A 50601-nucleotide genomic window follows, 5' to 3' on the forward strand; every position below is an offset into this window, starting at 1 on the left:
TTCTAGGCTGCAACATCACCACCACTGCTGTCTCCAAGACTCCAGTGGTTCAATTAACTGGGTTAAGCTGCTCTGTCAGATGCAACCGATTGCTACGAGCAAACAGATTGCTGCTGACTCCTGTCCAAAGGCACAAGGCAAGGCCAGGTATGGTGGCTCACGCTTGTAACCCCAAAACTTTAAGAGGCAGAGGCAGGAGGATTGGTTGAGCCCAGGAGTTAGAGACCAGCCTGGGCAACATAGGGAGAACCCATCTCTGCAAAAAAATTTTAAAAATTAGCCAGGCATGGTGGTATGTGCCTGTGGTCCCAAGTCTTAGAAGGCTTAGGCAGGAGGATGACTTGAGCCTGGAAGTTTGAGGCTGCAGTGATCCCTGATCGTCGTGCCACTGCACTCCAGCCTGAGTGACAGAGTGAGACCTTGTCTAAAAAAAAAAAAAAAAAACAGGCCAGAAGGCCAGGCGTGGTGGCTCACGCCTGTAATCTCAGCACTTTGGAAGGCCAAGGCAGGCAGATCAACTGAGGTCAGGAGTTCAAGAACTGCCTGGCCAACATGTTGAAACCCTGTCTCTACTTAAAATACAAAAATGAGCCAGGTATGGTGGCAGGTGCCTGTAATCCCAGCTACTCGGTAGGCTGAGGCAGGAGAATTGCTTGAACCCGGAAGGTGGAGGCTGCAGTGAGTCAAGATCATGCCATTGCACCCCATCCTGGGCAACAAGAGCAAGACTTTGTCTCAAAAAAAAAAAAAAAAAAAAAAAAAACCTTAAAAACTTGGCTGGGCATGGTAGCTCACACCTGTAATCCTAGCACTTTGAGAGGCCAAGGTGGGTGGATGACCTGAGGTCAGGAGTTCGAGATCAGCAACAAGGTAAAACCCCATCTGCTAAAAATACAGCATTAGCCGGGCATGGTGGCACACGTCTGTAATCCCAGCTACTCAGGAGGTGAGGCAGCAGAAGCACTTGAACCCAGGAGGCAGAGGTTGCAGTGAGCCGAGATCGCGCCACTGCACTCCAGCCTGGGCAACAACAGTGAAACTCCATCTCAAAAAAAAAAAAAAAAAAAAAAAGAACTTGATAGAATAACAACCCCCCAAAAACATTTTTTGGCGGAGGCTTGCTCTGTCACCCAGGTTGGAGTGCAATGGTACAATGTCGGCTCACTGCAGCCTCCATCTCCTGGGTCCAAGTGATCCTCCCACCTCAGCCTCCCAAGTAGCTGATCTTTGTATTCTTAGTAAAAATGGGGTTTCACCGTGTTGACCAGGCTGGTCTTGAACTCCAGACCTCAAATGATCCACCCACCTCAGCATCCCAGATGCTGGAATTACAGAAGTGAGCCACCACACCAGGCCAAAAATTTTTTTTAGTAATAAAGAAATAACTAAAACAGAGTCATAAGGCATTGTGTACTCCATCCAAGTGCTGAGGAGGTTTCATCCACCACTACAACTTGAAAAGTACTACTCTAAAGCACACAAAGTTTGCAAAATAGCAGACCTAGAATAGGTCAATAATATCACAGTCAAAAAGATGAAAAAAGAAACAGGAAAATGTTATAGTTTCTCAATCTAGTTGTCAAATGTTTACTGAGCACCTAATGTGAGCAAGGCTCTTGTCCAGGCCTCAGGAATATAGCAGTGAACAGAACAGACAAAGCTCCTGCTCTCCTGGGACTTACACTGTATATTCGTGTGAAAACATGAAAATGCCCTTCAGGATTTTCAGTGAAAGGGCTGAATGGAAAAGATTCTTGTCGACATCACTAGAAAAAGACCTACTCTTATTCTCTTTCAACATAATAAGAAGAAGAGGGCCAGGCATGGTGGCTCATGTCTGTAATCCCAGAACTTTGGGAGGCCAAGGTGGGTGGATCACCTGAGGTCATGAGTTCAAGACAAGCCTGGCTAACATGGTCAAACTCTGTCTCTACTAAAAATACAAAAATTAGCCAGGTGCGGTGGTGGGCAACTGTCATCTGAGCTACTGGGGAGGCTGAGGCAAGAGAATTGCTTGAACCCAGGAGGCAGAGGTTGCAGTGAGCCGAGATCATGCCACAGCATTCCAGCCTGAGCAACAGAGCAAGACTCTGTCTCAAAAAGAAGAAGGAGAAGGAGAAGGAGAAAAAGGAGAAGGAGAAGGATAATGGGAGAAAGGAAGAAGGAAGAAGACTCAACATTTACTCAGTACTTACTGTGTGCCAGTGAGTTAAGTACTTCATATACATTACCAGACATTCTAATATAGGCATTTGCACTATTTTTTTCCCTTTTGACCCATTCTGGTATAATCGAAAAAACATTTCATATAAATTCAGAATATTTGGGCTTAAGTCCTGAGTTGACCACTCAGGCTGTGTGATCTTTAGCAACTCACTTAATCTCCCTTACTCTCAATTTTATCACATAGGAATATTACCTTTACAAGTCTTTCCAGAATCATAGAGAGGATCAAGTGACATTACCTGTTAAGCACTTATGACAACACTTGGCATGTAGAAAATACTCAATAAATTAGATCAGTCATCATTATCATAACTATTTAAAATTTTATTCATAAAGTAATGAATATAAGTAAAAAGACATTGCACAGTAGATTCAGCCTCATAGCATGCATTTCACGGAGCACTAAATTTTTCTTTTTGTTAGTTTACATTTTTATTAAGTAGAAACTACACAGTACAACTTATACTCAAGTTATTTTTATCTTATTTATTGTATCATAGATTACAAAGCTAAGATTATATTTTACTGCCTCATGTTCCATTTTTAAAAATCTGAGTGCATCTCTCTTCTAGCAGCAGAAACCAAAATGCAGTTTTTACTGCATAAATATCTGCTAGTAAGAAATATAAAAACGGTACTTATTTTGTATAATATTTCACAGTTTCAGACCAATATTTAAAACACATTACAAAGCTCTTATAATATCAATTATTATTACCAGCATGCTTATACCATTTATTAAGTCACTTGTTGTATTAGTCTGTTTTCATGCTGCTGATAAAGGCATACCAAAGACTGGGAAGAAAATGAGGTTTAACTGGACTTACAGTTCCACACGGCAGGAGATAAAAGGCACTTCTTCCATAGCGGCAACAAGAGAAAATGAGGAAAAAGCAAAAGCAGAAACCCCTGATAAAACCGTCAGATCTTGTGAGACTTATTCACTATCACAAGAATAGCACAGGAAAGACCAACCCCCATGATTCAATTATCAACCCTGGGTCAATCCCACAACACGTGGGAATTCTGGGAGATACAACTCAAGCTGATATTTGGGTGTGGACAGAGGCAAACCGTATCATTCCACCCCTGGCCCTCCAAATCTCACGTCCTCACATTTCAAAACAAATCACGCCTTTCCAACAGTTCCCCAAAGTCTTAACTCATTTCAGTATTAATCCAAAAGTCCACAGTCTAAAGTCTCATCTGAGACAAAGCAAGTCCCTTCTGCCTAGGGGCCTGTAAAGAAAGCTAACTACTTCCTAGATACAATGGGGGTACAGGTATTGGGTAAATACAGCAGTTCCAAATGGGAGAAATTGGCCAAAACAATGGGGTTACAGGGCCCATGCAAGTCCGAAATCCAGAGGGGCAGTCAAATTTGAAAGCTCCAAAATGATGTCCTTTGACTCCAGGTCTCATATCTAGCTCACACTGATGCAAGAGATGGGTTTCCATAGTCTTGGGCAGCTCTGCCCCTGTGGTTTTGCAGGATACAGCCTCCCTCCCAGCTGCTTTCATGGGCTGGCATTGAGTGTCTGTGGCTTTCCCAGTGCAAGCTGTTGGTGGATCTAACATTCTGGGGTCTGGAGGATGGTGGCCCTCTTTTCATAGCTCTACTAGGCAGTGTCCCAGTAGAGACTCTGTGTGGGGGTTCCAACCCTACATTTTCCTTCTGCACTACCCTAGCAGAAGTTCTCCATGAGGGCCCCACCCCAACAGAAAACTTTTGCCTGGGCATCCAGGTGTTTCCATACATCTTCTGAAATCTAGGTAGAGGTTCCCAAACCTCAATTCTTGACTTCTGTGCACCCGCAGGCTCAACACCACATAGAAGCTGCCTAGGCTTAGGGCTTCCACCCTCTGAAGCCACAGCCCAAGCTGTACATTGACCCCTTTCAGCCACAGCTGGAGCAGCTGGGTCATAGGGCACCAACTCCCAAGGCTGCACACAGCATGAGGACCCTGGGCCTGGCCCACAAAACCACTTTTTCCTCCTGGGCCTCCAGGCCTGTGATGGGAGGGACTGCTCTGAAAGTCTCTAACATGGCCTGGAGAAATTTTCCCCATGGTCTTGGGGATTAACATTAGGCTCCTTGTTACTTATGCAAATTTCTGCAGCTGGCCTGAATTTCTCCCCAGAGAATGGGTTTTTCTTTTCTATCACAGAGTCTGCAAATTTTCCAAATTTTTATGCTCTGGTTCCCTTATAAAACTGAATGCCTTGAACAACATCCAGGTCACCTCTTGAATGCTTTGCTGCTTAGAAATTTCTTCCACCAGCTACCCTAATTTATCTCTTTCAAGTTCAAAGTTGCACAAATCTCTAGGGCAGGGGCAAAATGCCACCAGTATCCTTGCTAAAACATAACAAGAGTCACATTCGCTCCAGTTCCCAACAAGTTCTTCATCTCCATCTGAGACCACTTCAGCTTGGATTTTATTGTCCATAGCACTATCAGCATTTCGGGCAAAGCCATTCAACAAGTCTCTAGGAAGTTCCAAACTTTCCCACATTTTCCTGTCTTCTTCTGAGCCCTCCAAACTGTTCCAGTCTCTGCCTGTTACCCAGTTCCAAGGTTGCTTCCACACTTTCGGATATCTTTTCAGCAATGCTCCACTCCCAGTACCAATTTACTGTATTAGTCTGTTTTCATGCTGCTGATAAAGACATACTAGAGACTGGGAAGAAAAAGTGGTTTAATTAGACTTACAGTTCCACATGGTGGGAGGTGAAAGGCACTTCTTACATGGTGGCAACAAGAGAAAATGAGGAGGAAGCAAAAGTGGAAACCACTGATAAACCCATCAGATTTTGTGAGACTTATTCACTATCACCAGAATAGCACAGGAAAGACTGGCCCCCATGATTCAATTACCTCCCCCTGGGTACCTCCCACAACATGTGGGAATTCTGGGAGATATAATTCAAGTCGAGATTTGGATGGGGACACAGCAAAACTATATCACTTGCATAGAATGACATTGCATAAGCATAGTATCATCATTTTCTTAAGTATTCTGGGTTTTCCTAATCTTTTACAAACAATGTAAAATTGTACATCTTTTACATATATACATCTTTACAGACATTAAAAAGAATATATGTAAGTTGAATTCATAAAGTAAATTTTCTTGGTCAAAATTTCCATGGTTTTGTTTGTTGTTTGTTTGTTTGTTTGTTTGAGATGGAGTCTTGCTCTGTTGCCCAGGCTGGAGCACAGTGGCATGATCTCAGCTCACTGTAACCTGTGCCTTCTGGGTTCAACCAATTCTCCTGCCTCAGCCTCCCAAGGAACTGAGACTACAGGCATGAGCCACCAAACACAGTTAATTTTTGTATTTTTAGTACAGACAGGATTTCACCATGTTGGCCAGGCTGGTCTCAAACTACTGACCTCAAGTGATCCACCTGCCTCAGTCTCCCAAAGTGCTGGAATTACAGGGGTGAGCCACCATGCCTGGCTTTTATTTTAATTTTTTATGAATGAAATACAATCGCCTTCCCCAAAGGCAATAATAATTTATATCCTCACATGCAGTGAATGTGCTTTTTTACCCACACCTTTATTAACATTAATCTTAAAAACTGTAATTGGAAGAGGTTGAACCTAACAGCCAAAAGGTGGCTGTTGACCTTAAGATTAAGGTGTTATAAAATCCAAAGGGAGCGATTGAAACTGCCTTTGCAAAATTATGACTGAGACAGTGAAAGAGATCTAACTTAACCGACTCCATTTTGCTTCTAACCTCCAAGCTGTCCTTGTTCATTCCTGGCATAGGCTGAACTAACTTTGGGGGACACTTTATAGTTTATAGTTTAAGCAAAGATGGTAACAGCCCTTTCCCAAAGCAGACCTCCTTCTTGCCTGGGGACTAGATTGCCTTTATAGGACTAATAGTAGCCACAAGATTAGAAATTATGGTTTAGGAGTCATGCAGCTGGAGGCTACAAGATTCTGACCCTCCCTAAATTGCTCCTAAGATCAGTGCTTGAGATATTTTACAGACCCTGCACTTGATGGATCAGCTGGCACCACCCAGATCAATAAACTGGCTCATCTGATCTTGTGGCCCCCACTCAGGAACTGACTCAGCCCAAGAGACAGCTTCCACTCCCTATGCTTTCATCCCTGACCAATGAACACTCCTGGCTCACTGGCTTCCCCGCTCCGACCAAGTTATCCTTAAAAACTCTGCTCCAGGCCAGGTGCGGTGGCTCACACCGGTAACCCCAGCATTTTGGGAGACCAAGGCGGGCAGATTACTTGAGGTCAGGAGTTCTAGACCAGCCTGGCCAACACGGTGAAACCCCGTCTCTACTAAAAACACAAAAATTAGCTGGGCCACATGGTGGTGGACGCCCATACGCCCAGCTACTCAGGAGGCTGAGGCAGAGAATCACTTGAACCTGGGAGGCGAAGGTTGCAGTGAGCCGAGATAGCACCACTGTACTCCAGCCTGGGCAATAGAGCAAGACTCGGTCTCAAAAATAAAAACAAAAAACAAACAAACAAAAACAACTCTGCTCACCGAATGCTCGGGGAGGCTGGTTTGAGTAATAGTAAAACTCCGGTCTCCGAAAAAAAAAAAAAAAAAGGTGGCTGTTGAATTACTCGTAAAATTTAACTGTACACGTTTTTCTCCATCCTCTACAAACAAAAATAATTACCAACCTCTGAATACATTTAATTTTATCCTCCATATTTGATATTTATTAAGTTAAAAAGAACTCTCTTAATTCACTAAAGAAAAATTTTTACTATTTCTGTCTTTAAAGAAAAATAATTATAAACAAAATGTAATATGTCAGCACCAGATTTGAAAGAGCCGGACAGATCTGGTTTTAGGTATCCGTTATTAATGTGTAAATATTCAAAAGATCCAGAAGGTGGCAGTATAATAATGTTTTCCTAAATTTTGGACCCAGATTATCTGAAAATATATACATTGTTCCTGTTTTTATTTTGTCTTTTCTTAAAGTGATGCAAGATCATAAAATACAAGGCACTAAAGAACAAGAGGAGGAAACCTCCACACACTTACAGAACAGAGGAATCGTGAGGGGATGGAATGTGCTCAGGTAGGGAATTAGAGAACTCGCTACAAATTTCAGCCCCTTGGGCAAGTCCCTTAATCTTGAAGTCTACGTTTCCTTGTAGGTGAAATCATATGGCAATGTCCACCCACAAGACCACTGTGAAGACTAAATGAGATAAATTATATAAATGTACAGGGCATACTGGAACATAAGACTGTAACAAGCATTCAACCAATTTTTTTTTTTTTTTTTTTTTTTTTTTTTTTTTTTTTTTGAGACAGAGTCTCCCTCTGTTGCCCATGCTGCAGTACAGTGGCACAATCTTGGCTCATCGCAAACTCCACCTCCCGGGTTCAAGCGATTCTCCTGCTTCAGCTTTCCGAGTAGCTGGGATTACAGGCATGCGCCACCACACCCGGCAAGTGATCCACCTGCCTCAGCCTCCGAAAGTGCTAGGATTACAGGCATTAGCTACCGCACCCTACCCAATCAATATTATTTTATGCAGTTCTGTAGGGAACTACTCAAAGACTTAGAATAAAATTATTGTTTAGGAAACAATGAAATAAAAGCCTCATGTATACATAATAAAAACCTATTATGTTAAAGACCTACGTCTTGAAAAGGGGTAATAAGACACACAGGAGAATATCCTTCCTCGTCAAGGGGTAGGGAAAGAATTACCTAAACAGGTAACAGTGCAAGGCGGTGAAGAGAAAAAAGGTCTCCAGCGGGTATGATGGTCTGAAAAGTCTTCACCTAAAATAAAAGTAAAGAATTTGATATTTGAAGGAGAAGAGAAAAGGAAGGTATTTCAGAGATAAGAGTGGTACAACTCTGAGTGTGTTTGGAAGGCCATGAATGAATAATTTGACTTCTCTAGAAATTAGGTAAATAAGATCAATTAGAGTTGCATTACAGAGAGGCACAGATTAGGGCTAATAGTTGCTGACTACATGCCAGTGCTTCTCAAACTTTAGGTGAACAAGTTACCTGGAGATATCATTCACATGGAGATTATTATTTAAATCATAATTTGGGAGGTACCCTGAGAGTTGTTAGATATGAGTTCTAAATTTCTCTTCAAAGAATCAATATGCCAGTATGTTCAATTCTGTGCCTTCTACTTTTAAACTTAACTTCCTTGTAAAGCAACCTTTTTCGATTACCTGCTCCCCCCTGATTCATTTTGATTACCTGCTCCACCCTGACTCATTCTGATTACCTGCTCTGCCCTGACTCGTTCCCAACCCTGACTCATTCCGATTTCCGGCTCTGCCATAACCATTTTTCCCACCAAACCACTCACCCTGTCACTCTTTAAATTAGCCAATCAGAATTAGTTTAGCCAGTGTGATCTCACCCTAGCCAATAGGGGAAGGACACAGCAACAGGGGCCACGTGCGTCAGTAATAAGAACCCCTTCCCCTCCCTTGTCCAGGTGTGCACTCACCATTGCTCCATCTGTGACGGCGCACCCATCTATAGAAGTAATTTGCCTTGCTGAGAAGAAAAAAAGAAAATTTTGTATTTGAGTGCTATTTCTTTGGTGGCACCAAAACTGTATTTATAACAGAGTCTATGTTTCTAAAAAGCTCCCGGGTGATGTCAGTGCTGCTGATCTGAGGACCACATTTTGAGTAATAAGACTATAAATGAAAAGACCCTAAACATTTGAACAAGTTATAAAAGAATCTGAATGTGGTGACAATTCATCTAGAGACAAGATTCAGGTTTGATTGAAATAACGAACATGGAGTAAAACAGGATATAAATATTTTCATGTTGGGTACTACTTAAGGACCCATGAAACTTATAATTTGAGATGTTGGGAGAAGAAAACTACAAGCATATAAATAAACCCCAAAGAAGGCAAATGTAGAAAGTTATATGCAGATAATTAGCATAAGGTGATATAATAGAGAATGACATGGTAGATACTCTAAAGGGGGTGGTCAGGGAAATCTGAATGACAAAAGAAATGAATCTGAAATATACTATCTGAATATTAATGACAAGGAGGAGCAGATCATGACAAAATAGGAGCAGAAGAACATTTTGCTTTATTTTTTTATTTTTGAGATGGAGTTGTTTGTTTTTTGAAAACAAAGTAAACTTTGTCACCCAGGCTGGAGTGCAGTTGATACTAATCAATCTTAACATGACTTGTGCCGCCTAATGTCATGCAACAGGAAAAGCACAGTACAACCTATGAGGTATTCTTGCCAAATGAATTGAACCTGGATCTAATTAAGCCTCAAGCTCTGCCTACCAGTTTACAGGAAATTTGGAGGTTAAAAGAACAGTTTAACAACACTAAAAGGGATCAATTAGCTAGATACAGAAAGTGGAGTATTCCCCAGGATAAATAACTTTTTTATTTTCAAAAAACAAATGAATAAAATAGGTATACTAGTATAGTCTTACAAAACACAAAAGAAAAGCTAGAGAGGCATATCAACCAAATGCAATGTGTTTAATTTAATGATAATTAAATAACAAAGCATATATTGAGAAAGAATTGACCATTTTTAGGTGTAATTATTGCATACTGGTTTTACTCTTTAAATTTCTTACCCGTTAGAGATATCTACTGAAACATTTATGGTTGAAATAATATATCTTGGATTTGGTTTAAAATACTTAAAAGAAAATGTGTTAGTGGGAAAATAGATAAAGATGGGGAAATTATTGATAGCTTTTGGAGCTGCTATGATAGGATAAAGAAATGTGATATACTATTCTATTTATGTGTATGGGGTTTTTTGTGTTTTTGTTGGTGGTAGTGGTGGTGGTAGTTGTTGGTTTTGTTTTGTTCTGATCCGTTTTGCTTTTCTTTTTTTTTTTTTTTTTTTTTTTTTTTGTTGAGACAGAGTCTCACTCTGTTATCAGACTGGAGTGCAGTGGAGTGATCTCATCTCCCTGCAACCACCGCCTCCCAGGTTCAAGTGATTTTCTTGCCTTAGCCTCCCAAGTAGCTGGGACTACAGGAACATGCCACGACTTATGGCTAATTTTTTATATTATGTATATGGTTTTAAATTTCCCCGTATATACACACATCCCTCACTCTGGTTGAAATGCAGAGAATGGGTTGCAGGGAGGCAGTAGTGAAAGCAGGGATGGCAGTTAGTACACTGTTGCCGTGGTCCACGTATGAAGAGCTGGTGGACTGGACTAGTGGTGGTGATGGAGATATTAGAGAAGTGGATGGTCTCAAAATACTAGAGAAATCAAATTGACAAAATTTCTTGATGATTTGGGATGGGGTTGAAGTGAGTGGGAAAGGAAAGGGAAGATGCACTTTCAAGGTAATTTCTGAATTTTTAGCATTATTTTGACAGGTTGTAGGGAGGCGGGGGTACAGGGTTAGGAAGAGTTCTATTTTGTCCATGGTAGTTTTGAGATTACTATCAAAAGCCTTTTTTAGAAATGCAAGATAAACTGTTGGGTGGAATTTGCAGTACAAGTCAGGACTAGAAATGTAGATCTGGAGGTGAGTCTTATAAATAATATTTACAGTCAGGGGACTGGCAGATATCACTGAAGAAGTGGAGAAATAGAGAAGGAACCTCAGAATAGGTGCTTAGAGACTGAGCACAGGAGAATCCAGTGGAGCATCAATGTGCCCATCTGTATAGCAGAATTGTAATAGGGCTATTGAAAGGATTGTGCATGATTTTGTATGCAAAGCCCTCCGTGGCACATAGTAAATGTTCAATAGCCATTATTCATCTTTGACCCATTCATTTTTAGCAAATAACCTCTCCTCTTACTTCCCTGAGAAAAACAGGAGGCAAAGACCTGCAGGAGGCAACTCCATCACTTTCCTTCCCCCCAACCCTCAAACTCTCTTGTAAGTCTATCATCCATCTCCTCCTCCTTTCAGTGTCAGAAGACAAATTCCCCTTCCTTTTCTAAGTTCATTTTTTTCAACAGGCTGTCAATTCTATTCCTACCACCTCTTCTGAGATGTTACCCTACCAATTATGACATTCTGTCTTACACTTTCCCTTGCTCTCCCTTTCTAGCTTCTTCTTTTCAGCATATAAACATATGACTTCATTCTATCTTCTTGTTTTCTTGTTTTTGTTTGAGATAGGGACTGGCTTTGTCACCCAGGCTTGAGTGCAGTGGGGTGATCATGACTCACTGCAACCTCCGCCCTCAGGATTCAAGTGATTCTCATGCCTCAGCCTTGCGAGTAGCTGGGATTACAGGCATGTGCCACCATATGCGGCTAATTTTTTGGTAGAGATGGGATTTCACCATGTTGCCCAGGCTGGTCTCGAACTCCTGGCCTCAAACAATCTGCCTATCTCGGCCTCCCAAAGTACTGGGATTACAGGTGTGACCCACTATGCCTGGCCACTTTTGTTCATTCTTGTGCTGAGGACATAACAGTCCTTTCCTTGAACTGATCCCCATCGTTTTCAAAAAATGCAACCATATTTGTGAAAACTAACAATAGGTCTCAGGTTAGAATTATGTAAGGGGCCTGACCTTTGCTAAAGAATAAGCATAGTTAAATAATGACCTGCCACTGCCTAGTTTGCTTCTTTTTTTAGACAGAGTCTCGCTCTGTCACCAGGCTGGAGTGCAGTGGCAACATCTTGACTCACTGCAGCCTCTACCTCCCCGGTTCACACCATTCTCCTGACTCAGCCTCCATGGTAGCTGGTGCCCACCACCACGCCCACCTAATTTTTGTATTTTTAGTAGAGACGGGGTTTCACCATGTTGGCCAAAGTGGTCTCAAACTCCTGAACCTAGGTGATCCTCCCGCCTCTGTAGCAGGACAAGCTGCAGACAAAACTCCTCAGACACCAAGTTAAAGAAGGAAGAGGTTTATTCGGCCGGAAGCATCAGCAGGACTCCTGTCTCAAGAGCCGAGCTCCCCAAGTGAGCAATTCCTGTCCCTTTTAAGGGCTCACAACTCTAAGGGGGTCCGTGTGAGAGGGTCGTGATCAATTTGAGCAAGCAGCGGGTACGTGACAGGGGCTGCATGCACCGGTGGTCAGAGTGAAACAAAACAGAACGGGAGGTTTCATAATGTCCTTCCATACAATGTCTGGAATCTATAGATAACATCAGTTGCTAGGTCAGGGGTGGAATTTTAACTAACAGGCTTAGGTCAGGCAGGCCCAGGCCTGGTTTCAGGTCTAGTTCCTAGGCGCCAGACTACCTGCCTTTCGTTTTGCTTCTCTTTCCTTTTCTGAGTATAAAAAATATAAAACAATATGACAGGGTCTATCTCTCTTCTCTCATTTCCCCCCTTTGAGGCTCTCACTTTTTATTAGTGGGAGTTCTCACTCTTATTTTCACTACTTATGTCTTCCTGTGTAATATATTGATAATGATTCATATAGTGCACTTGTGCTGATACATAACATGAAGTGACATTGAGAGACTGAGCTATATGCTCGGCTAATTACAAAAACAAACTTCTTGTTTTTCCTGGAATTTCTGGTACTGGTACATTCAGTTCATCGTAGAAGGTTTGAAATACTGGCTCAGGAGAGCATTTAAAAACTTTTTCTCAAACCACGACATTTACTTGAAGATCCAGTCCAGCTCCATCAATTTTTAGGGTTATATGTTCTCTTTTTTTCTAGCAAGGATTAAGGGGGTTGGTTATTACCAGTTCTAAGGGTAATGACCACTGGTACAGGAAGGACCACTTTTCCTTTGCTGAAGGTGGACAGGATTTTTTTATTTCTTATCTAAGTAGCTTAAATGACACAAGACCAGTATCTACATTTATTTTTACACAGTCTTAATTTATGATAAATGTACTTATTTTCTACCATATAGCCTCTTTTTTAATTAAGAGAACTACATCTTATTTTTAACTTATTACTATTAATGATAGCACAGGCATCAAATTTCAAGGTGACTCGTTTGGGCACCTCTTTTTCTTTCTGTTTTGGCTAACACTACTCATATCGTTTATGAGCCCCCACCAGTCTTCAGTTTTTAATCTTATTTTAAAAAGTGTGGCCATGGGAGGCTTAGATGGGTCATAACACACATTAGGTTGGTCATTTCCTGGGCTACATATCTTGTATATAATAATATTATACAAGCAAGTTTTTTTTTTTTTTTTTTTTGAGGCGGAGTCTCGCTCTGTCGCCCAGGCTGGAGTGCAGTGGCGCGATCTCGGCTCACTGCAAGCTCCGCCTCCCGGGTTCCCGCCATTCTCCTGCCTCAGCCTCCCGAGTAGCTGGGACTACAGGCGCCGCCACCACGCCTGGCTAATTTTTTTTGTATTTTTTTTTAGTGGAGACGGGGTTTCATTGTGTTAGCCAGGATGGTCTCGATCTCCTGACCTCGTGATCCGCCCGTCTCGGCCTCCCAAAGTGCTGGGATTACAGGCTTGAGCCACCGCGCCCGGCCACAAGCAAGTTTTTTTTGTTTTTTTTTTTTTTAGAATTCCAGTACACTTATAATAACCGTAAAATAATACGACCGTATCAACCTTTTGTCCACCTCAGTGTGACTTGATGTGTACACTGGGAACAGCCCTCAATCTGAGGAAAGTCAGTTGAAGTTCTTACTGTACAAGTCCAAATTTTAAGGAAAATGAGTCCCGTGATGAGTCTCCTCATGCTTCGGCCATGTGTGGACCAGTCAGTTTCCGGATATGACTGGAGCAGGGCTTGTTGTCTTTTTCAGAGTCACTTTGCAGGGTTTGGCGAAGCTGCTCCCATCCACATACAGCTCCCAGTCTACTGATATTTAAGGATGGTCTCGGAGGTTGGGCTCACTAGAATGAACTGAGTCCAATACCTCTACATAGTTATGTTTAACTGAGCTTTCTGATACCGGGAGCAAGGTGGTGGGATTTAGGATGCTGTAAACATCAATGGTTATGCAGGGATTTTCACAGAGTGAGCTTTGGTATCTAGTCTAGCATTTGTTGGCCAACGATGTCCTTTGTTATTTATTAAAGTCACCACAGCATGGGGGGACTTTATGTTTAGGTTTTGCCTAAGAATTAGCTTATCCACTTCTTGTGCTAACAGGGCTGCTGCTGCTAGGGTCCTTAGACATGTGGGCCAGCCTTTGGAAACTCTGTCTAGTTGTTTTGAGAGATAGGCCACTGGCCTTGGCCAGGGCCCCACCGTCTGGGTTAAGACTCTAACTGCCATATTTTTTTTCCTCTGGTTGATGAAATGCCAGGGTGAAAGGGATAGCCAAATAGACTAAAGCACAAATGCCACTCCAGTTATTCAGCAGAGTGCCCAGTAATGGTCCACCACAATACCACCACACATCAGCTCGGGGATGAACAAGGACTAACTAATTGATAAGCTCTTGAAAATTCTTAAACTCATCGCATCTCTTCAGGTCTCCAAGGAATGCTAAGTTTCCTCTCTGTCGTGAGAGACACAAAATGAACTTAGTGTTGGGAGACGGAAGCTGGATGGCCCTCAGGGGCTGACCCACAGGGTGCTGGACTTCGGGATATAGCAGAGAGAGCTTGACATGACTTACTACTCTAGACTGTAGAATCCTGGAAAACAGCTACCATGCAGCCTATGCCTGGTCGACCGGAGGACCACCTTAGTTTCCACTAAGGGGACAATCTGAGCCTCTGACTTGCCATGTGCACAAGCATAACAATTGCTTTTGTTTAACATGCAGATGGAATATTTGATCCATTTTAACCAGGCGTTTGTATCTTGGTATCCTGTGTTAATTGCTAAAGTTTGTTTTAAGTCTTCGACTTCTATGATCCTCTAGTAAAATGAATGTATGATTTTAGGAAATTACAAAAATCAGTTGGGGCAGTCCATCCTTGCTCTTTAGTGGTCCACAGAATGTTGGACCAACTACGGCATAAAAGCTCTACACTGGGGGGCAAGACTCCTGGTTGGCACTGAGGTCTTTATCGAAATCTCCCTGGATTAAATGGTCCCAGTTTACTAATGCTTAGTCTGAGGAGAGTCAGGAGGGACAGAAGTACTTTTCTGAAGTAGAAAGTTGTCTTTGACTTGGCAAGTCTCCACAGGGTATATATAACAAAGCAAGCATTAAATGCAATCGTTTGAGGCAAAATTGACTTGGTTATGTTAATAACTAGATGGTCAGCAATAGAACGAGGAAAGAAGAAAGAGTAATAGAATAGATGAAAAGAGTTAAATTTTTCTCAGCTTTAGTTCGGTAGAGTTTTTCCCTGGGACTATGGCCCACGACTCTGGAGGGGTGGCACTTTCTTGACTCGGATGTGAGTCTATCCTTTTTTGCTGTATGAACAGCAGTCTTGATGTTTAGCAGCACAAGGTACGGTCTTTCCCAGGCTGGCTCAAGTTTTTCTTCTTTCCATCTTTTAACGAGAACGTGATCTTCAGGCTGGCACTGGTTTACCGGAAATTCTAGGGGTGGTACATGTGCTAAAAGACTTTTAGTTTTTGAGGGAAAGGAAAGTGGAAGATAAACCAAGTGTATAATTTCTAAGAAATTGACGTTTTGTTTTAAATGTGGGGACCTTGGCAATGGACTTTACAGTCCGTAGTGCCTTTTTACTGAGAAATTTCCTTTAACACCTATTTTTATTAGTTTTTAAACCAAAGAAAGCCAAATACTACTTTACATTTAACAATGCTTCCTGTATGATTTTTATATCAGATAAGCTAAATTTTACCTTTATATTAGTGGGTTATTAATGTTAAACCTAATTTTAATAAAACGTTGTAGACATATTTATCTAATTTTTAATGTTTGACCATAAGGTAAGATTTTATAGACTCTTTGTAACTTTTTATAATTTTTGCTAAAGAGCAGGTTGATGCTTTAAGAAAAACCTGCTATGCTTTTATTTTAATGTCCAGTTTACAGAAAAACTGGACGATACCTCTTTAACTTTACCTAATATGTTTACACACAGAATTTACACACAATTAACTTTTTAAAACTTGTTTAACCTTTAAAACAATTTTTTTAACCTTTTAATGTAGGTAAAAAATCTATATTCTTATGCCTCCTTATAATCCTTTTACCAAAGGTGTACTTTACTTTCCTTATACACCTTCCACATAAACTGTCTCTTCAATAGTTTTACATTCAGGAGGCCTAATTACTTTTAAATTATCCAACATTTCTGGCATAAATTCTTCTTTTCTAACATTTTTCTCTTTCACAACTTTTGTAGACAATTCTTTGGCATGCTTTAACTTTCTGACTTATTACAAATATTTCTTTCTTTAAACAACCAGTTAATTTATTTCAGGACAAGAATTTACCATATAATACTCTTTTTATATAAATTCCTCCCCCCGCCCCCTTTTTTCCTTTTTTGAAATTTTTAACATGGTTCCTAGTAGGGTGAGCTTATTTGTGCCTGACCCATGCTTCTTTGAGACAAAACACCACGCTCACACCACACGCACATCACAAAACAAAGAACGGGTTAAAAGGGCACACACATGCTTTTGCCGTTTACACCAAACCAAAATCAAAACCAAAATCAGAGTATCCAGAAATCCAAGCCAGGTCAAAACCAAAACCAAAGTATCAGGCAATCCAAGCCAAGTCAAAAACAAAAACCAAAGTGCCGGTACAGGCACACCATGGGTGATCAGGCCACGCTTCCACTCAAATGGAGTAGGCAAGTTCCCAAGACCAGTCCTGTTAAGCAACTTAAACCAAGTCAAAACCAAAACCAAAACCAAAGTGCCAATAAAGGCATGCTGTGGGTGATCAGGCCACCCTTCCACTCAAATGGAGCGGGCAACTTCCAAAGACTAGTCTTACCAAGTTTGAGATGTCCAGACTCCAAGTGCCCGTTCCTTCCCGGTGTTCAGCCACTGTGTTGATCCTCCACGGGGGCCTGCCACACACTACTCTGGTGAGGCATCCCACCAGGGCAAATGCCTACTCAGGAGTGCTCTCAGGATCCATGTCACTTGGGGCTGGTCGGAGTCCCCCACAGGATGTTCCACAGGGCAGGCTTAAGCCACCTAAGGAGCTGCCTCTACCTTCTGCCAATCACCTCGCTTCCCGGTCAGGGAACCAAGAAATGTAGCAGGACAAGCCACAGACAAAACTCCTCAGACACCGAGTTAAAGAAGGAAGAGGTTTATTCCACCAGGAACATCCTCAGGACTCCTGTCTTGAGAGCCGAGCTCCCCGAGTGAGCAATTCCTCTCCCTTTTAAGGGCTCACAACTCTTTTTTTTTTTTTTTTTTTTTTTGAAATAGAGTCTTGCTCTGTTGCCCAGGCTGGAGTGCGGTGGCACGATCTCAGCTCACTGCAAGCTCCACCTCCTGGGTTCACGCCATTCTCCTGCCTTAGCCTCCCAAGTAGCTGGGACTACAGACGCCTGCCACTACGCTCGGCTAATTTTTTGTATTTTTAGTAGAGACGGGGTTTCACCATGTTAGCCAGGATGATCTCAATCTCCTGACCTCGTGATCCACCTGCCTCGGCCTCCCAAAGTGCTGGGATTGCAGGCATTTAAGGTCTCACAACTCTAAGGGGGTCCGTGTGAGAGGGTCGTGATCAATTTGAGCAAGCAGGGGGTATATAACAGGGACTGCATGCACTGGTGGTCAGAGTGAAACAAAACAGAACAGGAGGTTTCATAATGTCCTTCCATACAACGTCTGGAATCTATAGATAACATCAGTTGCTAGGTCAGGGGTGGAATTTTAACTAACAGGCTTAGGTCAAGCAGGCCCAGGCCTGGTTTTGGTTCTGGTTCCTTGGTTTTGAGTCTGGTTTCTAGGCACGGGCTACCTGCCTTTAGTTTTGCTTCTCTTTCATTTTCTGAGTATAAAACAATATAAAACAATATGAGAGGGTCTCTCTCTCTTCTCTCACCTCAGCCTCCCAAAATGCGGGGATTACAGGCGTGAGTCTCTGTGCCCGGCCTCTAGCTTGCTCTTCTATAAGTTGCTTACTGCCCCAGAGTCATGTAACCAGAGACTGCAATATTTGTAACTTCCCCCACTACTCCTATAGATAACATCACTATTATAAAACCTAAAGAAATGGTCTTTGACACATTTTTCCAATTTATCATTTTAGCAGACCAAGAAGACATCAACTGGCCCTGAGACCCCCTCCCATGACCTGTATCAGTGGCATGAAGACAGTTTAGATTGTCTGTGATTTCATCCCCAGCAGTCAATTGTTTCAGTTCACCAGACCCCTGCCCACCAAACTACCCTTAAAAACTCTAGCCTCTTCCAGGTGTGGTGGCTCACACCTGTAATCCCAGTACTTTGGGAGGCCGAAGTGGGTGGATAGCTTGAGCCCAGGAGTTTGAGACCAGCCTGGGAAACATAGTGAAACTCCATCTGTATACAAAAATACAAAACTTAGCTGGGTGTGATGCCACACACCTGTAGTCCCAGCTATTCAGGAGGCTGAGGTAGGAGGATAGCTTGTGCCCTGGAGGGCAAGTGAGCCACGATTGTACCATGACTGCACTCCAGCCTGGGAGACAGAGCAACACCCTATCTCAAAAACAGACAAAAAAAAAAATGAATCCCACCCCCCAGCCTCTGAATTCTTGGGGAGGTAGATTTGAGAAATTTCTCCCATCCTCAAGCTTGGCTGGCCCTGCCATAATTAAACTCTTTTTTTGCTGCAAAACCTGCCGTTCTCAGTGCATTTGTTTTTTTCAGGCAGCAGGCAAGAAGAACCCATCAGGCTGTAACAGCAGTATAAAGGAAAATAAAAAATCTCAGGAGATTCACGTTCCTTATGCCAAAAGGAAAGTAAAGCCTGGAGGCTGAGTCATGCAACACCCTCTTCCAAATGAGTGGCTGTTACTAGCACTGTGCATTTGCCAGATTCCTGTAGAAAGGTAAAAAACCCAGGCATCTGAAAATGACAGCCCCCACAGATCATTCATAAGTAAATTCTTTTCCAGCCTCCCATAAACAAGGACAGCCAACTGTAACTTTCCATCTGCAATCTAAGTCTAGCTCCTAAAACTAAAGTATGTTCAATTCTACACTGATAATGTCAATTACAAACCTATCTTTTCAGATGTGCAACAAAGACAAGAAGAGATCAACCATTCCTCCACTCACCCAGATTGGTCTGCGTAATTGATTCTTTGCTTACTCCCTTTTTTTAATTCAGACATTCACCTTATCATAGATAAAGTGTAGATTTATTGGGCACTAGCTAAAGTCTCACAAGAATGTAGCCATTTGCCTTACCGCCTACCTGCCCCTCTTCCTAGGTGCTTTCCCCTCCTGTATAAATGTAGAAATACTAAATCTCCCGAAAATCTCTGGAAAAAACAGTCACAGATGTGTCTGTAGCTTGTACTTTTCTCAGGCACACCATAAAGCTGGCTTAATAAACTTCAATTGATTGAGATCCTTGCCTTGGTCACTCATTTTGGTTATCAGTAGCAATAGTAAACAGTAAAAAGCAATCACAGTTGTGGACATGAAGAGATTTTTCTTTTTAACTAGAACTTTGTGCATGCATTGTGCATTTTATCTGTTCCCATCTATCATTAAACATTGTTTTTGCTTGGTGACAATAATCATTTTATAATGTACTATTCTCATATAAAGAGAAAAATAATGGACAATGCTTTTGCTTCCTAGGGGCTCCTAAAACATTAGCCAGCTGTATCAAAGAAGTCAGAAAAATCAGTAAGATAATAACAGATGTGTCTCCTTGCATTGCGGTCATCGTCAGTACATTTAAGGAAGAAAAGGACACAGAAGCCAGGCTGAGAAGGGCTGAGGTGTGAATGGGAAGTGTGGAAGTGGACATTTATGAAATTTGATTGAGAAGGAAAGGGCTGTATCTATAGGGCCAGGAAAGGTTTTTCTTCCTTTCTTCTTTTCCCTTCTTCCTCATTCCCTTTCTTCTTTAATTCTTTCCTTTTCCTTCTCCTCATTCTTCCAATTCATCTTCCTTTTCTTAAAATCCAAGGCAACATAATATTCAGAAAAAAATTCAAACTGTGTAGAAATATGTGGTGTAGGATGCCCCTATAGCTAGGAGGAGCTTTTTTTTTTTTTTTTTTCCCGAGACAGAGTCTCATTCTGTCACCCAGACTGGAGTGCAATGACGCAAACTAGGCTCCCTGCAACCTCCGCCTTCCGAGTTCAAGTGATTCTCCTGCCTCAGCCTCTGGGGTAGCTGGGATTACAGGCATGTGCCACCATATCTGGCTAATTTTTGTATTTTTAGTAGAGATGGAGTTTCCCCATGTTGACCAGGTTGGTCTCGAACTCCTGACCTCAGGTGATTAGCCCACCTCGCCTTCCCAAAGTTCTGGGATTACAGGCGTGAGCCACCACACCCAGCCGCTAGGAGGAGTTTTTAATATTGGCTACATATTACATAACCTGGGGAGGTTTTAAAAAAATTCTGAGACCAAGCCCACAGCCCATATCAAAGACCTCGGAATCTCTGAGTGGCACTCAAACACCAGTATTTTTTAACGCTCTGTAGGTGATTCCCATAATGCAGTGAAGGTTGAGGACCACTGCTCCAGCACTTTGTTCCTCAAAGAGTGGTCTGTGAGCCGCCAGCATCAGCATGAACATTCAGATGAATCCCAGCTCCTCACGCTTCTCTGCCTAATGAATCTTAATCTGCATTTTAACAAGGTCTCTTAGGATTTCATGTGCACACTGAAATTTGACAAACACTTTCAGAGAAAAACCACTGGAAGCAATAGAGAAGTTTTGTTACTGTTTTATTTAAAGATAGAATGGTAGACCAGGTGTGGTGGTTCACGCCTGTAATCCCAGCACTTTGGGAGGCCAAGGAGGGAGGATTGCCTGAGGCCAGGAGTTTGAGACCAGCTTAGGTAACATAGTGAAATCCCATCTCTACAAAATATACAAAAATTAGTGCCCAGGTGTGGTGTCACATGCCTGTAATCCCCGCTACTTGGGAGGCTGAGGCATGAGAATCACTTGAACCCAGGAGGCAGAAGTTGCAGTGAGCAAAGATTCCACCACCACACTCCAGCCTGGGTGACAAAGCAAAACTGTCTCAAAAAAAGAAAAGAAAAGAAAATTTAGCCTGGTAGAAGCAAGACGGAGTCAGTTATGTCAGGTTTCCCTTTCTACTACAATTTTTGCAAAGGCAGCTTCACTACCAAAAGAGAGAAACTTTTTTCATTCGCCCACTCCAAATCAATTTACTTTCTTTAGATTGGATTTAATAATTTCTGTCAATGATTTCCACCCCAAGAGAGTTAATAAAAAAAGAGTTAGGTCAGGTGCGGTGGCTCACAACTGTAATCCCAGCACATTCAGAGACTGAAGCGGGAGGATTCCCTGAGCCCTGGAGTTCGTAAACCAACGTGGGCAGCATGGTGAAACCCCGTCTCTACTAAAAATGAAAAATTAGCTGGGTGTGGTGGTGAGCACCTGTAATCCTGGCTACTCGGGAGGCTGAAGCAGGAGAATTGCTTGAATCCAGGAGGCGGAGGTTGCAGTGAGCCGACATAGCACCAATGCACTCCAGCCTGGGTGACAGAGTGAGACTCGTCTCAAAAAAAAAAAAAAAAAATTTAAACAGAGTCAAATCGTTTTACTCTTTGAAGTAGACTCTCACAATGATACAGAATTGCTGGGCTCCCAGCTAAAAGCCTCCCTCAAGCCTGGAACTCTGGCCTTAAGTGAAAACAGCTGACCCTGTTTTTCGGCCCAAATGATTGCCTTTTGGGCCCACTCTGTTACAGGAAAGTGGTCCTGATCCAGACCCCAAGAGAGGGTTCTTGGATCCTGCATAAGAAAGAATTCAGGGCGAGTCCATAGAGTAAGATGAGAGCAAGTTTATTACAAAAGTAGAGGAATAAAAGAATCGGTACTCAGTAGACAGAGCATCCCTGAGGGAGGCTGGTTGCCCATTTTTATGGTCATTTCTTGATTATATGCCAAGAGGTGGACTATTCATGCCTCCTTTTTATAGACCACATAGGATAACTTCCTGACATTGCCATGACATTTATAAACTGTCATAGCACTAGTGGGATTGTAGCAGTGAGGAAGACCAGAGGTCACTCTTGTCACCATCTTGGTTTTGATGGGTTTTAATTGGCTTCTTTACTGCAAACTGTTTTATTAGCAAGGTCGTTATAACCTGTATCTTGTGCCAACCTTCTATCTCATCTTGTGACTTAAAATGCCTTAACCATCTGGGAATGCAACCCAGTAGGTCTCAACCTCATTTTACCTAGCTGCATTCAAGATGGAGTTGCTCTGGTTTACACGCCTCGACAGCCCCTTCCACTATCCTGTGCCTGTAAAATCCAGACCAGCTGGCAGAAAAAAAGAAGGAAAGAAAGAGCAACACAAGTGGTTGAGCCTCAGGGATACAAGCTGCTGCGGCTTGAGGACACAAACGGTTGAGAGAGGAGCAGAGAAACAATTAAGCCTGAGAGACTATGGAAAAATGTGGCTAACTTCTGATGGTGTGATTTTGGAGGGGAGCCCAGTCAGAGATGGCTGAGTTTCAGGGAAAGATCACCTTCTTCCTGCACCATCCTCTTTTCAGCTCCCCTTCCATGATAGCCACTTCTACTGCTCAATAAAGTCTTCCGCATTCATCATCTTTCAAACAGTTCCTGTGACTTGATCCTTCCTGGACGCTGAACGAGAACTTGGGTGTCAAAAAAGGGCAGGTGCAGGAGGCTGTCACCCTGACCCTTCACTGAGCTGTTAACATTTAGCCGTCCATGGACTGCAGGCTGAGTGAAACGAGACACTCCAGTTCCTTCCCACGAAGGGGGTCAAGGTCAAGGGAAAAATCCCATCTCAATAGTTACAGACAAAAATCCCTGGGTCTGCTTTCTCACAAAAAGGAGGGTGGGGTAAGTATGTGAAACCGCTCGGACATTTGAAAAAAGAATAAACACTTTTCACAAAGATCCTGTGCCAGTTCTGGTCCGCTGGGAAGCAGATGGTGAGATGGAATTAGAAGTGTAAGAAAAGTCTTTGAAGCATGAAGGGAGGATAGAGCCTGAGTAGGCAGGGAGAGCCTCACACTGCCATGCAGGGCTGATACCTATAAAGAGAAAGAGAGGGGATGGAGGAATGGACGAGCTTCTGACAACAGCACAGCTCAGAGAAAGTCTCAACCAGGCCAACAAAGAGCCCCAGGTCAAAGATTGACTGGTAGAGGAGTCCCACATGGTAAAGACTGGCCCAGCTCTATTACACCACCACGCCCAGTCACTGGCTGGAAGCAGCTTATGCGAGTGTGGCCTCAGCAAAGCTGCAGAGTGGATCCCTAAGGTGTCACAGGGGGACAGCCAGCCAAGCACACTCCTCACCATAACAGCTATTGTGAAGGGAGAACGAAGCAACACTCTCATCAGGCAACCCTGGACTGCAACTGTATTTTTGACATCTCAATAATTTAAAACATAGTTTAGGCAGGTAAAGAGGCAGCAGAATACTCCTTTGGTGGTGCTGTCTCTTAGTTTCTGAAACATTTATCTCATTCCTTATCTTAAAAGAACCTGAAGTAGGTTTTGTTCAAAAGTAAGGAAATTGGCCCTAATCGGATAAAAAGCCTGAGTCTCCATTGTCTTCTTGAAAGCGCCCCATTCAGGGCTTCCACAGCACCCCTTGGGGCTCCTCTTCCCCATCCAGACCTCACCCAGACTGGGGAATTGACATTACTGACTTCTTAATGTGCATTACAGGCTGCCCTTGCACAAGCCACTCTTGCCACTCTGTCCCCAAGGCCCAGGTTACTGTTGTGTTGGGATGATATCTCAAGTATTGGTTGACATATTTTTGTATTAATAGTATTTCCTGCTCTCTTCCTCCATCCCTTCATTGAATTCAATTGTGGGAGATAGGACAGGTATTAAAGGCATGCAGTAGTCAAACCTGTTTTATTCTTTATCCTGATACCCAGGAGTGGGGGTGGAGATTACCAAGGACAGGGACTAGGGAGCCGAGCCTCTTCAGGAGAACTCACAGCATCTCAGTATTTCAATATCTTTAAAAAAAAAATTTTTTTTTTAATTTCTTGAGATGGAGTCTTGTTCTTTACGCCCAGACTGGAGTGCAGTGGCATGATCACGGCTCACTGCAAACTCCACCTCCCAGGTTCAAGCAATTCTTCTGCCTCAGCCTACTGAGTATCTGGGATTACAGGCATGCACCATCAGGCCCAGCTAATTTATGTATTTTTAGTAGAGACAGCATTTCACCTGTTGACCAGGCTGGTCTTGAACTCCTCACCTCAGATGATCCGCTCACGGCTTCCCAAAGCGCTGGGATTACAAATGTATCTCAATATCTTGATCTATTCTCCACTCTCTCTGCCTCGACCGTCCCTGAAAAATTCATCTAGTCCATGAGGCCTAAAGATATGGCAGTATCAAATCGAGCCCCAGGCCAAAAATTATACTGTGTGTTACCCTAGTAAAGTGATTCTCTCAATGCTGAAAGAATGATATCATATCCCCCAGTGACACTGGGCAAGAAGAAGGAAGGATTGAGACTTAAGGAAAAAAAATCAAGTCCTAGCCATGGAGCAAGGAGAAAGAAGCACATTATGAAAAATATAAGGAGATCACTTACATTTAATCAGGTACAAAATTTGCAGACAAAATTAAAAGTGCTAGATATAGAAACTTATAAGTAGAACAGCCCTAATCTTAAAGGGCTATAAATTTTTACCTCATTCTCATCTCATTTCTATCGGGGGAACCCGCCCCCAATATTTCAACATAGGTTCTTTCTATTTTCCCTAAGTGTCAGCCAGTCTGAGAAATAAAGAGAAAGAGTTCAAAGAAAGGAATTTTAGAGCTGGGCCTCCAGGGGTGACATCACATATCAGTAGGACCATAATGCCCACCTGAGCTGCAAAACCAGCAGGTTTTTGTTAAAGGACTTCAACAGGGGAGGAGGTGTACGAACAGGGTGTAGGTCACAAAGATCACATGCTTCAAAGGGCAAAAAGGAGAACAAAAATCACATACTTCTGAGGCCAATGAAGATCACAAGGCAAAGGGCAAAGCAAAGATCCCAAGGCAAAGAGCAAAATCAAAAACTCCTGCTAAGTGTCTATGTTCAGTTGTACACGTATTGTCTTGAGAAACATCTTAAACAACAGAAAACAGGGTTCGAGAGCACAGAACCGGTCTGACCTCAAATTTACCAGGGAGCGATTTTTTTCCTCACCCTAATAAGCCTGAGGGTACTGCAGGAGACCAGGGCGTATTTCAGTCATTATCTCAAACTCCTAAGACAGGCCTAGTCCCTGTCCTTGGTAATCTCCACCCCTACTCCTGGGTATCAGGAAAAAGAATAAAACCCGAAGACAGGTTTGACTACTGCATGCCTTTAATATCTGTCCCATCTCCCATAGTTGAATTCAATGAAGGGATGGAGTAAGAGGGCAGGAAATACTATTAATACAAAAATATGCTAGGCGCGGTGGCTCACGCCTGTAATTCCAGCACTTTGGGAGGCCGAGATGGGCGGATCACAAGGTCAGGAGATCGAGACCTTCCTAGCTAAGTTCTCTGCTAAAAATACAAAAAATTAGCCAGGTGTCATGGCGGGCGCCTGTAGTCCCAGCTACTCAAGAGGCTGAGGCAGGAGAATGGCATGAACCCAGGAGGCAGAGCTTGCAGTGAGCCGAGATCTCGCCACTGCACTCCAGCCTGGGTGACAGAGCGAGACTCAGTCTCAAAAACAAAAGAAAAAAAAAGGCAAAAACAAAAATATGTCAACCAATACCTGAGATATCATCCCAACACAACAGTAACCTGGGCCTTGGGGACAGAGTGGCAAGAGTGGCTTGAGCAAGGGCAGCCTGTAACGCACATTAAGAAGTCAGTAAGGTCAATTCCCCAGTCTGGATGAGGTCTGGATGGGGAAGAGGAGCCCCAAGGAGTGCTGTGGAAGCCCTGAATGGGGCGCTTTCAAGAAGACAATGGAGACTCAGGCTTTTTATCAGATTGGGGCCAAACTCACAAGACTCCCAGAGCTGCCATTTATAGACCTCCCCCAGGAATGCAATTTTTTTCCTAGGGTCTTAGTATTAATATTCCTTGCTAACAAAATAATTTAGCGATATCTCTCCTACTTACACGTCCATTTATAGGCTCTCTGCAAGAAGAAAAATATGGCTCTTTTTGCCCGACCCCACAGGCAATCAGACCTTATGGTTGTCTTCCCTTGTTCCCTAAAAATCACTGTTATTCTGTTCTTTTTCAAGGTGCACTGATTTCATATTGTTGAAACACACAAGTTTTATAATCAATTTGTACTGTTAACACAATCATCACGGTGATCCTGAGGTGACATACATCCTCAGTTTAGGAAGATAACAGGATTAAGAGATTAAAGTAAGACAGGTATAAGAAATTATAAGAGTATTATTAAGGAAGTGAAAAATGTCCATGAAATCTTCACAATTTATGTTCCTCTGCTGAGGCTCCAGCTGGTCCCTCTGTTCAGGGTCCCTAACTTCCGGCAACACATTCCACCAGCTTTTGTGCCCAATTTTCCAGCAGGAGATGAATAATGAGTTTAATAAGAGTAACGGAAAAAAACCACCCCAGCCAGGATTCTTGGCCTAGATGGAAATATCTTTCTCTGAGCACCTGAAAACAGGCTTTTCGCCCAGGCTATATCTGGGTTTTTAATAGTAAACCCCTGTGATCTGCCTCAGCAGGGGTTCCTGTTAAGGGGCAGATTTCTCAGGTCAAGCACAGTGGCTCACTCCTGTAATCCCAGCACTTTGGGAGGCCAAGGCAGAAGGATTGCTTGAGTCCAGAAGTTTGAGACCAGCCTGGGCAACACAGTGAGACCCTGTATCCACACACAAAAAAATGAAAATTTTAAAAATTAAATGAAAAAAAAAAAAGGCTGATTTCTCAGGCCTACCCCAGACCTATTGAACGAGAATCTCTGGGTGAAGCTCTGCAATATGCAATTTTAACATCTACCCTATACGATTTTTACACACACTCAAATGTTAAAACCACTGCTTTAGATTTTTTTTTTTTTTTTTTTGAGACGAAATCTGGCTCTATCACCCAGGCTGGAGTATAGCGGCCCAATCTCAGCCACGGTGCAACCTCCACCTCCTGGGTTCAAGCAATTCTCCTGCCTCAGCCTCCCAAGTAGCTGAGATTACAGGCGCATGCCACCACAGCCGGCTGATTTTTGTGTTTTTAGTAGAGATGAGATTTCCCCATGTTGCCCAAGCTGGTCTCGAACTCCTGACCCCAGGTAATCTGCCTGCCTCGGCCTCCCAAAGTGCTGGGATTACGGGCGTCAGTCACTGAGCCGGGCCAGGAGGGTATGAATAATACTGACACCTTGGATTAGAAAAGACAATGTAGGGGCCAGGCACAGTGGCATGCACCTGTAATCCCAGTATTTTGGGAGGCCGAGGCGGGTGGATCACAAGATCAGGAGATCAAGACCATCCTGGCTAACATAGTGAAACCCCATCTCTACTAAAAGTACAAAAAAAAATTAGCCAGGTGTGGTGGCGGTCACCTGTAGTCCCAGCTACTCAGGAGGCTGAGTTAGGAGAATGGCGTGAACCTGGGAGGTGGAGCTTGCAGTGAGCCAAAATCATGCCACTGCACTCCAGAGCCTGGGTGAGAGAGCTAGACTCTGTCTCAAAAAAAAAAAAGAAAGAAAGAAAATACAATCTAGGCCGGGCTCGGTCTAAGAGGGCAGATCACCTGAGGTCAGGAGTTCAAGACCAGCCAGGCCAACATGCTGAAACCCTGTCTCTACTAAAAATACAAAAATCAGCCGGGCGTGGTGGCACGTGCCTCTAATATCCCAGCTACTTGGAAGGCTGAAGCAGGAGAATATCTTAAACCTGGGAGGCAGAGGTTGCAGTGAGCTGAGATGGCCCACTGCACTCCAGCCTGGGTGTCAGAGCAAGGCTCTATCTCAAAAAAAAAAAAAAGACAAAATGAAAGAAGGAAAAGACAAGGCCAGGAGCGGTGGCTCACACCTGTAATCCCAGCACTTTGGGAGGCTGAGGCGGGTGAATCATGAGGTCAGGAGTTCGAGACCAACTAGCCAACATGGTGAAACCCCATCTCTACTAAAAATACAAAAAAGTTAGCTAGGTGCAGTGGTGGGTGCCTGTAATCCCAGCTACTCTGGAGGCTGAGGCAGGAGAATCGCTTAAACCCAGGAGGCGGAGGTTGCAGTGAGCCGAGATCACACCACTGCACTCCAGCCTGGGCAACAGAGCAAGACTTTGTCTCAAAAAAAAAAGAAAGAAAAAAGAAAAGTCAAGACAGTCTACAGTCTAGTTTATGGAATAACAGAAATCTTTATGGCCTTGCAAGGTTTTTGGTGAATAAAATTTTTTTTAAACATGAAGAAAAAAAATCTTTATGGCCTTGTCAACCTCAATTATAAGCAGAGAGGCTCTCTAATGGAAAATGTTAATCTGGGAATACAGTGTGCAATGGGAATAGGCATGTCTTGGTAAACTATGTATTTGGGGAGGAAAAGGAAGACAAAGGTTTTTAAAGGCAAGAATGAGGAGGATTATATAATTGTTTTGAGATAATTACCTTTGGCTACAAAGATCAGTAACAAGGGTGACACCAGTCCAAGGTCAGATAGACAGTTGCTAGGCAGATGTCCTTGTAGCAGTATTTTTTTGTATAAGGTTGAGATGGTCTTTGTGTAAGATTATGTTTTTTGTAGTCTTTTTTGTTATTAGGCATAATACATGAGATTTCTCTCTCTCTCTCTTTTTTCGTAGACACAGGGTTTCGCCATGTTAACCAGGCTGAGTCTGAACTCCTGGCCTCAAGTGATCCACCTGCCTTGGCCTCCCAAAGTGCTGAGATTACAGGCCTGAGTCACCATGCCCGGTTGAGAACTATCTCTTTTTTTTTTTTTTTTGAGATTGAGTCTCGCTGTGTCACCCAGGCTGGAATGTAGTGGCGCGATCTCAGCTCTCTGCAACCTCTGCCTCCCAGATTCAAGGGATTCTCCTGCCTCAGCCTGCTGAGTAGCTGGGATTATAGGCACGTGTCACCATGCCCGGTTAATTTTTGTATTTTTAGTAGAGACAGGGTTTCACCAGTTTGGCCAGACTGGTCTCAAACTCCAGACCTCAGGTGATCCACCCGCCTTGGCCTCCCAAAGTGCTAAGAATACAGGCATGAGCCACCACGCCCAGCCAAGAACTCTCTCTTTATGGCTTTCCCTCGCTCCCTTTTTCAGGGTTTTCTTAACGTTAGTGACTCCATTTTGATTCTGATAACTTTCACAGCTTTCATGTGTGCTTTAGGGTAAGGAGCAGCCATACCCAGATCACAATAGCAACATTCCTTTATCAAACGAGTGTACAATCTAAAAATTTTTTGTCATTGAAACATCATTCAAAATTTGCTCTTCAATTTAGACCATTGCTACCACTCCCCATCACTAAAATAATGTATCGTCTATAAGTAGTAAATTGTGATCAATATTTGTTTTGGGGTACTATCTGTTGACTTTACCTGGGCCTCTTTCTTTTCTTTTCTTTTCTTTTCTTTTTTTGAGACAAGATCCCACTCTGTTGCCCACAGTGGAGTGTAGTGGCACGATCTGGGCTCCCTGCATCCTCAACCTCCCTGGCTCAAGGGATCCTCTTACCTCAGCCTCTCAAGCAGTTAGGAGCACAGGCATATGCCAACATGCCCAGCTAATCTTCTTTACTTTTGGTAGAGATGAGGCCTCACTATGTTGCCCAGGCTAGTCTCAAATTCCTGGGCTCAAGTAGTCCTCCCATCTCAGCCTCCCAAAGTACTGGGATCACAGGTGTAAGCCACTATGCCCAACCTGGTGTTTTTGATATTCTACAATATTGTGATTGACTGTTTCTCCTCCTCTTATTCCTGGATGCACAGTCATGCCACTAGTAACTGCATTTCCCAACCTCCCTTGCAGCTACATATGGCCATATGACCAAGTCTGAGCCAATGGGAGCTGATTGTAAAACATCTAACATTTCCAAGTCATCTCTAACTTAAAGTCAAGTTGGTCCCTCTGAACTTTGCCTTTTCTCGTTGTTTTGTAAACTGAATCAAAGAAATGAGAAAGACCAGCTTCATTCATACAGAACAGGATGATGCCCAAGGAAATGGAAGAATAACAAACCAGAAGGAATTTAGTTATTGATTAACCCTACTAAGAAAAGTTGCTCCATCAAACTAGACAGGCTGAAGTGTTACATGAGAGAGAAATAAGTTCCCATAGTATTTAAGCCATTATACTTTTGCCTTATTTTTACTACAGCATTTTAGCCTTTACTCTAATAAATACTAGTAGCTAATTAGCACTTAAAGGCACTGGTATTTGTTAGAGTAAAGGCTAAGATGCCCTTAGCTAATTAGCACTTAAAGGCACTTATTAAGTCAGACTGAACCACTGGCAATCAGAATGATGTTTATCTTCCCCACCAAATATTTTGGTTCTGTGAATCCTATATAGCAAACACCTTAATCACAAGAAGAGACCATGAAAAATTCAAATACCTAAGAAAATGTAGGAGATCAAGTGAAACAGGCAAAACCTAGGTTTATGAAGCTAATTTGATTCATTAAATGCACAACTTTGCCCAACACCCAGTCTTTGTATCACATTGGTATGCATGCCTTTCAAGCATCTCAACAAAGAACACAATTTTTTTAATGTTAAAAAGACAACTTTTATTTACTTTCTTGTACAAAATATAAATGAATTTAAGACGTTTGAGACAGAATTTTCAGGCCCGGCAGGGTGGCTCATGCCTGTAATCCCAGGACTTTGGGAGGCCAAGGTGGGAGGATCACTTAAGCCCATGATTTCGAGACCAGGCTGGGCAATATAGAAAGAAGAAGATAAGATTTTCAGGTGTCGAAAGTGGTAAATCATTGAGTGGCATCTGCTTACAAAAATAGTCAAGTACAAACTTGAATGCTTTCAATGTAGTAAATAATATATATATAATGTATATATATAAACAAGTTTTTGTGTTTTGTTGTTGTTATTATTGTTGTTTTGAGACGGAGTCTTGCTCTATCGCCCCAAGCTGCAGTGCAGTGGCACCATCCTGGCTCACTGCAACCTCCGCCTCCTGAGTTCAAGCAACTCTCCTGCCTCAGCCTCCCAAGTAGCTGGGATTACAGGCGTGTACCACCATGTCTGGCTAATTTTTGTATTTTTAGTAGAGACGGGGTTTCACCATGTTGGCCAGACTGGCCTTGAACTCCTGACCTCAGGTGATCCACCTGCCTCAGCCTCCCAGAGTGCTGGGATTACAGGTGTGAGCCACTGCTCCTGGCTTATAAACAAGTTTTGAGTTTTTCCATGTTTGACTGAGTACAGTTGGACTTGTGCTTTATGCAGCGGTACTCTTAAAATGTTGTTTCACGTGCTGAATTCAGGCTTTTTTTTTTTTGAGATGGAGTCTCACCCTATCGCTCAGGCTGGAGTGCAATGGTGTGATCTTGGCTCACTGCAACCTCCGCCTCCCCAGGTTCAAGCAATTCTCCTGCCTCAGCCTCTGAGTAGCTGGGATTACAGGTACCTGCCACCATGTCCAGCTAATTTTTGTATTTTTAGTAGAGACGGGGTTTCATTATGTTGGTCAGGCTGGTCTCCTGACCTTGTGATCTGCCTACCTCGGCCTTCCAAAGTGCTGGGATTACAGGCATGAGCCACCGCTCCTGGCCCAGACTTTCTTAATACATCTGAAAAAACCAACATTTCATGCTATCTATACTGCCTACTCCTAACACTATGTTTGACTTTGACACATTCAACCCTAGTACAAACTCAAAAATGTGATTGGCTACCTGTAAACATTCCAAAGCCTCGCACATAATAGATGCTCAATAAATAAATGTTAGAGACGGAAGAAACAAAAAAAAGAAAAAGAAAGAAGAATGGGATGGAAAGAGAGGAATCTGCTGGATGTCTCCTGCTTGCCCCTGCAAATCCACTGTCCATTCTGCTCTAAATCCTAAAAGGCTGGACTACATGGGCTGCCTGGACAGGCTACCTTACCCTCTGGCTTCTGACTGGGTTTGGCCAAGGGGATGCACCAGCAGCAGACCAGAGGTAGGGAGGAGATACTTATTTCCTTCAGGTCACTCACTGTAGCCTGCTGTATCCCTCAACGAACTAGACCCAAGGCCATTTCCAAACAGCTCTTCTGATTGGGGAAGGTACTTTCTTCTCTTCTATAGAGTGCTTTTACCGGATCCAAGGTACTGCACTCTCCTTTGCATTTTCTTTTCCTTTATCTTGTTCAGTCCTTTAGAAATACTTCCTTTAGGGCCAGGCACGGTGGCTCACACCGTGTAATTCCAGCACTTTGGGAGGCCAAGGCAGGCAGATCACTTGAGGTCAGGAGTTCAAGACCAGCCCAGTCAACATGGTGAAACCCTGTCTCTACCGAAAAACACAAAAATTAGCTGGGCTTGGTGGTGCATGCCTGTAATCCCAGCTACTCGGGAGGCTGAGGCAGGAGAATCACTTGAACCCGGGAGGAGGAGGTTGCAGTGAGCTGAGATTGCACTCCAAGCCTTGGCAATAGAGTGAGACTCCATCAAAAAAAAAAAAAAACCACTCAATATTGATTGTTTAATACATGTACAAAGGAAATATATTGTGATAGGATAATGTTCTCAAGGATTAATTATTCCTTTTCAAAGACCAGCTCTCATTCATTTGTCAATATGACTTTTTCTTTTTTGATGTACTTGAAGGTACTTTTTTTACACATAAAAGACTATTTGGGGGCTACTGTAGTGCTTTAAATTAAGAAATTTTACTAAAGTTACCAATTCACAAACTGAGGCTAAGTTCAATTTATAAACGTTATTATTTTATTCTTAATCTAGTGAATTTTAACACCCATTTTTAAAGTGTCCTTTTATCCATACTTGATGTCATTTACAAACCTAGTTAACCAAATGTCACTTAAATATTTTAAATTTAATACACTATTTTTCCTTAATGCCTCTAACAAGCAGAATTTACCCAAATGTTTAGAATAATATGAATCTAATAAAAATATAAATTCTGTGAATCTTAAGTTCTCTTTAACATTTCAATGTTTTTGTAAACTTTTGTAAACTTATCTTTTAACTTAAGAAAATTACAACTCTAAAATTGAAAACTCAGTAACATTTTAAATTTTAATCATGAAGTATTAGTATATTAATACCAGACCCTCTAATAAGTTCAATTTTCTTAACTGTTACAAATATTTAAAATATTGTATTAGCCTGTTTTCGCACCGCTATAAAGAACTACCTGAGGCCATGCGTGCTGGCTCATGCCTGTAATCCCAACACTTTGGGAGACTGAGGCAAGCAGATCACAAGGTCAGGAGTTTGAGACCAGCCTGGCCAATATGGTGAAACCCTGTCTCTACTAAGAATACAAAAATTAGCTGGGCGTGGTGGTGGGCACCTATAGTCCCAGTTACTCGGGAGGCTGAGGCAGGAGAATCGCTTGAACCCAGGAGGCGGAGGTTGCAGTGAGCCAAAATCACACCACTGCACTCCAGCCTGGGTGACAGAGCGAGACTCCGTCTAAAAAAAGGAAAGAACTACCTGAGACTGGGTGATTTATAAAGGAAAGAGGTTATTGACTCACAGTTCTGCATGGCTGGGGAGGCCTCAGGAAACTTACAATCATGATGAAAGGTGAAGAGGAAGCAAGGTAGCTTATATGGCGAAAGAAGACAGAGAGAACAAGGGGGTAGGTGGCACGCTTTTAAACCATCAGATCTCTGCTGGACGTGGTGGCTCACGCCTGTGATCCCAGCAGTATGGGAGGCCAAGGCAGGTGAATCATTTGCGATCAGGAGTCTGAGACCAGCCTGGCCAACATGGTGAAACCACATCTCTACTAAATACAAAAATTAGCTCAGTGTGGTGGCAGGCACCTGTAATCCCAGCTACTTGGGAGGATGACGCAGGAAAATTGCTTGAACTTGGGAGGCAGAGGTTGCAATGAGCCAAGTTCACGTCACTGCACTCCAGCCTCAGTGACAGAGTGAGATTCCATCTCAAAAAAATAAAAATAAACCATCAGATCTCATGAGAACTCACTCACTATCACAAGAACAGCATGGAGGAAACTTGCCCCATAATCCAATCACCTCCCACCTGGTCCCTTGTCCCTCCCTCAACACATGGGGATTACAATTCGAGATAAGACTTGGGTGAAGACAGAGCCAAATGGTATCAAATATGAAACAAACATAGATCTTTTCCAAAGTTAATGCCAAATAATTAATTTTATTGGCTGTTAATTCATTATTTCTACCTATAAGGGTTAAATGAGAGAGTTTTACCATTCAAGCAAATTGGGGCTATTAGCAGAAGCTAGTTGATTTAACCACACCAAATAAGCAGGGTTATCTGCTCACTGGCTGATATTGAACCAGAAACTTTTGACAAAGACATTTCTGGAGCAGCCAACAACTAAGACACTTTTTCAGACACAGAGGCAACTTTCGTCCTATTTTACAGTTACTTTGCAATTAGAGACCCTAACCCCATTCTTCTCCAAGTGGGGCTGTCTCATAGACCCCCATTCCCTGGGTGCAAGCTATACATTATCTAATAATACTCAAGATTGGATTCAATTATCTACTGCTTGATTCCAGTCTTATTTTCATATTTTTCTTCTTGGTTATGAATACAACTCTCACAGATATCTTAAAGATACCCAATTCAGGCTGGGAGCGGTGACTCACACCTGTAATCCCAACACTTTGAGAGGCCTAGGTGGGTGGATCACCTGAGGTCGGGAGTTCAAGACCAGCCTGACCAACATGGAGAAACCTTGCCTCTACCAAAAATACAAAATTAGCTGGGTGTGGTGGTTCATGCCTGTAATCCCAGCTACTCGAGAGGCTGAGGCAGGAGAATCTCTTTAACCTGGGAGGCGGAGGTTGCAGTGAGCCGAGATCGTGCCATTACACTCCAGCCTGGGCAACAAGAGCAAAACTCTGTCTCAAACAAACAAACAAACAAAAAGATATCCAATTCGGTCATGTATACCTTTCTTTGTTTTACATGCTAGTGACAGTAGTCTTTCACCTTCATGGCAACTCTTCTGCTTACTATATGATTGGGATGGCCTGGGTAAAGGATATGCTTTATAGATCTCTGGACTTAGTTCTTTTTTTTTTTTTTTTTTAATAATTTCAAGTTTATTATACAATATTTGGTCAAACAGGATGACTTACTCAAGAAATAGTCCAATCCTATTTTTCCTTGACTCAGCTGTAATGAAGATGGACTTAGTTCTTTAATGCTTCCCTCCCCTCTTTGGCCCTGCTTTTGAGTGGTGTGCCTTAGCTTGTGAAGGATTGGTTGAAGATGACTTAGGTTGAGTGGGTCTGGGCTGAGAAGGCTTAGACTTGGGAGGCTGGAGCTGGCTTGGCTTAGGTTGAGTGGGCTTGCATGGAGAAGGTTTAGTTTGGGAGGGCTGGGACTGACAGGATTTTTTCTGAGAAAGTGTAGGTTGAGAGGGCACAGAATGGAAGGGTTTAGGCTGGGAGTGTTTGACTGTGGATGCGTTGGACTGATCGGATTTGAACTGAGAGCTCTTGGATATGGGATAGGACCCTATTTGGAGAGCTGGATTTGAAGCCCTAACCTGCATCTTCATCTGGGCTCCTTGCTGAGAAGCAGGTCTTAGTTTTTGTGTGGCTCCTGCTGGTTGAAAGGACTGAGGATGAGGCTTTCCAATATGGGATGTTCTTATCAGTTTTCCAGTTGCTTCAGTTAATTCTGTTCCCCTAGTACAAGTTTGCTGAGGCCATGGCTTCCTTACTGCTCTTGCTGGCTGTGAACCCAGGGAATAGGAGTGACCTACCTGGGAGACTAGTGTCCCAGACCTTTCAAGAGTTCCTATCGTTTGTGGTCTCTCAGGGCAGGCCTGTACATGCTGACAAATGGGTCTTGGCGGTCTCCCAAATGTTCCATTCAAGTGACCTCCCCGAGCAACTCTGGAAAATTTCAAGAATCTTTCACCTGAATAAAATACCTGGGGATGGAAGGATTGAATACCAAAACTTTTACCTCGGCCCCGGGCCCTTGCATTCTGAAAGGGCAAAGGACAGAACCACTTAGGTCTCTGCTCTGACCCAAAGGGGTGGCCCATAACCCAGGGGGCTTTCAAGGAAACATGGTTAAAGTTACCTCCAATTCTGGTTGGAAAGGGCCAGGAGTTCTCTAGAAGAGGCCCGAATATTGGGGTACCATAGAGATTCTGAAGATTCTGGCTGAGCTCACATTGAGTTCCAGGCTCTTGTATTGGCATTAGAGCTTGGCTTTTAGATGAGCTTTTTAGCTGACTGCGTCTTTGCTGACCCTCATCTTCAGCTGTTCCAGCAATGTCTTCTCCTGAGGGAACTTGAATTCTCTGAGTGTTTTCAAAGTCTTCATCTACCTGAATCCCCAGCTCCCTGGCCAGTGCGGCCATATCCTCCACAGACACACATCTGAGGGAAGAAGAGAACATCACTTCCTGGAGGGCAGCTTGAAGGCCCTCCATGTTCTTCCTTCTGTCCCCAGCATCTCCCCCTTCCCAAAACAGTAGCTGTGCTGGCTTCAAGTTCAGCATCCTCTGAAAAATTTGAGCCTCTTCACTCTCCCTGGCTTGGGGACTGAGAACAAAGTAGCATCTTTCAATGGCAGCTTCTCCTAAAAACATTAGCAAGTCCCATTCCTTCTCACCTAGACAGTCAGTGAAAAAAAACACAGCTGAAGAAACTTCCATCAAAAAACCAAACTGAGTCCAAAAGCTTTCTAGATTTCCACGGAGATTAGCCAGAGCAACAGGCTTTTGGAAAAAACAGGGGTTTTCCTTTCTATCATCGTTATCAGGAAAACACCACGTTATCTCAACCAGGCCATCAGAGATTTGCCGGGGAAGCACCAAAAGAGGCAAATCTTGATGAAGAAAGATTTTGTGTGATTTCAACTGGGCAGGGCTGAGAAGTGTGTTGAGGATTCTGGACTTAGAGAAGCTACAGTATCTTAGACGCACAAAAGAGATGACAGGCATCTTCATGAGAGTCAGAAACTTTTCTGTCTCCCCTGTAGGCCCTCCTGAAAACTGTGTGGACTGCTTCTTCACAATGTCCTTCATGGCCCCCAGCATTAAGATACTTTTGTTGTTTTCTGCATCTGGCAGTAGCAGGGGAAGAGCAAACTGGCACTGATACATGTTTGACATGACTTGGCGTTGCAAAGAGCTATCTGAACACAGCATGGCGGCACAAAGGACATCAAGGGGATTAATGGTTTGTATGTCTCGAATTTCCAAATTCTCCACTCCAGGCAGCAAATCCTCCTTGCTATCTTCATCCAGAACCTTGTGCCTGAGGATTGAATCCCTAGCCGTCACATCTAGTGCCTGAACTTTCATCAGGAAATTCCAGGCTAAGTCTGCTGCACTCTCCGGGGTCCACTTACATCCTCGATCTAAGGAGAATTGTGTAACAAAATCTGGCAGAACCTTTCTGCTTCTATCCATGTTCAAACATAACAGGATGTCTTTAAACGCCTTTTTTCTTTCTGTAGGAGAGAAGATAATAGTGAATGCCATGTTCAGAATCTCAATTTCCCCCATCGACTTCTTTTTTTGAGACAGTCTCACTCTGTCATCTATGCTGGAATCCAGGGGCGTGATCATCATCCTGGGCTCAAGGGATCCTACCATCTCAGCTTCCCAAGTAACTGAGACTGCAGTCACCTACCACAATGCCTGGCTACTTTTTATTTTTTTAATAGAGATGGGACCTTGCTATATCGCCCATGCTGATCTTGAACTCCTGGTCTCAAATGAACCTCCCAAAGTGCTGGGATTACAGGCATGAGTCACTGTGCTCAGCGTGACTTTTAAAATTAAATAAATAATCTGCATCATTTTTTGCTTTGAGACAGAGTTTGAAAGAAAACTGTCACCCAGGCTGGAGTGCAATGGAGCCATCTCAGCTCACTGCAACCTCCACCTCCTGGGTTCAAGCTATTCTTGTGTCTCAGCCTCCCGAGTAGCTGGGACTACAGGTGTGTGCCACCATGCCCAGCTAATTTTTGTATTTTTAGTAGAGATGGGATTTCACCATGTTGGCTAGGCTGGTCTTGAACTCCTAGCCTCAAGTGATTAGCCTGCCTCAGCCTCCCAAAGTGCTGGGATTATAGACATAAGCCCCTACACCTGGTCTAATCTACACTTTCATTGCAAAAAAACCGAAACAATATAAATAAAGTAGAAGTCTCCTTTCACCATTCTGGCAAGTCATCTTTGTTTTTAGGGGAGATATCAATATGGTACAGTATATTTGCTTCCCATCCTTTTTCTATGCAAGTACTTAAGTATGCATGCATATATAGAAATAAATAGTTTTACTTAGTAGATGCTATTTTTTTTTTTTTTTTTTTTTTTTTTTTTTTTTTAGATGGAGTCTGGCTCTGTCACCCAGGCTAGAGTGCAGTAGCAAGATCTCAGCTCACTGCAACATCCACCTCCCAGGTTAAAGTAATTCTCCCAGCCTCAGCCTCCCGAGTAGCTGGGATTACAGACGTGCGCCACCACACCCAGCTAATTTTTGTATTTTTGTAGAGAGGGAGTTCCAACATGTTGGCCAGGCTGATCTCCAACTCCTAACCTCAAGTAATCCACCTGCCTCAGCCTCCCAAAATGCTGGGACTACAGGCGTGAGCCACCGTACCCAGCCCATGCTATTTTTTTTTTTTTTTTTGCATAAATGATATTATACGAAACAAATAATTCTTCAACTTCTTTTCACTTAGTGGTATTACTTGCAAATTATTTCAAGTCAGCATACATACTGATCTACCTAACTCACTTTAGCTATTTCATGGTACTCCATGGTTTGGATGGATGTAACTATTTTAAACAATTGCCTATGGATGATCATTTAGGTTTTTTATTTTTAAAAAATGTGCTAACATTTACATGCAGCAATGCAAAACATCTTGTTAAGGTTAAATTATATACATCTATGAGAAATACTCTAGGTTGATACTGGTTTTTTGTTGTTGTTGTTGTTGTTGTTGTCTTTTGAGACGGAGTTTCGCTCTATCACCAGGCTGGAGTGCAGTGGCTCAATCTTGGCTCACTACAACTTCCGCCTCTCAAGTTCAAGTGATTCTCCTGTTTCACCCTCCCAAGTAGCTGGGACTATAGGCGTCCGCTGTCACGCCCAGCTAATTTTTTTTTTTTTTTTTTTGTATTTTAGTAGAGACAGTTCACCATGTTGCCCAGGCTGGTCTCTAACTCCTAAGCTCAGGCAATCCACCCGCCTCAGCCTCCCCAAGTGCTAGGATTACAAGCGGGAGCCACTGTGCCTGGCTTTTTCTTTTTTTTTTTTTTGAGACGGAGTCTTGCTCTGTCACCCAGGCTGGAGTGCAGTGGCATGATCTCAGCTCACTGAAACCTCCACCTCAGCCAGAGTGGCTCATGCCTACAATCCCAACATTTTGGGAGGCTGAGGTGGGCAGATTAGTTGAGCCCAGGAGTTAAGACCAGCCTGGGCAAAATGGTGAAACCCTGAACAACCTGGGTTCAAGCGATTCTCCTGCCTCAGCCTCCCGAGTAGCTGGGACCATATATACGGGTGCCACAACACCTGGCTAATTTTTTGTATTTTTAATAGAGATGAGGTTTCACTATGTTAGTTAGGATGGTCTCGATCTCCTGACCTCTTGATTCGCCTGCCTCGGCCTCCCAATGTCCTGGGATTACGGATGTGAGCCACCGCACCTGGCCGATACTGGTTCTTTCTTAAATTTATCTCTTGCTGAAGTTTACAGGAACTGAAGATTTTATTTCCTTCAAAGTTTTTCTCAGAGTTTACAGGCTATACCTAATTTTTCCTGATCTCCCATTTTCCAAACTATCTTCTACTTTTTTTTTTTTTTTTTTTTTTTTGGAGACAGGGTCTTGTACTGTTACCTAGGCTGGAGTGCAGTGGTGCAACCTCACCTCACTGCAGTCTCAACTTCCTGGGCTCAGGTGATCCTCCTGCCTCAGCCTTCAGAGTAGCTGGGACCACAAGTGCACACCATCAACCCCACCTAACTTTTCATTTCTTCATTTTGTAGAGACAGGGTTTCACCATTTTGCCCAGGCTGGTCTCAACTCCTGGGCTCAACTAATCTGCCCGCCTCAGCCTCCCAAAATGTTGGGACTGTAGGCACGAGCCACTCTGGCTGGCCTACCTACTTCTTATAAATACAGAGATAGTGCATAACAGAGAGAGAAGATCAGATTGGATTTCCTACTCCTGACAGATGGCCAGCTAGTGTAAAAATGTAAAATTACCCTTAAAAATAGCCTTGAAGAAACAACAGAAGAGAAAAGCATGGATTTTAGGAATTAATAAAAGTAACTATAAGAAGCCTTTGAGTAGTCTCAAAGTTGCTTGAACTGGTATATGTGTTGGGGCAAAACGGTGAGGGGGAAGTTGAATCTATCATGAAGAGTTCACAGAGGAAGCAGTGAGAGAGTAGGTTGCAGGACAGCTTTTAAGTTCTGCTTTTTCCTGTCTCATACTTTCCCTTAGGAAAGCAATTCTCTACTTCTTCAGGCAGAAATTGGTACTCATGGCTGGGTGCAGTGGCTCACACCTATAATCCCAGCACTTTGGGAGGCTGAGGTGGACAGAACACTTGAGGTCAGGAGTTTGAGACCAGCCTGGCCAACATAGTGACAACCCGTCTATTAAAAATATCAAAATTAGCCAGGTGTGGTGGCAGGTGCCTGTAGTCCCAGCTACTCGGGAGGCTGAGGCAGGAGAATCACTTGAACCCAGGAGATGGAGGTTGCAGGGTTGCAGTGAGCCGAGATTATGCCCCTACACTCCAGCCTGTCATCTCAAAAAAAAGAAAGACATCAGTACCCACAGTATCCAAGCCAGGTATGTCCACAAGGTAATAACAGTGTCACTATGGAGCAGATCAAAGCAACAGAGTAGATGTACACACAAAACAGAGATGTATCTAATTAAGCACAGAGCTAGGTGAAAAAAGTATCAAGAAACTAATCTGTTTTATAAATTAAAAATTCATAAAAATAACTCAACTAAGGCAAAAAGAAATAAACAGAGATTTCAGCTGCCACCCATGGAAAAGGAGTCTAAATTTTTAATTTAAGCGCAGTCAGGTTAATTGGAGACAAAAACAGACCAAAATAATATTCAGACTCTTGGAAGAAATATAACAATCTAGAGTATGACCTATTATATACAATGGATAGAACACAATCCAAAGCTAACAGACATAGGAAGAAGTAGGAAATGTAACTCATACTCAATGGACACTGACTCCAAAATGACCCAGATGTTAGATTTAGCATATAAGAATTTTACAGTCAGGCACTGTGGCTCATGCCTGTAATTCCAAAACCATGGGAGGCTGAGGCAGGAGGATCATTTCAGCCCAGAAATTCAAAACCAGCCTGGGCAACATTGTGAAAACCCTCTCTCTACAAAAAATACAAAATTAACCAGCCATGATTTTCTGTGCCTGTAGCCCTAGCTACCTGAGAGGCTGAGATGGGAGGATGGCTTGATCCTCAGCCTGGGAGGTTGAGGCTGCAGTGAGCCAAGATTGCACCACTGCACTGTAGCCTGAGCAACAGAGCAAGATTCTGTCCCCCCTGCAAAAAAAAAAAATTAAAATTAAATCCACAATGAATGATTAAATAGGATTTCTCCGGAAAAAAATAGAAACTACTTTTAAACAGGAAATTCTGGAATTAAAAATCACAATATATGAATTTGTTTAAAATCACTACTTGGGCTAACAACAAACTGGAGATGACAGAAGAAAGTAAATATCCAACCTGAAGAACAGAGAGAAAAAATATTAAAGAAAAATGAGCAGAGTCTCTGGAACCTGTAGAACAATACTTTTAAAACTCTAAAATTCAGGTACTTGAAGTCTCAGAAAGAGAGAAGAGAAAAAGTGAGAAAGAAAAAAATCTTGGTAAATAACAGCTGAAAAGTTTCCAAATTTGATTAAAAGTTTTTTTTATAGATTCAGGAAACTCTGCAAACACTAAGAGAAAAAAAAAATCACACCTAGATACATCAGAGTCAACTGCTCAAAAAAAAATTAAGAAAAAAATCTTGAAAACAACCAGAGATAAATGACATAGCACTTATCAAATGACTGAAGATTTGGCATCAGAAACAATGGAAGCTACAAGACAGAGAAGGCTGGGCGCGGTGGCTCACGCCTGTAATCCCAGCACTTTGGGAGGCCGAGGCGGGTGGATCACAAAGTCAGGAGATCGAGACCATCCTGGCTAACACGGTGAAACCCTGTCTCTACTAAAAAGTACAAAGAAGCAGCTGGGCATGGTGGCAGGCGCCTGTACTCCCAGCTACTTGGGAGGCTGAGGCAGGAGAATGGCATGAACCCGGGAGGCGGAGCTTGCAGTGAGCCAAGATCGTGCCACCGCATTCCAGCCTGGGTGACAGAATGATACTCCGTTTCAAAAACAAAAAAAAAAAAGACAGAGAAATGGCATCCATAACACGTTAAAGGCAAACGTTGTAGAATCCTATATCCAGCAAAAGCAACCTTCTGGAATGAAGGCAAAACAAAAACATCTTTCAATAAACAAAAACTAAGAGAATCTACCACCAGCAGACTTGTACTAAGAGAAATAATAAATAAATTTTTCAGGCTAAAGGAAAATAATATAAAATGAAAACCTAGATCTTCAGGAAAAAAGAAAGGCCACAGGGAAAGGGAGACATATTAGTTCCACCCAATGGTTGAACCCAACTACAAGCTGGAGGGGGAAGAGAGTCAATTGATACTGTCTACACAAGTTGACCTTCTATAGTGCAGAGCACACAAGGCAATAGTTTAAGCCTTTCTGAGACTTTGACACTGTGATATTTTTTACATAAAATTTTGCATGACAAAAAGCATGAAGACCTCCCTTTGAGTTAGAACTTTTTTTTTCAGTTCTCAGCTGCACAGACAAATATTACTTGAGAAAGAAACAAAGAATAGCCACATGCCTCCAGTCAACTAGAGTGGATGGGTGGCCATTAGACTTACATTACAGATCATAACTACATTATTATTAAGACTTCTCTTGATCTGTTTTGCTAAAGATGTTTGATTGATTGTAATAATGTCCCCAATTAATGGATTTCTGGTATCCATAGTCTTTGCTATCTTACTTTGCAGGAAGTAGAATTTGTTTTCCCCCAACCCTAAACCTGATTTGGCTTTGAGACTTGCTTTGGTCAACAGAATGTGGCAGAAGTAATGGTGTTATGGGTTCTTTGCTCTCTTACTTTGCAAGAAGTAGAACTTGTTTTCCCCCAACCCTAAACCTGGGTTGGCTTTTAGACTTGCTTTGGTCAACAGAATGTGGCAGAAGTAATGGTGTTATGGGTTGAATTTTGTCCCCCTCAAAAAGATATGAAGTCCCCCAGTACTGCAGAATGTGGCGTAATTTTATAAACAGCATCTATATCTTTACAGAGGTAATTAAGTTAAAATAAGGTCTTGGGGGTGGGGGGGCCTAAATCAATATAATTGGTGTCTTAATAAAAAAGAAAAATTTAGACACAGAGACATGCACAGAGGATAGATGATGTGAAGAGACACAGGGAGAAAATGGTCATCTATAAGTCAAGGAATGCACGAAGCTACCAGGAGCTAGGCAAGAAGCCTGAGACAAATCCTTTCCTAGCACCTCCGGAGGGAGCATGTCCCTGCTGATACCTTGACATTAGGCTTCTGGCCTTCTGAACTGTGAGACAATAAACTTTTGTTGTTCTAAAGCCAATCATTTGTGGTACTTTGTTACAGCAGCCCTAGGAAACTAATACAGATGGCATGATGATCGTTCTCAAGCTAAGACTCAAAAAGCCTTCACTACTTCTCTGTCTCCCTCCCTCCACCTTGCTCTCTCTCCCCTTCTCTCTCCTTTACCCTCGTCATAAGAATATATTTGGCCATGCACAGTGGCTCATGCCCATCATTCCAGCACTTTGGGAGACCGAGATGGGCGGATCACCTGAGGTCAAGAGTTCAAGACCAGCCTGGTCAACATGGTGAAACCCCGTCTCTACTAAAAGTACAAAAATTAGCCAGGCATGGTAGTGGGCAACCTGTAATCCCTGCTACTCAGGAGGCTGAGGCAGGAGAATCGCTTGAACCTGGTAGGCAGAGGTTGCAGTGAGCCAAGATCATGCCACTGCACTCCAGCCTGGGCAACAGAATGAGCCTCCATCTCAAAAAAAAAAAAAAAAAAAAAAATATATATATATATATATATATATACACTGCATCTATTCTGAGAACAAGCCCAGAGCAGCCTGCTAGAAGATGAGAGACCAGCCTTCAACTACCTCATCACACATGCATGAGTGAACCCAGGGAAGACCAGAGAACTGCCTAGCCAACCACAGACATGTGAACAATAATAAACTCTCTAGTGTTTGAAGTGACTGAATTTTGAGATGATTTGTTATGTAGCATTATTGAGGCCAAGAGTTCAAGACCAGCCTGGACAGCCTGGTGAAATCCAGTCAGTACCTGATACAGAAAAAAAATTTTCATGAAAATAAAACAATATGTAAGAGACACACTGCAATATTAGAATGTTACCTATGGAAGAAAGTAAATGGGAAATGGAGAAAAAAACAGAATAGATAAACGGGATTTTTGCAGAATAATGATGACACTATGCAATGAATTAATTAATTAATTCAACCCTATGCGCCAACTAAAATAAATAAATAAATAAAAATTAAGAATGGGGCCCCAAAATAATCATGTATTAAGAAGTTATTTGGGGGTGGGGTAAGAGGCATGGGTTGAATTATGTCCCTCACAAAATTCGTATGTTGAAATCCTAACCCCTAGTACTTCAGAATGTGATGTTATTTGGAAATAGGGCCACTGCAGATGTAATTAGTTTTAATAATGTTATTAGGGTGGGCCCTAATCCAGTATGACTCGTGTCTTTTATTTTGGCCAAAGGGATGCACGCTCAGGGACAAGGCTATTTGAAGGTAAAGACATATCAGAGGGATGCTTGCACAAGCCAAAGAGTGTCAACGATTTCCAGCAAACCACCAGGAAAGCTAGGATCCTTCAGATCACATCCTTCAGAAGGAACCAACCCTTGTCCAGGCGCGGCAGCTCATGCCTGTAATCCCAGCATTTTGGGAGGCCGAGGTGGGTGGATTACTTGAGGTTAGGAGTTTGAGACCAGCCTGGCCAACATGGTGAAACCCCGTCTCTACTAAAACTACAAATATTAGCCAGGTGTGGTGGCACGCACCTGTAATCCCAGCTACTTGGGGAGCTGAGGCAGGTGAATCGCTTGAACCCGGGAGGCAGAGGGTACAGTGAGCAAGGTCGCACCATTGCACTCCAGCCTGGGTGACAGAGTCTCGCTCTGTCTCAAAAAAAAAAAAAGAAGGAACCAACCCTGTCAGTACTTTGATTTCAGATTTCTAGCCTCCACAAGAAATTTGTGTTTATTGTTTAAGCACCAATTTTGTGGTATTTTGTTACAGCATCCCTCACAAACTAATATAAGGTGTGATGAGGAAGAAATGACTCTCTTCCTACCCGTAAGTGGATGACGAGTCCCCAAGATTTGAAATGAATGTGAGATGGTAGTTACATTTTCATCCTCTACTCAGAACTTAGTGATGTTTATTTTCCCAGGCAATATCACTCCAATGAAACACTTCTCATTTTGAATTTTCATTAAGAAATATTCAGATTTGGCCAGGTGCAGTGCCTCACACCTGTAATCCCGGCATTTTGGGTGGCCAAGCTGGGCCGATCACTTGAGTCCAGGAGATCGAGACCAGCTTGAGCAACATGGCAAAATTTCATCTTTACAAAATACAAAATTAGCCAGGCATTGTGGTGGGTACCGGTAATGCTAGCTACTCAGGAGGCTGAGGTGGGAGGATCACCTGAGCCTGGGAGTTAGAGGCGGTGGTGAGTCATGATCGTGCCACTGCACTCCAGCCTGAGTGAGACTGTGTCTCAAAGACATTCTTTTTTAAATAAGGAAATATTCAGATTCAAGACACAAATATAATTCTCATCAAGATGGCATTATGTGGACTGGATCAAGCCAAGTAACAATATTTTGGGATCTTAGCCATTTACTGACTGTTTTCACTTAAATAGTCAAACCCATAATTCCCACATCTCTCTGGTCACAAAGGCATTAAAATAAACAAAGTGATTTAACCTGAGGAATAGGTTAGCCTGAAATTAATGATTAGTAACTCCTTGTACGTATTATGGGAAATTAATGATTGGCAGCTCCTTATACGAACCTCAGAAATTTACAAACTGACAATCAATATTTACTTTTGTGTATGCTGTCCATCATTTCGTAGGTCCTGGGAGCTCCTTTAAGTCAACACCTACCTCAAGGAGATTCCAGATCAGAGAGGCACAAGGAATTTCTTGGTAGTTGATTTTCTGCTGACATCTGTGCCTTTGTCATCCTCCTATCCCCATTATGTCATGGTAAGCTTATTAACTTATTAAGTTGTTGCCTAACTAACTATGCAAGGTATTTCCATACCTTCTATACTTTTCTCCTGTTCCTCCTCCAATGAAAGGTTGGTTTCTGATTCCTCATAACTTGGTTCTTCACCGGAGAACTCTGTGGTTTCTGAATTCTCAAAGTCCTCTTCATCATATCCAACGTGCTCTGGGTCATCGTAAACCTCCTCTTCCACAGTGGCTTCTCCATCTTCAGGGAAGTCAACAGATCCTAGATATTCCTCTTTTCCTAAGTATAAAGAATCATCTAGTTCCTCATATCTCTGTCCATCCTTTATATATGTAATAGTTGCTGGAACTTCATATCCAACTTTCTCAACTGAATATGATAATGTGACTTCCGGCGTGTCATATTCCTTCTCATTCTTCCTGGCAGACAAAGCTGTTTCCCTATGACTAGTTTTCTTGTCCCTGAAAAACTCAGAGGTTTCCAAATCCAAGTGTTCCTTCTCACTGAAGAACACTGTGATCTCAGGGGTCTCAGGCTCTTTTATTCCAGGAGAAAAAGCATCTTCTGAATTCTTGCTTGCCTCCATAGATTGAGGAGGTACTATATTCTCATATTTTAAAACTTCTGCAAAGAAAAGAAAAAGAATTGTTTTTCCCAATTAAGAAAAAGAAACTGTATAATAGCTGGAGTTCCTGAGGCCTCAAAGCATCATCCCTCTTCTTTTTCTTTTTCTTTTTTTTTTTTTTTTTTTTTTTTGAGACAGAGTTTCGCTCTTGTTGCCCAGGCTGGACTGCAATGGCACGATCTCGGCTCACTGCAACGTCCACCTCCTGGGTTTAGGTGATTCTCCTGCCTCAGTCTCCCAAGTAGCTGGGATTACAGGCATGCACCATCGTGCCCAGCTAATTTTTTTTTTTAGTAGAGACGGGGTTTCACTTTGTTGATCAGGCTGGTCTCAAACTCCTGACCTCAGGTGATCCACCTGTCCCGGCCTCCCAAAGTGCTGGGATTGCCCAGCCGCCTCTTATTTCACTGGAGGACAGAAATACCTAACACCTCTTATATAACTTGCATGTCAACATATCAACTTTCAGAACTTTCTTTTTTCCACTAAAAAATAAAAAATCAGATCACACCACTGTCTTGCTTAAAGTTTGAGTCCTTCCCAGCAACCTTCCAGGGTAAGTGAGTAAAACAAAAAATTTGAATCATATGAACAGTGTTTACTTGTGGACTTACTGTGACTCACAACAGACTCACGTCTCCTGGGGCCACTGCTAATGAAATCTGATCACAAATACTTTCTAATCAGTAAACAAATGGCTCTAATTTGGAATAGTGTGCTTTAGAAATAATAAAAAAAATTTTCTAAGCATATAAATCTTGTCCTAAATTAGGTAGCATTAACATTCACCTTTTTAACTGAGCCTCTACCTCTAACATCCCTTAAAATAATTTTGAATTTTTTTTAGATTCCTAGCAAAGGAGCTACACCTAGTCCTAGTAGTAATTTACAGAATTGCTAAGCAACTGGAAGAATTGCTTTTTCGTGGACTACTAGTTATCTTTGAACCATTTAAGAATTAGCACTGGAACTGCTCTGGAAAACAGCTGCTGCTGGCATTCTTACCACCAAAAAAATGAAACTACTGATCTGCCATCTATGTGTTAAAAATTATTTTCCTTGTATTTTCAAAATGGCTATACTAAGTGAAAGATACAGCTTGTGGTCTTGGCACTGTAAATATCCACAAATTCACCTACTTGAAAAACAAACCCTGGATTGTGTTATTATTAACAGTATTTTCCTTCCAACTGTGAGAGTTCAGCATGTTACGGTCAGTATAATGAGCAGTTTACGTTAGCATTCAAACAACTGCAAGTTTTGAGTACAGTCTGAAAAACAAATTATCGATTCCGTAAACCAATAAGATGTTAAATTTCAGAAACTTTTTAAATTCCAGTTTTTCCCTGTTTCATATTTCAGTAAAAATTATCTCTGGAAAAAGACTAACAAAAATAAAAGGCAACAATTTTCTTTTTTTTCTTTCTTTTTCAGAAAGTCTGCCCCCTCCCTCTCACCCCGGAAAGTATACAAATTCAACTTACCGTGCCTTAAGCCGCAAATGGCAGCGGACTGTGGAAAAGTACTAAATAAACACTTGAGAAAATGCTGACAGGTAGCCTCTCCCTTTTTCTGTACCAAAATTAACAGCTTCCGACTCTTCTTCAGGAGATCTGTAACATTCTCCAGAGTCTCATACTCTTCCTCGGAAATCAGCCTCCGAGAAGTTAACGTGTCTAAGATAGAATCAGGATCATGTTGGAGGATTTCAAGCAACTTTTTTCGTTCTCTTTCTATGATCTCTGAGGGAGTACTCTCAGTAGCCATTGTTCCTGTTTCCTCTAAACCAGGAAATGGATTATGAAATCATCCTAATGAATAAGTAAAAGTTGAAAACAGAATGACAAAGAACAATTTTATTTGGCTAAGCTTTAATATGTCAATGATGCCTAGTGTTGGAGAGTGCAGATACAAGCACAGTGGGGCAACTCAGCTCAGAGCACTCTCTGATCCGGGGTCCTTGTGGATTATTTATCTGCTCTTTTGAAGGCTTGATAAATTCTCACCATGACTCAGACCCAGGGTCACCTCCTCCAAGAAGTCGCTCTTGAACTTCAGGTTGGACTAGGTATTCCCTGTTCATAGAACTATACTATGATGCCAAGATTGTAAATTATTAATTAATATTTGGTGGGCAATCTGGCAATATACAGCAATAAATAAATAAAGTTGAAGACAGATAAAAATAAAACTTCATATCCTTCAACACAGCAATTCCAGTTCTAGGAAATTATCTTAAGGAAATAATGAAGCAAATACTCAAAGATGTATGTACAAGAATCTGCATTATAACATTGTTTACAATAGTAGATAATCGAAAATAACCAAAATTGAGGTTTAGGGAATAAATATTGACATGTCGACAGTGAAACACTAAAGAATTGTTAAAAAGGATAAAGTACATCTCTACCTATTGACAAGTAATGATATCCATGATATATTGCTATGGAAACAGCAAGTTATAGATCTCATTTGTGTTTTAAAAAAGTTAATGTGTATATAGTATATGTATACAGTATGTGTATACAGGTATACATTATATTTTAAAGAAGACACTCAAGAGATATCCCAAACTTTAACACTGGTTATCTCTGAGAATATGATTACAGGGAAATTTATACTTCCACCTTAAACATTAGTATTTAATATTTTATATTTTTGATTTTTTATTATATTTATTTTAAGAAAATTACCTGGTTGGTCTTTATTTACTCCTTCATAGTTCACAAGAACCTGAAAGCGATCTGCTCTGCATAACTAGCAACAGGATACTGGATGAATAAACTGTGATATTTCTTATAACATAATATTACATGGCATCCAAAAAGAATGAACTTCAGTGACCCACAATATAGAGAAATCATAATAATAGTAAGGAAAAACTGTAAATCCCAAAGGATTATATATAATATGACACCTTTTTTAAAAGTTCAAAATAAACACACACTTACATTTAAGGGTACACATCAAGTCATTAAAATTTTACAACACAAAAATCAAAGAATGATGAATATGAAATTCAGAATGATGGTTATCTCACATAAGGGAAGCTTGGGGATGGGATGGGATTGAGAAGGAGATCATGGATATCCTACAATGTAGGAGTTGGGCTTATCAGGGCTACTATATTGTTAAAGGTAAATAGCTAATATGTAAATAAAAGCAGAACATGCATGAACCAATGCTATTAGGAACCAAGGATAATGAGT

The 50601-nt window shown here is 42.2% G+C and overlaps 1 protein-coding gene across 2 annotated transcripts; it reads right to left on the minus strand.

Moving 5' to 3' along the window:
• Positions 1–2596: 2596 nt before the first annotated feature.
• LOC105487439 (caspase recruitment domain family member 6) lies at positions 2597–50252 on the minus strand. 2 transcript variants are annotated; one of them, XM_071098985.1, is made up of 7 exons: positions 50086–50252; positions 48877–49203; positions 46837–47391; positions 36414–37793; positions 8721–8770; positions 7952–8026; positions 2597–4908 (listed from the first exon to the last, which is right to left on the minus strand). In XM_071098985.1, the coding sequence occupies exons 2-6, from the start codon at positions 49157–49159 to the stop codon at positions 7952–7954; spliced, it is 2343 nt and encodes a 780-aa protein (XP_070955086.1). In that variant the 5' UTR covers positions 49160–49203; positions 50086–50252; the 3' UTR covers positions 2597–4908. The 2 variants fall into 2 exon arrangements, with proteins under 2 accessions (XP_070955086.1, XP_070955085.1); XM_071098984.1 differs by lacking the exons at positions 2597–4908; positions 7952–8026; positions 8721–8770 and having other exon boundaries at positions 35386–37793; positions 50086–50241.
• Positions 50253–50601: the final 349 nt, after the last annotated feature.

The sequence above is a fragment of the Macaca nemestrina genome, chromosome 6 (assembly GCF_043159975.1).
Source record: "Macaca nemestrina isolate mMacNem1 chromosome 6, mMacNem.hap1, whole genome shotgun sequence".
Classification (NCBI taxonomy): Eukaryota; Metazoa; Chordata; class Mammalia; order Primates; family Cercopithecidae; genus Macaca; species Macaca nemestrina.

What these genes read in the sequence shown, in the direction of transcription:
- LOC105487439 (XM_071098984.1), bottom strand. Translation starts at nt 49,159, where the DNA reads ATGGCTACTGAGAGTACTCCCTCAGAGATCATAGAAAGAGAACGAAAA. An exon ending in CATTTGCGGCTTAAGGCACG is followed by an intron (nt 47,392 to 48,876) that starts GTAAGTTGAATT and finishes TTTTCTTTGCAG; the next exon opens with AAGTTTTAAAATATGAGAAT. An exon ending in ACAGGAGAAAAGTATAGAAG is followed by an intron (nt 37,794 to 46,836) that starts GTATGGAAATAC and finishes TCTCTCCTACAG; the next exon opens with AAAGAAAAAAGGCGTTTAAA.